The sequence below is a fragment of the Protopterus annectens genome, chromosome 6.part0, assembly GCF_019279795.1.
Source record: "Protopterus annectens isolate FY-2018-M chromosome 6.part0, PAN1.0, whole genome shotgun sequence".
Classification (NCBI taxonomy): Eukaryota; Metazoa; Chordata; order Ceratodontiformes; family Protopteridae; genus Protopterus; species Protopterus annectens.
In genome coordinates this window covers 663605952-663678040 of record NC_056737.1, presented here as the reverse complement: position 1 = coordinate 663678040, position 72089 = coordinate 663605952, and positions in this window count along the sequence as shown.

Genomic DNA, 72089 nt, shown 5'->3' with positions numbered 1-72089 from the left:
ATCATCAGACTTGACAAAGATTGGTTTAACACCGTTAAGGTGTTTTACTACTCTCCTAAAAGGTTGCTTCTCCCCAAGGAGACCACACACAAACAGTTGTCAAGGGCAGGATTCAAACCCCTATCTAACTACTTCATGATACTAGAGGAGTATGCATTAACATAACACACTATACACATTACTGGAGGTTCTTTTTTTTCCACAGGTATATATGTAGGATGGTGACATCATCAGACTTGTCAAAGATTGGTTTAATACTTTTAAGGTGTTTTGCTACTCTCCTAAAAGGTTGCTACTTCCCAAGGAGACCACACACAAAAGTCAAGTGCAGGATTCAAACCCCTATCTAACGACTTCATGATACTAGAGAAAAATGCATTAACACGATGTGCTATACACATTACTGTGAGTTTTTTTTTCCACAGGTATATATGTATGATGGTGACATCATCAGACTTGACAAAGATTGGTTTAACACTTTTAATGTGTTTTACTACTCTCCTAAAATGTTGCTCTTTCCCAAGGGGACCACACACAAACACACACACACACAGTTGTCAAGTGCAGGATTCAAATTCCTACCTGGCTACTTCATGATACTAGAGGAGCACACATTAACACTACGCACTATACACATTATTGGTGGTGGGGGGGCTCTCTTTTCCACAGGTATATTTGTAGGATAGTGACACCATCAGACTTAACAAAGATTGGTTTTACACTTTTAAGGTGTTTTACTACTCTCCAAAACATTTACTTCTTCCCAAGGGGACCACACACAAACACTTGTCAAGTGTACGATTCAAACCACTGCCTAACTACTTTATGATACTACAGAAGTACACATTTACACACCACGCTATACACATTACTGTGAGCTATCGTTTCCACAGGTTTATTTGTAGGATGGTGACATCATCAGACTATACAAAGTGAGTTACATTAGGTGACATTAGGTGGGCTACATTGAAGGAATGTCTAAACATTTTGGCCATGTCATCATCAAAGGGGAGTTTACAATCTACCTGTGTCCCCAGGGCCATGATGACATTCTCCGTACATACTGGATTACCACCTATGTGGTAATTTTTGTGCACTTTGTTGTACCCAAATGGGATGACTATGCATTCTTTGGCATTCAGCTTGAGGGCATTGTTTTGACACCAGGTATCTGTCTCTGTATGACACTTCTAGAGGATGTCTGTGTTAGCAGTACAGTTGATTATGGACCACAGTTACCATTCATCTGCAGACCTGTTCAGCCATACACCTCCCGTGCTTGCCTGTACCTCTGAGCATTATCCACTGAACAGGTGGCGTTCCAGGACCAAGACCTGTGGGATGCCATTTGTGACTGGCTTAGAGTTGGACATGGCACCAGCAACTCTGAACATGTGTGTTTGATCTGTGAGCCACCTAGCCACCCACCCTGTGACATAGCTGTTAATGTTCCAGCTGGCTCACTTGTCCATGATGACAGAGTGGGGAATGGTGTGGAAAGTCCTTTGTGAGGTCCGGGTGGGCTGTGTGGACTACTTTCACCTCCATCTATGTCCTTGGTAACTGTTTGAAATATGTCAACTAGGTTTAGGAGCCAGGATCCGACGTTAACAAGGCAATGTTGTGGAGAGTCCAGTGTCTGGAGGTCTCCAATGTCTCTGTTCATGGGTTCCATGACAATTTGCTCAGTAGCTCTGTAGACCAGGCTGAGTAGACATATTGGGCAATGTTGTCCATGTTCTGTTGTGGCACCCCCCTTGTGGAGCTGGATGACTGTTTGTGTATGCCATTCTTTGGGTACATAGCCTGTGGTATGCTTGTGCCTAGACAGTGAATGTAGGTGAGGGTCTAGTTCCTCATGGGCCTAGTGTACGATGCAGCCTGGGACACCATCCAGTCATATTGATGCTGTGTTTTTAGCTTTGGTGAGGGCTGTGTTTACCTGCATGTCCATGATGTCTGGGGCTCTGCATCCTTCTGTGATGGACACAGGCCTTCTTGGGGTTGATGGGGAGGAATTTACACTGAACTTGTCCCCCTGGATGTGGGCAATGAAAGTTGGTTTGGTGTATTACTTTCCTTTTTTCAATAGCTGACAGCATATTTGGAAGAGTACACCTTACATGTCTGGTATAGCTACTGAAGGCTTTGTGGTTGCTATTCTTACATTCCTTGGCTATTTGTCTTTAGAAACTGTCCTTGTATTATTTTATGAGCGATCATTGTTTCTTCCTGATAATGATCAGTGATGCCTTTCCTTTAGTGAAGTTGGATCTATCACGTGTTCATTTCCTCCTTCTCTTGTCTAGCTTATTTATGGGCAGCAACCACCTGATTGTTGTCCTATATTTGGAGGAGTGCATCTTGGTTTTATTTGTGATATCTCATTCCACACATCCCTGTAGATGCTCATAGGATGAACTTGTAAATGATTCTGCAGATTGTATAGCATTATCCTATAGCAAGAGGGCTTTTGAATGCTCCACTTTGGTCTTGGGAAGTGTGCAGTTTGCTTTTGCAAATGCCTTCACAGTGGTTTCATTGACTGGGTGGGGAGAGCAGATGTGGATGTCCAGTGTGATTACTTTATGATCTGATATTACCAGCGAGGGGTTTATCTCTGTAGTGGAACACTGGTACCCCATGTTGGTGATGATCATGTCCAGTATGTTGTCATCTGTAGTGGGCATGGTGACCAGCTGTTCCAGGGTGTTAGGGTTTTTAAATTCTAGAAAACATTGGGAGAGGGACGTTGTACATGAGTAATTCCACCACTCACTGTTTGGGTATTTGTAATCTCCTCATATAATGGTGTTTGATAGCACCTTTATACTTTCCACTGTTCTCTGGAATACTGAGTGAGGTTCCTGAGACAAGGTACATGACCTGTAGCAGGCTACAATCTGATGGGCAGCTTTGGCCAATGTTAGTTGCACTTGCATGGTCTCCAAGGCCTCATGCTGTGCCACTAACCTACAGGTGTGGGTATCCATGAGGTAAATGGGTACACCCCTTCCTTTTGTATTTCAGTCACGGTTTTGGGTCCAAAGGTCAGAGGGATTGTGAGTGTTTTACATAGGGCATATCCAACAGCTCTGTGTTTGACATAGCTTTGTATGTTAGGCATTGAACACCTCTGAGTAGGCGATATGCAAGGGAGTATGGATGGAGCATTTTGAGATGGTCTGTGTATGGCATGTATTTCAGGCCACTAATGCTCTTTGTGTGGTATTACTGCTGGCTTTCCAGTTGTTGTAGTTGTCTTGTGAGGTACATAGCAACAGTGGCTTGTACTTTATTATAGTTCTAGTGAGTGATGAGTAGAGGGGAACATTGTCCTCTTCTATTCTGCATGAGAAACATTTTGTGATGAGGTGTGCCACATAGGAGGGTTTCCTGAGTACTGTGGGAATGTGATTATCACAGCTGTATCCACTGTCCACCTGTGACCCATGGTCTCTTGTCACACTTTCAGTGTGAAGTATACTACCACCTCTGTTGTAGTTCTTAGCTACAGAGTTTTTAACAAAGGGGATGACAATGCACCTTTTGGCATTGAACTACAGCCCATGGCTTTGACAACAGCCATCTGTCTCAGTGAGGCCCTTTTGTAGGATGTCCACATCTTTTGTGTTTACAATTATGGCTCCTGGTTTGCAGTCCTCTGGAAACTTCTGCAGCCACAGACCTGATATGTTAATGTTTACTTCAGGGAAGTAGATACTACACAACCTGGGAAGTTATCTGGTCCCATGGCTGCTGTGATACTGGCTTTGGAGAATGTTTATTACCTGTGTGGTCATGATGACAGCAACTTTGCAGTCTTCCATTATAGAGATGTGCTCTTTCATGGGTGGGGGGGGGGGGGTAAAGTTAATACTGATCCTATCTGCCAGGATGTTGGCAATATCAGTTGGCTCTGTACATTTACTGCCATTGAGCTGTAACTCAGAACAGATATGAGTGTAACCATGACATGAACCTGTCTGTTGGGCAGTGATCTCCTGAGTAGACAGTATGCAACAGAGTACAGATTGGGTTACATTCAGTCTTGTTGCATGGGGTGACTATTTGAGGCCAGTAATCCTCTTGTTAAGGTACTTCATTGGTCTTTCTAGCTGCTGAATGTGCCTAGTCGGATTTATCCCATGTGTGTTGTGGTACTCTCTGACAGGTCTGATGACTGCACACATAGCATGAATTTCCAACCACTTTGTGAATGTGTTTCTGGAAGTAGAGATGACTATCCACATTTGTCCATAGATCCCTTATCATCACATCCGTATTTAGCCAAAGTGTGTGATCATGCCCAGTATGACCTTTCAGTATGTTGCTGCCTGACATTTGCTTTGTTTCTTTAAGTGTGTGAGCATGCCCAGTATGACCTTTCAGTGTGATGCTGAATGGAATCCACTACATTTGTCGGTGTGTATGAGCATGCCCAGTGTAGACATTTATACTATATGTGTATGGAAAATCAAGTTGTATTTTTATAGCAGGACTCACCTTTGTGTCATAGATCAACAGGGATCATGCTGTGCCTGCAGGGCTTCCATGCGACACTTTGCATAGACTTATCAACATTTCTACATACAGGGGGGACAGCTATTCTTTGTACATTTCTACACGGGGGCACAACTGATTGTTACTGTGGGTGTACATAGGATGTGGGTTTCACCTGACTGCACTGCTATGTACAGGACACCATTTCAGTCTGTACTGTTGCCTATCATAGTGGCTTGAGGCATACTACTGTACTACAGATGTTGGTGTCCAATGTCACGTATATTACAGTGTGACTTCATAGCCTACACAACCCACATCACACCACCAAGCCTGATGTTCTCTGTCTGCATAGGCATGTGTGGGTGGTTACCCATTTGCCTCTTTAGGGGCATGATACTGCATTTCTTTGTGTTTGCATTTGTGTACAATTGTCCTGCTGTGTCTGGCCACTGTAATGCTATTATGGCTTAGTGGTTCAGTACTGTCACTATAGTGCACAGTATTCTGGGTTCAAGCCCTGTCATTGCTTTTTATTTTCATGCTGGGCAGACCAGACTGCTTAAGGAACAGTAAAGCAGATATGAGCATGTTTAACTGACCTTGCCCAACATTGCTCAATGTTGCCCGACATTGCGCTAGTTGGCACGAGCAATTTTGTTTACATATACTAGATATTGGTAAAAGCTGCTTAGCACTGCTTTGTATTGCTTAAAACATGGCAATCATGCCTCAGGTGGTGCTGCAGGGCTGCCTATGTCGGATGCACATACTACACTCCCTATACATGTTTGGAAACAGGTAGTGTCAAGTTAGGCATCCATATTATTTTATGTGTGAGTCAGAGGGAGGTATCATTTCCAGGGTTCCTACTGAGCCAGTCTATGTGCTATGCATTGCCTCTTTGCCAAGGCCAAGGTATACTGGGCACGCCTCCTTCTGTCTACTGGGGCAGGATCAGGTTGTTCCTCCTCCGAGTCATGCTGTGCCTGTGCAGGCCTTGGCAATGGTGGGGGGCTGTTAGGCCCTGCCCCATGCTGTTCCTGCTGCAGCTGTTTTTACAAGATCATACTGTGTAGCATGGCACATACCATGACAATTTGGGTACATGTAGTTGGTGAGTACTGCAAGGCTCCACCAGATGTGTCCAGGCAATGAAACCATGACTTGAGCATCCCAGACACACACTCAATTATATTTCGTGTTTGTGCATGTGCCTCATTATGGAGTTCTTGTTCAGGTGTGTGTGCATTTCTGATGGGTGTCATCAGCCATGGCTCCAGTGCGTATCCAGCATCCCCCACTAGGTGACCGTCAGGGTTGTCCCCATTGGCAAATGTCTGGTACAGCTGTGACAGATGCCAGATATGGGAATCATGATAGCTTCCAGGGCAGCCAGCAAACACATTCAGTATTATGCCCTGGGCATCACACATGATCTGGCAGTTGATGGAGTGGAAGCCCTTGCGGTTGATGTAGGCCCTGCACCACTCACCGGCTGGTGCTTTGATTTGTATGTGCGTGCAGTCAATTGCACCTACTACCTCAGAGTATTCCGCTATTTGATGGAAGAGATGCATGTTGCTGGCCAATACCTCACAGGAATTGGGGAAATATACATGATCACTGACATGTGCTGACATGGCATTCAGGAATTGGTGCAGTACCCTGGATGCTTATGCCTGTGAAATCCTTATCATGTCACCAGTTGGTCTCTGGAAGGTACCTGTTGCTAGTATTCTTAGGCCAACACATACCTTCGTTTCCACTGGGATGGGTTCCCCACTGTTGGTTCTGTGTGTGAGGCGTGGCCTGCACAGCTCAACAATTTGCTGCAGGAGCTCTCTGTCCACTCTATAGCGCTCCACTATCTCCAGCTCATGTAGCCCCTGGTAGGTTACCCTGGGTTTGTACACTCTTCTTCGTCTCCTCACTGTGGGTTGCTCAGCAGCATTCACAATGGCACCACCCTCAGCATCTTGCACATGTCGCCTTATAATAGCAATGGCAGCCCCTAACTTTTTTTGTCTCAGTTAAGCTTTTTAAGTTTTCCCTTCTCTTTGCAGACTGCAGTGTTGCAGTGTTTTTGAGAAAAACATGGGGGAATGTTGTTTGCAGAGTTTTAAGTGCTGGGCTGGGCTAGTGTACTGCCTGTGTAATTCGCTGATTCTGACTGATTTCATCTGGCAGCTCTGCTAGTTCTCCTTGGTTAACTTCCTACCACTTCCTTTCCTCCCTTTTCCCATTTCTGTTTCCACAGAGGGTAGTGTCATGCAAACAAGTGCGAAGACTCGCACACGAGTGCACACTCACACACACAGGCTTACACAGGCTTAGACGGGTGCACATTTGTGCATACAGGATTAGAAAGCCTTACACAGGCTTACACGGGTGCACACATGCTTGCACAGGCTTAGACGGGTTTACTGGCGCTCACACCCACGCACACAGTGTAAGCAGCTTTGCAAGAAACTTCAGTGATAGCCACGGCGTACACCTTCGGTTTCTGGGTTTCAGTTTAGACAACTGTAGACATGCCGCTTCCAGTCCTGAGTAACTCACAGCAAACACATGCCACTCTGCTCCAATAAACTTAAAGTCTTTTTGATACATACCCCCTCATGATGTCACATATCTTCTACTCTGTTACTCCCCTAATCCTACTCTTACACTCTAGGGACATGGTTCACATGGCAGGGAAATTTGAGATTCACTATCCTTATACTCATTTGCATAGGATTAACTACTAATGCTTGGTTACATCTTTCAGACTGAGCTTCCCCCCTTAGCAGCCACTACTCAGAGCCATGTTTTCTTCACCCTGCCATTCACCTGCATGGCAGATGAATATTGTGAATAAAATACCTATTTGTGGCTTTTATTTTATGTTTTTAGTGTTTTTAGAGCACCGCACATTTGCGTGGTGCTGCGCTACTCTTAAACATCGGAGATTGAGGTAAAAAAAAAATATTTTTTTATTATTTTGCAATGGATACAAATGCCAATGGCCATATATTTGGCCATTGGCATGCTTCCTCAACTGGATGCATCCTTTATTTGGAGCTGTCATAACTCCGTTTTGCTATATGCAGAACGGTACTCAGTTGCCAACCGAGTACATTTCTGCAAATAACACTACTCTTACTCGGACAGGTTAGTGTTTCCCGGATCGCAAATTTACCTCATTTGCATAGCTTTCAGCAGCAAATGAGGTAATTTGCATAAACTAACACTTTCCATGCAAGAGTCGTTTTAAGAGCTCTTTTGCATGCTCCTGCTGGCTGTTCCTGGATCGCTCGGCAGACATGTTGGCTGGATGGAGTCTTACTGTACTCTTAGACTCCATGCAAGCCTTCGTGAATCTGGCCCAGTGTTTTAACCCTTTTCTTTTTAAGTACATAACAAATTCTTTTCTATTATTGAGACCAGGGAAAAAACATGCATTTAATTTAACTTGCCAACAGTACTCTAGCCATCCCAGTTCTTCCTCTATGTTAATAATATTCTTGGTGTTACTCAATGCTTCTAATACTAAACATTTAAAGTTACACCAAGATGTCGTTGGGTTATGTATCCCAAGAATGGGTATTTAATGTATGTAATGAACAATGAATTTTAGTCTGAAGAAGTCTCTGAGAGTGAAGAGAGACAAAAGCGCTAACTGAAGTCATTGTCTTGTTAATAAAGTGCCGGTAATCCTACAGATACGGCAATTTATTTTTTATTCTAATATGATACTGCATTACGCTTTGGATGTTAAGGACTTTGAAAAGATTTTGTGGAAGAAATGATTCATGCTACAATCTGTTGAAAACTGAAAGCATCAAACAGTTTTTTCTTCACCACCATCTTTTACATATAAAAATAAATCTAAGTAACATAAAATCCTTTCTTGAGAAACCTATTGATCATCATAAGGGATTTTCATCTACCAGCAAATGAGGGCATTGCCATCAGTGCTGTTATATAAACACTTGTTAGAAAGGAACCCTTTTAAGTAGCTTTGATTCTACTGTGCATAGTGTGGCTTACAATTGCTTTTCTCAAAGACTTTTTTACCTGGCTACATGTGCATCATGTCCCACTTTCTATGTGGGAAAAAGTAAGAACACTTTGATAAATCTATCTATCAACAAGTTTATAGTATTCCACATAAGGAAGTAAAAGTGCGCTGGCCAGGCATTCCATTGTTTGTGACAAATTCACCAAGTTTACATTTCTAGTTCTTGAGCAAATACAAAATTCTCCTTATGTAGGGGACTGTGAGAACAAACTGCATCACCAGGAAATGGCAGCTTAAGCTGGATGCTATAAACTTTCCCAGTTTAAATGACAGTATTTCTATCAATGGTGAACTAAAAAGGAGAGCCAGCAAAATATGATTTTGTGTTTCATCAAACATTTTTTGTTTAGTTAGTATTTTTGTCTAGTTAGTATTTATGTGTTTTGGTTCAGGTTTTAAAAGTTTTTACTTATTTTTTGGGTTGTTACTTTACTTTTTCGGTTTCATATTGATTTCAGCTATCATAAGTTATGATTGATTTACATGGGAGATGTGTCTTCTGCAGTTAAGTTTTAAAATGGCTTCCACAAGCAGTACATTCATAGTTATGATGATGTCTTAATGTTACAGATGAAAGTGCTAAACTGTGAATGTTTTAACCTATGTTTGGTATTAAATACATTATTTGACATGTTTTGTGTTTTATGGCTGATTTGCTGGTTGTTTTGCTGTTACTAGCTACTGTTTTTTTTTTCCAGTACTGGAGCTGCACTTTAATTTCTTCCTTTAATTAATTAAAGAAACTAATCTTAGTTTCACAAATGTCTGCACTTTTGGAAATGTTAATGTTTTTTGGTGATATTGCACTAATTCAAATGCTATTTCCTTATCTGGTGACCAGTTTGCTAGCTCCTACCTTTTTCCTTTGAACATGTAGCTGGGAAAATAATCTTCCAAAATCAAAAGAAAAGCCACAAAAATCCTTTTTAGGACTTATGTAAGCTAGATAAGATTTATTGCTTTCAAATACTGTCTCTACTTGCTGGAGAATACAACTGGAATAAACATCAATGTTTGATCAATTGCCTGTAAGGACTCTTAAGAATTCATGTTGACTGGAAAACTAGATAGCAAGAGCACTATTTATCTCTTTGGGTAGATAATGTAATGACTAGTAAGTGATAACTGATGTTTTCTGAACCTTATTTGGTGTGTAAATATTTATTGCCATGTTCTATACTATTTTCATATTTATTTGTAAAGATCATGCTTTGACCTGTTTAGTTTAATTAAATATTATGATGAAACATTAAATGCTTCTGGCTAATAGGTTCATAGGTTCATATGTAGTTTCTAGGCTATCTGCCCGAGGGCATTTATAAGCCTAGCCAGAGTGTGTCGGCGTTCGCCACCCCATTGATTAATTAACTGATCTTCTGTCAAGCAGAGCCAATGAAGTGATCCCAGGGGTGTATTTTCTGTTACCCATCCACTCATCAAGGTTTTTCTTGAAGTGTGTTAGTGAGGGGCTCTGCCTGATGCAATTTGGAATTTTATTCAAAAGCATGGGGAGTCTGTGACAGGAATCTATCCCTCCAGCATGTTCTATTTATTGTTGTGGCAAGGTTTAGCTCACTAGAGCACGTGGCTCGCAGTGACTTGGATTTCTTTAGGTGGAGCATGTCCATCAATTCTGAGTTGGACATGGCTTTGTAAGTCAGGCAGAGATCCACTCTGAGTAAGCGATATGCCACTGAGTACAGCTGGAGTGTTTTACAGTTGGGCTGCATAGGACATATGTCTGAGACCAGTAATCATCTTGGTGAGGTACTTTTGTGTTCTTTCTAGCTGTTGGAAGTGTCTTGTGAGATACATCCCAAATGGGGCATTGTACTCTGTGATGGGTCTAATCAGTGACGAGTGGAGGGGCACTATAACCTCTTTATTTCTAGACGCGAACCCTTTAGTAATTAGATGGGCCACATAGAAGGATTTCCTAACTACTTTGGCAATATGATTGTCAAAGGAGAGATTACCATCTACCTGGGTCCCCAGATCTCTTATTACCTCTACTGTATTAAGGGGGCTGCCACCTATGTGGTAATTCGTGGGTGTTTTGTTTTTCCCAAATGGGATGACTGTGCATTTTTTGGCCATGACTTTGACACCAGGTGTTCATCTTAGTAAGGCCCTTTTGGAGGATGTCTGTGTCAGCCGGAGAGTCTATTATGGCTCCCAGTTTGCAGTCATCTGCAAACTTGGTAAACCATAGTCCTCCTGTGTTGGCCTGTACTTCTGAGAAGTATATGCTGAACAGTAGGGGTCCCAGGACTGAGTCTTGTGGGACACCACTTGTGACTGGTTTAGAGTCGAACCTGGAGCCTGCTATTCTTACCGTATGAGTTCTGTTTGTAAGCCAGTCGGTAATCCATCTCATGACATAGGGGTTTATGTTCAGGCTTGTGAGTTTTTCTTTAATACCAGAGTGGGGAATGGTGTCTAAAGCCTTGGCGAGGTCAAGGTAGGCTGTCTGAACCATCTTTCCCTCGTCTATGGCCTTGGTGACTGTCTCAAAGAAGTCAACCAGGTTTAGTAGGCATGATCTGCCCTTAACAAAGCCGAACTGGGTCATTACCAAACTGGTAATGGTGAATTGCTCAGAGCCAATTGTTACCATATAAGCATTTAAAGATTGGTTTATTTTAAGTGTAAGGGGTGTTATGTTTTGTTAGTTTTAACTAACAATTTGCAGTCATATCATAAGCTTATGAGGAGAGTGTCGGTGTTAAGAGTTATCATTTACCCGATACTTCAAAACTGTGTGTGTGTGTGTGTGTGTGTGTGTGTGTGTGTGTGTGTGTGTGTGTGTGTGTGTGTGTGTGTGTGTGTGTTTAATACTTTTGTTTAAATTTGAACTACCCTTAAAAAGATTGTATTAAAAAGCAGTGAGCATAGTCTGAGGTAGGTGACGTCTTTGGTAAACAGTGGTTATAATTCTGAAATGAAGAAGTACAGTGTGTAATCTGGGTATGGCATGGCCTGTTTATTACTCAAAGCAACAGTGCACATTTACCACACACCCTTAAGACTGATTGCTCTCTACATATTAACTGATATCAGTGGTGTGATTCGAAATGTTTATTGCTGGCTCCACAACCTCCTTTTTTGATGATAGGAGAAGAGGGGTTTAAACCCACTGCCGTCTGTTACATCTATGTTCATAGGGTCATAGCGGTTTCCTAGGTTAGTGACCACCAGGGAATTTTTCAGCCTAGCCATGCATCTCAAATCTCTGACAAGTTCTGGTATGCTTGATAAATGCAAGCAAGGGCTTGGGAGGTGAAACATTTACAAGCAAGGGCCTGAGAGATGAAACATTTGCCAGCTGCCTGTGTCTATTATAGACATAGGTCCTATACCAGGGATGAATTTCCTTTTTCTCATCTGATTGTCAAAGTTACACTTGAATTGGGTTAAGGAGAAATTCTGCTTCACATGGATGGGGAGCCTGTTCCAGATAAGTTTAGTCTCCAGGATACATACCTGTCTTCAGCAGGTTCTTTTTATATCACAGGAAAGGTTTAAGTCTTTAGAATGGGTAATTCTTTTTCTGTTTGTTTTGCAGATATGGAGGAGGACATCAGAGTGGGGTCTGACAATGCCTTGTATGCCAGGAATAGAGCTCCCCTCAGCAGCCTGTAGCAGACAAAATAAAGGGGTAGGGCTTTGAGTTGGTCAGCATAGGCCACGTTACTTACATTCTGTATTCTTTTAGTGAAGAACTTCTGTGAATTTTGCCATTGTTGGATATGTCTGGTTAGGTACATGCAAAAAGGGCATTGTACTCAATGACTGATCTGATGAATGAGGAACACAGTGGAACAATGACTTCCTGGGACCTAGATGCCATACCTTTTGTTTATAAGGTGCACATCATAGAATGATTTCCTCACTACTGCAGACACATGATGGTCAAAGGCTAGATTACTCTCTATGTGTGTCCGCAAATCCCTGACTACTTGGTCAGCTCTTAAGGATGTGTTGTTAATATGATAGTTAACAGGGGCTCTGACACAAGTTGTCTGTGTTAATCCTTCCAGAAGAACATAGTGTCAGTGGGGGAGTCTATGACTGCTCTTAATTTGCAGTTATCTGCAAATTTGGTCAGCCAGAGACCCTTGACATTGGCTTTGACTTCAAAGATGTACATGCCAAAATGGATCAGTCTCAGGGCCTATCCCTGAGGAACTCTGCTTGTGACTGGCCTCTTTCTAGAGGTGGGCTCCCTGATTCTAACTTTCTGGGTCCTGTCTGTGAGTCAGCTGGCTATTCACTGGGTGACATAAGAGTTTATACCTAACCTCCTGAGTTTGTCATCAATGCCAGAGTGTGGTATTGTGCAAAATGCCTTGTCCAAGTAAAGATAGACAGTTTGAACCATTTTACCCTGAGCCATTGCTTTGTGACATTCTCAAAGAAGTCCACCAGGTTGAGTAGGCATGACCTGCACTTGATGAAACCAAACACTACTACAAAGATGTGAAATATTCTTGGATACGCTGATGCTTTATTGTATTATGAACATTCTCTGCCATCATAATGAAATGTTAGTATTGATGCAAACCACACAAAATTACTTCTGCAGAGTTATTTAATACTCAGAAGATGTGTGATGTGGGTTAGGATTCTAAAATAGTTACAAATATCATGTTGGTTAAAATCAGATCCACTAAATGGCATTTGAAATTAAATATGAACACATTTTGTGCTGCCAAATCACAACATCCCCATACAATGTATTATATTTACTGCTACTACCCTCTACATATTATAATAACTTCCAATGTTATAGCAAATTGGAGAAAGAAGCATTTCCTCCATGTGACAACAAGCTTCACAGACTACAATATCTAATTACCTGAACAAATTCTGGTTTTCAAACATTTGGTTGTTGGATAAGAAACATGTTAAAAGATGCATGGTCCAGTCATATACTGTAATGCAACAACCTTATGCTGATACACTGGAAAGCTGAAAAATAAAATTCACTTTGTTGCAAATAAAATGTATCTTTCTGTACTCATGTTTCACATACATTATTATTGGTTCCTGACAAACAAATACACCAATTCAGCTGCATTTTTCCATAAATGGTTATATTCTCTATAGCACCAGTATCCTACTTGCCAATATTCATTTAGGTCTATATCTTGCCAGCTCATTACATGTCCAGCCTGTGAGCTGTATCACTGTAAATAGCAGTTACATTATTATTGTTACTATATATTGCTGAGGAAAATAATCAGCAGCAGGTAAATACCAATCAGTTATATATATATCCATGTGCTGAGCAAAATATATACGGTATATCATATCCAACTTTGCTATTCTACTGAGTGCTAAAACATGTGCTTTCTGAGAAGTAACAAGACATAATGAGTACAGGAAGCTTCAGGAGTTTCTTAGAATACTTTACATCTGTAGGAAAGCTTTCCTTACAGACATATTCTTTAAATTTATTGTAAGTGGTGAAGCTTTTCTCTCCATAGCTACATTAAAATGCCTTTCTCCTGCTGAAGTAACATTTTCATTAAAATACAATAACTCAATAAATAAGCATGCCAATATGTAAATAATGTGGTGCAACCTCAAAAAATTAGATTAATTTTGGTGTACACATAGGGATTTTAAATGCCCCTTAGAACTTCATTTCTAAATTGAACCTAACACAATTGAATCCAAATGCAAATAGATATACTCCCAGCCTAAGATAACCTAGCCACTTGGCTCATTTACCTTTGTAATGACTTCATTTCCCACCTTCTCACTCATATATACAACCTCTGCTTAACTAATAAGATTATGCCTCAGATATGGAAAACAGCAATAGTCATTACTATTCCAAAAGTACCCAAGCCAACTACTGCTTCATAATTATTTTCTATCTCAATACATCCCACTTTAAGTAAAATATTAAAAAATATATCTACAACCAAATCTACCCCAGGAAGCAACATGGATTCTGGTCTGGATGAGCACCATAACAGCTCTCTACTTCCTCACAGATGACATCCTATTCTATATGGACAAAGGCAACCTGACAAGAGACATCTTTATTGCCCTATAAAAAGCCGTTGATCTAATTGACCATAACTTACTATTTGACAACGTAACTAAAATAGGCATTAGTGATGATTCAAAACATTGGTTTATAGACTTCCTCACCAATAGATCCTTTATGGTTAAAGTAGGCACCATCATCTCTGAAACAATTACTCTTATGAAAGGAGTACCCCAGAGTTCAACTTTAGCCTCTATGCTGTTTTGATATTTATCAAAAAAATGTCCCATGTGATCATCTTCACATACCTCTAATTCTTTATGTAGACAGTATGGTCATCTGCTGGTCAAACAGTCCCACTCTGTTATACAAACTTTACTCTAACATGACCTCCAAACCCTCAACTGGTGGGTAATAAACCAGAAATGTATACCTGATCCCTCAAAAACAAAAGCAATGCTAGTTGGAACCAACCAAAATATCCAAAACACACAACTTCCTTAATATTAAAGATGTTAATGCACCACCATAGAAACTACCACATCCTTCAAATACTGTGGCATTTATCTAGAGCAATCTCTTAACTTTCAACTACTCATTTAAAACACATGAAGAAAGATCAACAGACCACTGTACTGGATGAGCAAGCTATCACCTCTTCTGTCCAAACCAGACAAAGCTTCCATGGGCAAAGGAATAATCTTATCTCAGTTTGAATATGGACTAGTCTCAAAGAAAAATGCCACCACAGTACAAACCATCTCCAATAAAATCTACCAGTTACTACTCCTACATTAATGAACACCAGTGCCTAACTCTTGCCAAAGCTAAAGGGCTTTCAGCACATTTGAGAGACAACCTCCTACTAGGATCACTAATTCACTAAGCCTCATCTACTGAGAAATTGTCCATTCTAACTCATAAACATTTCAATAAACCCCCCACATATAATCTCAAGTATATCTCTCAATCTCAACCCACCCTACTAAATCCAAAAAGTAAATGTTATTGCACTGACCATGCATTCTCCATCCTAGCACCTACACTATGGGATTCTCCATCCTAGCACCTAAACTATGAGAATCCATTCCACTCTCCATCTGAGCTGTCCAAAATACTCAGATGTCAGACAACAGCTGAAGGAACAGCCAAGCAAAGTGCAATTTCACTCACTCAGGTCCTGTTACATGAACCCTGCAGCTCTCTCACATACCCCTCTATCCCTGTTTTATCCTTCCTTATCTCATCTTGTCACTCCCTTACTTACTGCCTCTCATTCATTCTACTTCCCTCTTGTCTTTGTATCTCTCTAATACTTCTTCTCCTTTCAACGCCTCTTCCCTTTGCATGGCTCTCTCACATTTTCTCTGTCTTCTCCTCATGGTATCCTTTTTTGAAACTATTCTCACTTACCTTTTCTAATATCTTTATACCTATCTATATAATGATGAGGTACTATCCCTCTAGCATAAGCCATCTCAGTCATTATGTCTATATTTTATCCATAAAACTCAGCAAAGCATAATTACATTTTTCAATTCATGTTTGGACATTAACTGCTTCTTGAACTAAATGTTGTACATAGCATATTACTGCATCTGTAAATAGGAATGTATATTTATTTTTTAGCATAGCCTTGTATCTATAAATATGTTTTATTCATTTCATATTCACCCTGGCTGTGCTTGCAAATGGTTCCCTGAAATCAGTGCTTTAGCCCAGTAAGTAAATTTAAATAAATACATATGCATGATTAAAAATCAATTATATAACAAGTAAAATATATTTTATGTGTTCTTATGAATAGGACTATGAAAACCATATAAATGAGATAAACAGGAAGATTTTTCACTTGGAGATGGAGACACAAATGCTTAGAGGAGCAAACCAAATACTGAAGAAAGAGAACATGGAACTGAAAGAATATTGCCAGCATTTTGAAACAGGAAGTATGTTTTCTAATTTTGTACCTTTCCTTTCTAAGGGTCTCCATGATTGCTTATCAACAGTGAAAAAATAAAACTCACTTTCATTTATTGGCATTATTTTATGATCTTTAAATCTCATTTTGAGATAACTTTGCATTATGTGATCGATGTCACTGCACTAAAGTAGTATAGATTAACTACACTAATAATTAAATGAAATTACTGAACCTGCAAAAAGTACAGTTAAACATCTTAAATTAATTCCCTCAAATTCAAAATGGCTCAACATAAAATGGATGCCTAAAAGTTTTTGTATCTCATTGAAGCTTTCATAGATAGCTTTACCATTGACTTTTTCCCCCTCATGGGGTCCTCACACAGAAAGCAGTCATACTGGCAAATATGCATGTGAATTTGTCAGTCCATGGGAATGGCTATTACTAATTAGCCATGTGATCTTTCCAGAAATATTTTCAGCTCTCAGTCTGCTTGACTGAGAAATTCTGAAAAGAACTTGTCAGAAAAAATGTTTACTTTAAGGAGGAAAATGTGACTACTGTCAGAACATGATGGTCGCCCACTTAGGCCTATGGGAGTGCTCATGGTGCAGGTAAATTCAGTGAAGATGTGACTGGCGTGTGACTAGTATGTGTATGTGTGTGTACATGTGTGTAAGTTTTAGTGCACATTTATAGGAGTATAACAGAGGCTGCATGAACGTGTGGTACTCTGCGTGTGTGTGTATGTGTGTGTGTGTGTGTGTGTGTGTGTGTGTGTGTGTGTGTGTGTGTGTGTGTGTGTGTGCATGCGTGCATGTGTGTGTGTGTGTGTGTGTGTGTGTGTGTGTGTGTGTGTGTGTGTGTGAGTGCATGCTTGTGTGTGTGTGTGTGTGTGTGTGTGTGTGTGTGTGTGTGTGTGTGTGTGTATACACATGAGCATATGGCTGAATGTTTCTATGTGGGTGACTGAGAATATGGAGACTTGTTTGTTAATGGGGGGAAGTAGGTCTGTGTGTGAATGTCTGGGAGTTTGTGTGTGCATATACATATATGTTTGTGAGTTTGAGTGCATGCATGTGGGCACCTTTTCAAAGACTATGCATAGTCCACTAGTAACAACTCTAGCAGTCAGATCTGACAGTGCTGGTATTTAACTCAGAGAAACTGTAATGAATTGATAGTGAGGCCTTTTTTTACTGACACCATACCTGTCTTTGAATCACATTTTATCACTTTCAAACTAACTGCCCAAGTTGATTGTGAGTACTGAGGATTTTGCTGAATCCGAGGGAAGCCACACCTACAAAAGGCTTCAGCAAACACAGAACACAATTAAATACTCACTTAAAAATAATATATATGTATATATTTATATATACAAACCAAAGAGCAAAAAGGTCACACAGACAAATCAATTAATAAAAACTACAAGAAAAAGTAGTCAAGCTAGAGTATTCACTTTGTGAAACTTTAAACCTCCTGTAATAGAGGCCCATGGGATATATGCATATGACCCCTTAAGGACAGCAAGTGTTTTAGCTATATGGCTTCTGAATATCCAAGACATTCTACTTTTTCATGTTAGTCTTTGTGGATACATTCAGCGTAATAAAGCCAAATCCCACTAGCTGTAGACATGCATGTTTTGGCCTTCTTACGATCTCACAAGCATAAAATAAGTGCATGTCCACAGCTAGTATTTGTTTAATATTTAGGAACACACTTATAGGCTTAGTTAAATTAAATATATTAAATTGTTCACTGCAAATATAGTAAAACAGTGAAACTAATCCTTTATATTCTTTACTATGAAAAAATACTTTAGCTTAAAATATAAGAAAATACTTACACATATTTTCAGCCTTAAAGTCCAGAAAAAAACTTTCACTTAAAATGCAAGTCTACTGCTTTGAATATAATAGTCCATCAATTAGTAAATAAGAGTAATTTTTTAGGCTTTTTAGTTTTAGAAGCAGTTTTCCAAAAATTCAGCTCACTCTATCTCTTCAGAGATATAGTATTCCACTCCATTTCTTCAGTATTAAGGATTATATTGATGTTAACAAAAGTGGATGCCTCCTCCAGTGTGCTCAGTATTTTGCTTCTTACAGGAAGGAATAATTTGATCCTTGCAGGAAACACCAAAGTGGCTTTAATATTGTTCTTTTTAAGTTCCTTGAACAGTAGTAAACAATATTTTATTTTACTCATTAGTTTACTGGAATAGTTATTATCAAATCTGACTACATGTTCACCTATTTTAATAGGTGGGCTGGGACATGCTGCTTTTAATATTTGACCTTTTTCTAAGATAGACATGAACTTAACTATAATTGAGCATGGTGGTGAGTTTTCCATCTCAGAAGGTGTTCTCAGGGATCTATGTGCTCTGTCAATTCCAAAAAAATAAAGTTTCAGGTAGATTTAATGTTTTATGTATCCAGGTAGTTAAGAAGTTTATTATATTCTCTCCCTCATACTTTTCAGGTATACCATAAATTTTAATGTTATTTCATCTCAGTCTATTTTCTAAATCATTAAGTTTTTCTGTTTTCAGTCTGAGACTCGCCTTGAGTTATTCAACTTTCATGATCACTTAAAGTTTCTTCCACACTGCTGATTTATGCGCCTTCTTTCATAATAGCTTAAAGATGTTCCATCCTCTTTCTGGTAGTCTCTTCTTTAAAGCATTCTAGTTTTCTATCCAGTTTTATCTATTTTAAGTAATGTATCCCATATACACTAGATAATATTGACTGAATGTTTTTTTTCTTTCTTTTTCTTTTTTAACAAAAGATTCCTAAGTACCATTTCTTGACTCATGTTGAAGTCTTCACTCTCTCTTAACCAAACAGTTGAAATTTTGACAGGAAAAAAATATTGCTTTTGAAGAACTTAAAGCTATAAATATTTTCTCTGACTATTAATGAATGAAATTATCTAGCAAGTATCTTAAAATTAATTATCTAGCAAGTATCTTCAAATTTTATTTTTTTGATTATATTTTCTGTCAGGGAAATATTTTCAGTCATAGAGCTTTCACCAGTTGCTGCTCTTAGTTAGCCATGTTGGCCATGCCCTCCAGTGAAAATGTAATTTAAATGATAGTTTAATTGTAGTGCTATCAAATGTATCTCCTAATAGAACAAGAAAAACAGGTGTGATAAAGCATATAGCTAAACTAATGTAAAAATAAATGTTACCCCACTCTATTAATATCATCACAGCATGTTTCAGCATTCTGTCGGTATCATTCATAATTTATTAGACACGCATTCTTTCTTATAGGTTCATAGCTAAGTACTAGGCTAGCTGCCCTTGTAGGCTATTTTAAGTCTAACCAGTTTCCATTTTTGTACTAAGATATTAGTGCACTCCATTTGTTTAGAGACTTGAATTACTGATCCTGTGGTCAATAATTATATCTTACCCCTAATAAGAATAACTGGGATCACACTATTAGATAATTTGAGGGGACCCATGTATGGGATAAAGCATTTAGAAGATCTGTGTGTTAGTAGAACAGGGGGCAGTCCTGTGGTAAACCTGTTTCCCATCCCTAAATCCAAGTTCCACTTGAAAATGGGCAAGGACGAACTTTGTTCTATGTGGATGGGATGTCTGTTCCAGGGTTATGTTTTCTTCTGCAACATATATATGTCCCTCCAAACTATTCTGTTGATGTTGCAGAAAAGGTTTAGATCTCTAGAACAAGTATTTCAGATGCCATTTAGCTTGCTGTTGAGTAGTAAATCTATTAGTATTGGGTCAGAGGATGCCTTGTATACCAGTCACAAGTCACCTCTTAGCAGTCTATTGGATACTGAGTATAGTGACAGAGCTTTGAGAGCTTTGATTTTCTTCAAAATTTATTTCTGTAAGCCCCATGTTATTAATTTCCACTCATCATTTCCCATGGGATTTCTCTTTATATATTATTTTTGACAAGATATCTGCTTGCTGTGCCTGTAGTTGTTAGTAACATTTTAGAATATAGACCTGATGCCTGATTTTTGCATTTAACTTTATACAAAAAAGTTACATTGTAAAAAAAGAGTTGCATTATGCCAAAAAAAAAAAAAAACCTTCAGACACTACTTTTTACTAATTACAAAAAAAATCTCTTTTTTGGTTAGGCTAAATCTGAATTTACTAATACCATTACAAAGAACACTAATATTGCCAGATCTTTCCAGAAATCCTAATAGAAGGCAACTATTCATTTATAAAGGAACTATCCTTCCCCTGAAAGATAGTTACACTGTAATCTATTACCTTTCCAACAATCTTTTCCATAAAAATGCTTCTGAGGAGACCAAAACTTTTCTACTCTTTATTTTCTAGTTAGAGATATGATTTAAGCTGACTCTGATAAAAGTTCTCTCACTTTCTCTACTATACGTGTATTAACATCTGGTCATCCCTACAAAAAGCAAACTGGCTACTTGTCTTTATTCAAATCACATTATTCCTTTATAATCTTATCTGTAGACTTTTAAATAGCTACACTTATTACATTTCAGACAAGATAAAATTAGTTCCTCTTTCTACTACATGAAGATAAAGTGCAACATGACTCTTGTATTAGTTGTAGATCCAGAGTAAATAACACTGTCTATATACTATACTACAACAGACACACAATTTAATTCTATCAATTTGTTTGCAACAGTTTCTTAAATCTTTATCCTGTATATTTCTTTTTGATATGATATACAGTCACTGCCTTTATTCTGTAAACTGTCTCTATCAGACATAAGCATCTCTTTTAACTATATGTTCTGCCTTACTGACAAGGATATGGCTAAAAATAAAATGTTTCCAGAATACGCCTTTCAGTGTTATATGTGGCATAAGGCTTGTTGTCTGACTTGTCACTCTATATGTTACAGTAAAAAAAGTTATAATTTTTTTTTAAGTTACATGAGGTCATTCAATGTGAATTCATGAAGAATTCAGTATGGAAGTGTCATTTAACATGCAATGGCAGAACAGACAGAATATACTTTTGACAATTCCAGTCTAGAGGAGGAAATGGTTACAGTAGTGGAGAGAAAGTGTGGCTTCAATTAGTGAGACATGATAGAGATACTAAAACATTGATTCAAATTAATATTACAAAAGTGATGAGATAGTTGTAGAATATTAGATATGACTTGTAATATTTGAATGCATGGCTTGCTAGCTATGTACAAAATCAGGACGGACTTGTGGACAATACAGAGTTTTTGTATGATCTACATGTTACCATAGTGTCAATTAAGTAGTAGATTGGAACCATTCAAAACAATGAAATGAAGAATGGTGTTCAAATGAAACATGTCAAACAGTAATTGGTTTTACTGGTAGATAAGGTTTCTAGGAAAAAAAATAGAGTCCATTGAGTACTGAAAAAGTGGGGAAAGAATTGACTTGTTGACTTTTTTAAACTTAAAATGGTATAAAGGGCATGTTTGGCAAAGATAATGTTGTGTGTTTAAAAAGTAGTTCACTTTCCATTGACCTCAGATGGCACTCATTATGTGAAGTCTAGTTATTTTTTGTTATTTTTGTTGAATTTGTGTCATGATATGAAAAAAGTACAAATCTTATGGCAGTTGTGACAACTAGGGAAGCACATTTCTGTGGCTTGATTACCTTTGTAAGTGGAAACCATGACTATTCAGTGGATACATTTTGGTAGGGCTTAAAGTTTATTGAGGCTTTTCAAGAAAGTAAGCAAAGTATAATTTAGAACATCTGACAAAGTGTAAAAGTAATAGATCAATAAATTAAAAGAAAATAAAGATTTATGTATTTAAAGGATGACTTAAGATTACATGTGTCAGTAATTTAATTTAGTTAAAATATCTGATACTTTGGGCTAAATTTTAACATTGGTAAATTATCCCTAACCACAGATGTAATTACATTAATTTCTTTATCATGAGTTAATCTTAATATTGTAAGAAAATCAGCTAAATTTGGTCAATCTGCTAATGATCATTCCTTAGTAATTGATTTTCTAGAGCATATTAAAATAATTCATAATAGATCATTTGAGTCAAATTTTTAGAAAGATGAAAATTATCAGACCAAACAATTTGAGTAAAACCTTCAATTTAACCCCAAAAATCAGAAAGTTTTGAGCAACAACATGTAATATGCTCCCAGTTTGGATTCTCTTCTGAATTGCATCTTCAGCATTTAAACTTAACCTTATTTGGGATAAAGAATGTTTTATGAATAACTTTCCGTGTATACATTTTCCAAAATGATGGTCTAGATGTTTTAGCTATAGATTCAGCAGTCAATTTTCTACTTAAATCATCAAATACGTTATATTCATCTTGAGATAAATAAATTCCAAAATGTATCTTAAATCAGTTTTATATATTAAGGCAAGATTATATCACTCTGATAAAATACAGTTATTAACTTTATTATCATAAACAACTTTACATAAATATTATAGAAATTTAGGTAGATGAACTAACTGTGAAAATCTTTCTACTCATATTTTTTGATTGAAAAAATGTATTAACTATTAGCTAATCATCATTTTTACTGGATTAAACTTTTCTAAAAGAGAATCTGTTAACATAAGTTGAGAATCTTTATTAAAGATATAGCTTCCAATAAGTCCTTCATTTTTGCATGTATTCATTAATTATATATTAATTCCTTCTATTAGACCTTTAAATGCACACACATGAAATAACATATATATGTGTCCCGGTTCTAGTTTTCTTTTTTTTTTATTTAATCAAAGCTCATTAATATTTTAATATGTTTATGGTAATTGGACCAAATGATTGGTGTGGCCTTTGCAAATCCAGAACTACTTATATAAATGAGTCCAGTGGTCAGTATCAGCAGTAAGATACCAGATACCAAATTGTAGCTCTCTACTTGTTTGCTCAATAAACATGGACATATCTTAAAATAATTAATGGGAAACAGCACAGACACAGTTTTGATTTTAATATTAGTCTTAAGTCATGTAAAGAAAATATTCATAGAACAACCGATTTTGCACCAACACATATTTTTCTGAACAATAAGAAACCATTGATATAATAACAGATTGTGAATCAACACACATTTTTCCAAACAATTAGTATAATTCCTTGCATTATTGACTGACTGCAATACTCAGTGATTTATCAGAAAAATAATTAAACAATTTCTAAGGGACTCAGCAAAAGAAATGATGAAAAACCATGGACATCTGAGAAGTATTTATAGAAGTACTACCCAGACTTCTCAACAATAATGGAAAATTATTGGAATTACTTTTTTATCTTTAGTGGAAATAGCAGCTTGAAGGGATAACATTGCATAATCATGTCACTCACTATTCTGGAAATGAACTTACATGCAGCCCAGTGTTCTTCATTATTGCTGTTAATATATAAAGATACCTTATACTGATACAAATACCAAATACACTGATTCATTTCTTTCTTTCTTGAACAAAATTAACTGTCTAGTGTTTATGTAAAGCCATGGTTATTTTTCTGGAAAAAATATTTAAATCAAATTTACTTGAGAAAGCACTATTTTTCTCATCTGCAACTTTTGACAATATAAAGTGCTTACAGTTTATAACATTTAAAAATCACTTTAAAATGTTTGTTTTTTTACTACAGAATGTATATTTTTTATATCTTTATACCTAAATATTTAATATTTCTATAAACATCTTCAGGTCTAAAAATGTAGCATTTCTACATTTCCTCAAAAAGACTGATGATTTTATATCTTATTTTTTTCACCAGACCGATACTAACATATCCATCTAATCAACTTTTCATGCAGGCAAAGATACATGAATTTGATTTATTCTTCATAGACCTGTATGAAATGACATATGTTGTTGCTTATTCTTTAAAATATTTTATAACTCCACTATTTAATATTTAAGTAAATAATTCCCAACAATGAAAAATAATGAATACTTGATATAATATGATTCTCAATAACCTCATAGTAATATGGAGAAAATGTGAATATTTCAAATCTGTCTATAAACGGGCTAGGTGGAAACATGTTACAGCCAGAATTATTAGAAAAAATAAGTCTACATTTTTGGCAAAAAATGTATTTAGATTGGCCTACTGGTCCCTTGATTTTGTATTAAGATTATTAGGGAAAAAGGAGTGATCTCCAAATAAAAAAGCATAGCTGGGATTCATAGAGGGCTAGTACAGTAAGCAGCAAAGAATAGGTTAGGAATAAGCCAAGTGCAGGCTGTGAGTGAATATAAGATACAGCTTGCTTGACTGTGTAATGGCTGAAATAGCACAATATGTGCATAAATATAATTGTATGAAGACATGAAAATAGGAAGCCGCATGTTAATCAGCTTCCTAGAATATACAAATAAGAGAAATTAAGGAGGTGCCCTACTTCAGAGATATATAGAAAGGAAGTGCTTATCAGCCTTTAGCACTGTGCAGTCATGCAGCACTTAATGAGAACTATATAAGGAATTGCTAAAGCAGTAGCACAGAAACACATTTGAGCTACTTTCAGAACCAGTGTTTCTCATTGTGACTGTCTGCACTAATGGATGAGGTACTTAATGCTCCTGACTTACCACCACTAACTAACAGATAGTTGACAACTTCTAACTGGACAGCAGAATTGAGGGGTATGTAGTCTATGTCTAGTCCTGTGAACACAATGGTATGCCCAGCATTAGCCGTCTTAGCTAGAGCAACCTTCTAGTGACATAGTGGGGACATATTAGAGATACCTCAAGAAAGAGTAGCATACCTACTTACCCATGGTACAGTAAGAGAAAACCAATACCATGTGGGCCTTCTGTGAGAGACCCCATCTTTCTGAGATCCTCAGTGTCACAAACTGCACCCATGTAACTATTAAAGATCTACCTTGTCCAGATAGGCAGTGATATATAAAGGAAGGGCATCCATTCCTTGAACTGCAATGTGGTCTGAAATATCTAAGGTATTACATACAATGTATGTTATCACTGCAGTGTACAGGGTCTACTATACATGATCGAAATTGCAGAAAGCCGAAACCCATATGGTCGAGACCATATGTTCGACTTCCGCAGTTTCGAACATGTAAAAAAAATACACAATATTAATACACTTTCTTAATGTTATGCCCCCCACACCCCCCGTAACTTTAACATACCAACTCCAAGATCGCACTACAGTGTGGAAATGGAAATATTTCCATTCCGCACTGCACAGAGATGTCTGTTACACATGGTTGGGATTCCAAAAGTTGAACATATGGTCTTGGCCATATGGGCTTTGACTTTGTGGCATTTCAACCATGTGTAGGGGACCCAGTGTACACAGTTCACATAACTGGGAGAAGTGAGACTTATATCAGCAGTTCTTGTGAGAGGACTTCACAAATGGTCACCTGGTTGGTGGGTGCACACACTCCAGATAAGCAGGTCTATACACACACATATCATGCATGCTTGGAGAAGGCCCCATATAAAATGTTGCTCACTGTGAAGCTAAATATGCCATAGAGCCTTCACTGATCACTCCAATATGAAATGCTCAGATCAACACATAAAATGTCCTACAATACAGCCTGTGCTGAAAATGAAAACACAGTGGAATGGGTATTCAGACTATTGAAAGGGCATTTCCAATGTTTAGATACCTCTGGTGGTGCACTGAAGTATAGTTGTTCAACCATATGCTGAAAGATATTTGTTGTGTCTACTATGATTTACAATACAGTACTACATAAGTGAACATAGCATCAGGTGAACTCCATAGCAGTACCTGCCATAAATGTCACAGCAACAGCAGAAGGACAGACTGGAGAGTCAAGGCAGGAAAATGAGGAGAGACATCACAGCTAAGGCAGGTATAATATAGTGCAGCCCTGGCAAATAGATGGCATGTGGTCCACAACTGTGGACCATGGAATAGACAGCACAGAATAAAATGACAAATGTAATATCACACTTAGGCTATGCAGGACAGTACATGGACTGGACTTGAACAGATGGGGAATACAGTGACAGATAACACAATCACTATAATGTGGGGATATAGTCACAGGAAGTGAGCACAGTAACCACATACTCTGGGAGTTTGCAGATAGGAAGGGATCACATCCTTCATTGGTGTGCTTGGGATACCATGAAATGACCATTGCTGGCATCCACTATATTGGTTTGTGGTGTCGGGACTGGATCTAGCTCATGGCAAGTAAGGGGTACAGCTATGGAGCCATGTACATAAACCCTAATCAAGACTCCATGTGTTGAGCCCAACCAGTGATGATGCTGAAGACCTGGATAATGCCCAACATGGGAGGTGTGTCCCGGGTAAAGCTGATGCTGTCTCATCTATGATTTTTGTAGTCTAACATGAGAATACTTGAGCCTGTTCATCTTACATCAGAAGCTTTCCATGGCCATAGACTGCATCACCTATCTCAATTGCAGTGCATGCCATGGGTGCACTATGGAGGCAATATTTGCCAGCAGTGACCTAAGTGACAATGCTGCCCTGTACTCAAAGCCACTTTGCAAATGATGTATATTTTCCCACAACATGAGGAACACATCCTCCATCTCCACAATGCTGCGAGTAGTAGTTTTCTGTGTCTGAATCACTGACCTGTATATCTGCTGGTTCATATCAGGGACTGTCATGGAGTCATGGCAGCACTATATCCCTCTGTATCTCCCCACAACTATGACTATGCCCACCCCAGAAATGGTATGCATGACAGATGTTGTGTGGGAAAAGGACATAGGAAGATCCCATTTTGGACTCTCAAGTATAGGTTGTCTGTCATGCTTTGGTGAGACTTAAGCAGGACCTGTATAATGGCTTATGTAATGGCAGATGTGGATGACTCCTCCCTTGTACTTTTGCTGAGAGTGATACTATGTCATAAGATCATGCAATTTATATGATGATATTACTGTTAGCCACACACACCTGTTGACAACAGCCTGATATTGTCCTGTTGTGTTGGATCCTAAACTAGTAAAACCTGGGGAAGCATGAAAACACATGACACCACTTCCAGTGCACACAAATATGCTGCCATATCCCCCTGTGGCATGCATAGTGGTACACTGAAGGATGCATCTTGTTATACAGAATGGTGTGTTTGCAGACCAGAGGAGTCCAGAAGGATAGATGTGAAAGTGACCATTAGTACAGCCCTCTCTTCAATCATGCATTGAAGTGTGCTGTAGTTTATGACACTTTGCATTACTAACATGGTGCTTCCCCTTCTCATTCTAGGGTTTCACTGTCAGGCTTGCTCCAATGTCCAATAGTTCCCAACATCTGTCAGCAACTTCTGTGTTGGTTGCTCATACCTATGCTGGATGTGTCTGCCTTAGTGTCCCATTCCTTTTCCTTTAAATAAAGCACCACACTGGTAACCTTCTATCATGCTTGTTATAAGGATCAATTATGGCAGCTTAGAGCATTTACATCCTATACCAGTCTCTACCGGGTCTACCTGACAACACCGACAACAAAATCACTGAACCACATAACAAACACAAACACGAAACCTCACATGCCCGACACACCACAATCCCAACAATCAACAAACAAAACAAATCCCCTCTCCAAAAAGCACACACACAACACAAGCCCACCAAAATCCTTACAAACCCACACTAAACCTTACATACACAACTATCTATAACCTTAGCCCAAACCCTAACCCTAAGGTCTGTCACCATCGCACACTCACCTAACCCGCGCCCTAACCCTAACTCACTTAACCCACCCCTAACCCTAAACACTGTCACTATCGCACACTCACCTAACCCACGCCCTAACCCTAACTCACTTAACCCACCCCTAACCCTAAAGACTGTCACTATCGCACACTCACCTAACCCATGCCCTAACCCTAACTCACTTAACCCGCCCCAACCCTAAAGACTGTCACTAACGCACACTCACCTAACCCATGCCCTAACCCTAACTCACTTAACCCGCCCCTAACCCTAAAGTCTGTCACTATCGCACACTTACCTAACCCACGCCCTAACCCTAACTCACTTAACTGACCCCTATCCCTAGAGTCCATCAATATCGCACACTTACCTTACTCGCACCCTCACCCTAAAGTCCGTCACTACCGCATACTCACACAGCCTTTTCACATGTCAGTGTTCTCAGCGTCGGGGTTTTCATCCGTCGGTCATCTCAGTTTTCGATCTTCTGGTGTCGGTGTTCTCATTGTCGGTGTTGTCAGCTTTCGGCGTTGTCAGGTAGACCCGTCTCTACTATATCTGGGTCTAGTAATAATAGTCTGTGAGATTGTTTTTTCTAGAAGACACATGCCACACATGCAAAGAGCCTGTTGTAACAGTATTTTCCTGGCCAGTAAAGTTTTCTGCATGTTGCTGTCCTTTGGTGGCCATATCAGTTCTTGTGCACCTGAGGATAAACATGTCATTTAAAAGGAGTATATGCTACACTGTAGCATCCACTTGATTATGACCATGCTCTTTCTCCTTAATGGACCTAGTCAACAGATGTAGTAACTGTTCTGCATAGTCTGACTGGTTCAGTACCCATGCTTCTACATATGAACTATCCCCCTTTGTACAGCACCCATACCTTTATGTATGTACCATCCCCTTTTGGTACAGTACGCATGCCTATATGTATATACCATGCCCCTTGGTACAGTACCCATGCCTCTACATATGTACCATCCCCCTTGGTACAGTACTCATGCCTCTACATATGTACCATCTCCTTGGTACAGTACTCATGCCTTTACATATGTAACATCTCCTTTTGGTACAGTTCCCATGCCTCTACATATGTAATATCCCCCTTGGTAAGCTACCAATGCCTCTACATATGTACTATCCCCTTTTGGTACAGTACCCCTGCCTCTATATATATGCACTGTCCCATTTGGTACATTACCAATGCCTCTATATATGTACCTGGAACTCCCACTTCTCATTAATCATGCAATTCTCACTGTATCCTATTTTTATAGCCCCCCCCACCCACCCACCCACACACAGCCATTATGCTATGTCTGTGTAGTGGGGTCCCTGTTGCACATACAATATCAGGTGTGCCTCAATGTTCTTGACTGCTATCACAGGCTTGTAGTTGTAGATGAGCTACTTTACCAGGCAGGAATTCTGCAATAAATATGCTATGTTCCATGTTTACAGAGTTTTCACACAAATACCCCATGTATATTGGTTTTACCTTTGAAAATGGTGTGTAACATGACAGGCGTGGCTTTATATTGCACTAACAGCAGGCATTAGCACAGCAGTTATGCCAATGAATCCAAATAGCTGCAATGTCTATGAATTGCTGCATCTACAGAATGTCTTTTCCATGCATATAGATGTGAGCTGTGCATGTCAAATTTAGCACAAAGCATGTGACTTCCATGCTTGTACATATGGCATGTGCACATGTACAGCACTGCATTGCATACAGATAATTCATTATTGTGTATATGTGTGACAGTGGCTAGCATATAGATCTTCAAGTAGACCTGTTGTGTGGGCCATGGCTGCTTTTGTAGTAGTAAAAGCAGTGCTTATGCATAGTGTGTTTACATATCTTTCAATCTCTTAGCACAGAAATTCTGGACAAGGACAAAATAATGTGGGGACCAAAGCCCAAAACTGGGGACAGATTCTAAATGTTGCTGTTATAAACTTGGAAAGATAGTAGATTAACAGGTTTTGCATTTGCATGTATTTTTGAAGGGTATAAAGGCTGAAACGTAAATGTCCATCTTTTGAGTGACTTTAATCCTCAATGATTTTTGAGAACACCACAAATCGTATGAGAAACAAACCAATGATATGAGGCAAAAGTCTGAACATTTTGTAAACTCTGGACAACTGACAGGTATAACTGACAGGTATAAGTGCCACAGAGTTCAGTATTTTTATCTCTCCCCTGCACATTTATTTATATATTTATACAATTTATTAACTGTGTCGGGCACTGGTCCCACTAGACCAATTTCAGGCTCAGCCCAGAATTTTAAGTCATTTTAGCTCTGCCATTATGATGGTCCTTTGTAGTGGTAAACATCGGGTACAAGGTGGCACAGATGTTACGCACTGGTTCACCTGTTTTGGGGAGGAGTGCCATCATCACTACCCAGCCTTAAGTATGAGGAGAGAAATACTGGACTTCTACTGGAAGGGACCTCGAAGAGTCATTGATGGTCTTGGTGTCTACCTCTTAGGAGAGAGGGTGAAGTCTCCTCTCCTTTCCTGAAGATGAACTAGAGGGGTCTTCACTGGTATACTGACATGTACTGCTAGGGCTGCTCAGTACTGTGGTGCACAAGCATCTGGAATCCTGCCCAGGCAATATGGAGCATATTCTGCTGTGCATAAGAAAGTAAGAGTGTCACATGATAGGCAGGTCTCACCCACTGAGACACCAAAGGAGCAAGCAACCCATAATATCAGCTAGCTAGAAGAGTAATGCCTGGATTTGTTGCCCCTCTATGCCAGTCTAGAAGCCAGCTATGTCAGGAATCTACTCTATCACATCCATATTACATTGTCTCCCTTATGTGTCATTTCTCATTCTCATTGTTTAATTTTCCTCATCATTAACTGACCACTAAATGGCCTGACCATCTTTTGGAAGTTTGTGACCATTCACTGTTCTCCCCAACTTTATGTGTATTCCAGACATCTATCTGGACCCCTATTCCCATGTTTGTCTGTCTCCCCTGCTACCTGTCTTCCTACCTATTTTCCATCAATAGCCATCCCTCAGTACTTTTACCACCTAGCCTTCTTTTGTAAAAATTACAAAAGGGACACTATCCCCACAAAAGATACCCTTCTTTTCCCCACCACTCTTATCTTATGATTACTCTTATGCATTTACATCTATTTGTTGCCATCCCATTTCCTAGTTTCCCATCTGTTGCTCTCCTATCTTGGACACAATAGAAGACTCTTTGTGGGTTCTGTTCAAGCAGCTTTATTTTATGCAAACACATCTTGATACAAGATTCCTGACTTTAACTTAAGTAACTTATGTACAAACTAACTTCAAGATTCATAAATGCTTAGTCTCTGGCTGCACTCTCAAAATGGCACGTGCTCAGTTTTTATACATGCATGTTACGTCTTTGACATGCTTCTTAAAGATATAGTACACATAGCCCGTGCACTCTGATCTACACTATCTTTCCCATTTCTCCCCCATGTATATGATGAACTTGTTTGTTAGACTAATGTGACTGTTCACAGTAAACTATCTGTTGGCTGATGTGCTAATTGCTGCTCTGCTTTTTTACTGGCTTGTCACTAGCTGCAGCTGTATATGCTACTGCATTCCATGTTGGGGCATGCATTGGCATGGGTGTGTTCACAAGCTTAAGATTTGATCACTGCTCTTTCTGCTACCACTGCACCTTGCTTTTCCTAAGCAGTCCTTTGCTCACCATGCTAGTACTGTTGGTATTTGCTAATTATCTGTTTCACACTTCACGCAGCAGGCTTATCAGCCTTTAGCACTGTGCAATCATGCAACACATGTTTATGGATATTAACTTTAGATTTGTAAAGGGGACAGCTACCCCAGGCATAATCATGGGAGTTTCAAAACTGAATACTGAGAGTGCGTTTGCAGATGTGCTCGGTATGTCTTAGTGGCTGCAGCTAAGTGCTTGTTACAGTTGTAGTAAATGGATTGCCTGGTGGATCAGACCTCTCAACCAATTGGGGACAAATTTCAACAAAATCAGGGACAAGTCAAGAAAAATTCAGGGACAATCAGGGACACTTTTAAAATATTAGTGCTATTAACTTGAAACATTGACAGAATCAAAGCATATGAATTAATACACATTTTCTGAAGTAAAAGAAGTCTATAACTCTTAATTATTGTCATTATTCATTAAGTGTAATTCACCACCTTTCCTCCAAAAGTCACTAGTTTTAGGAGGGATTAAGAGGGACAGAGCTAAAATTTGAGTCAAAATCAGGGGCGTCCCTGAAAATCAGGGACATTTGAGAGGTGGTGGTTAACTGTGGATTGAGAGAATAGCCAGTCTGAGATTTAGAATGCCAGATGTGTTCTCTATGATTCTGCCTGGCTTTTATCTTTTAAATGGTAATTACCTGCTAAAGTCTAAAAAGGACAAATAACAATAATAATAAAATAACAACAATAATTATTAATAATAATAATAATAATAATAATAATAATAATAATAATAATAATAATAATAATAATAAATATTGCCTAAAGGATTTCTTTATCCTTTTGATATCAAAGTGAAATGTCCTTTGTTATGAATTACTATGATGCTTCTGAAGCACAGCAGTGTAGCATATAACAATACGATGGGCATACAAAATGATATGACAGATCTAATGTTTACACACTTTTACTGAAATAAATAAATAAATGTATCTTTTTTACTGGAAAAAAATCATAATGGGCCCTTGAAACCATCAAGTGCTTCCTCTGTTTTAAACAAAACAACTTGATTTATGGCATCATTAGGATTGCAGTTCACTTATTAGAGTTTCCTAATAAAAGAACAGTAAGGTATTAGCTAATCATGTTAATGGTACTGTTTCTAAATTCAGTAGGTGTTCTGTCTTTCAGCTTTTCCCAGTTAGGGGTCGCCACAGCGGAACTCCGGTTCGATAATGATTGGCAGTAGATTTTTACGTGCTGGCTTACCGGGCCTAACGCACAACCTTCAACGAAATAACGCCCATTCACGCATGTCGACACACAGAAGACGCTCTAACTGAGAATTGAAAGTGCAACGTCTAACTGTGAGTTGACAACACTACCGCAGCACCACCACCACAGTGTTTCTAAATTCAATAGGTATGTTATAAGAAAACTTAAGCAAGTATCTACAAAATCATTTATCCATCTGCCTGACAAGGACTATATAAAGGGCTACACTATTTTCTCTATATAATGCATGTTTTGTTTCCATTTCAAATTTCATCTGTCTATGATTCTATACATATATGTCCATCTGTCTGACTGTGTATCAATCTATATGAATATTTAGACAGAGAAAGATACAAAGGGAGACTCCTGTTTATTAATGCTCATCACTGCATTTGGTAGAGTGTATCATATTAAGTAGACATCAAAAGTCATATATCACTTCACAATTTTAAGATAGTACTATCAGGTCTTTCCACTGGTTAAATAATGTGATATGGTTAATATACTGAATGGCCTATTAGTTCATAAGTGCAACATGGTTGTGCAAAAATCATTACTATTATATTTATTCAATAGTGGCATTTGCAGTGTTCATTCGTCATATCTGGAATGAAACATACAGATGCGCGCGCGCACACACACACACACACACAAATGCACTGTGGCAACATCAACAAAGTCAATGTTTCCAGGACTTTTTAATATTCCAGCACATATGAATTTATTAATTGCAAGGTTTAAAACTCAACATTCTGTGTTTAGGAATGCAGATTTCATTCTGTTGGCATGAACCCTTATACACACATACATTTTATATAAGTGTCTGTGTGTGTGTGTGTGTGTGTGTGTGTGTGTGTGTGTGTGTGTGTGTGTGTGTGTGTGTCTATATATATATATATATATATATATATATATATATATATATATATATACATACATATATATGTGATTATATTTCACTATATTGCCAACCCAGTACATCGGCAATGACTACATTAAGAACATAAGAGCAAATGGTCAAAGCTCAATAAACTAAAAAAAAAACAATGTTTCATGCAGGAGGGTATGTTGCCTTTGCATTCCCCCACATCCTCTGGTAGTTATATATACCAATTCTGACATCACAAAACAATGGAGAAAAAGCAAAATCTCACTTTCCACTGTGTAGAAATCCCCCCAAGTAAATGCCAGCATCTAGCAAAGAAATGGCATTTTAATTAAACAAGCTTCCTTCCAAAACTTTCTATAAAGTGAATGATCAAATGTATGACGAAATACACTGAACCCGTATGTATGCATGCATGCGTGTGTGTGTGTGTGTGTGTGTGTGTGTGTGTGTGTCTTTCCCTCTCTCTCTCTTTGTATATATGTATATATGTATATATATATATATATATATATATATATATATACATATATATATATATATATATATATATATATATATATACACACATATATATATATATATATATATATATATATATATATATATAGATATATATATATATATATGGATCTACTTTAAAACACCGACATGCAAAACACAGAGGGACGAGAACACCGAGACCAGAAGATCGACAACTGAGATGACCGACAGTTTAAAAACCCGACGCTGAGAATACCGACATGTTAAGGTAAGTGTGCAATAGTAACAGACTTTAGGGTTAGGGGCGGGTTAAGTGAGTTAGGGTTTGGGCGTGGGTAAGGTAAGTGTGCGATAGTGACAGACTTTGGGGTTAGGGGCGGGTTAAGTGAGTTAGGGTTAGGTCGTGGGGTAGTTGAGTGTGCGATAGTGACGGACCTTAAGGTTAGGGTTTGGGTTAAGGTTAGTGCATAGGTAGGTGTGTACGTAAGGTGTAGTGTAGGTTTGTAAGTTTTTGTTGTGCTTGTGTTGTGTGTGTGTTTTTCGAAAAAAGTATTTGTTTTGTTTTGTTGATTGTCGGGATTGTGGTTTGTTGGGCATGTGATGTTTCGTGCTTTTAAACTGTCGGTCATCTCAGTTGTCGATCTTCCGGTCTCGGTGTTCTCGTCGTCAGTGTTTTGCGTGTCGGTGTTTTAAAGTAGACCCATATATAAATATATAAATATATATATATATATATATATATATATATATATATATATATATATATATGCATACACACACACACACACACTCACACACATATATATATATATATATAGATATATATATCTAATCTACCTATCTCTATCTATATATATATATATATATATATATATATGGGAATACATTAAAGAAGCAAAACTCCCAAATGTTGACGTTGTTAACATCTACATGTAAAAATGTGAACATTGTACCTCTCATGCTATCAGCATAACTTCAGAGAATGCAAATCTGCTTTTTGCAGGGAGGCAAGACCTACTGCACCTTCCTTTACTCCCTGCTAATTATATATACTAACTCCAAGATTCCACAGTCCCTAAGGAAGCAGCATATTTCCAGATCCCAGGGACTGATGATATCACACATGTTGACCATCTGTTTTGTTCATCAAACTTTGCTGATAAAATAGATGTCAACATTTGCTTATTTTAAGTGCTCCCTTATTTATATTTCTACAAGTGCGTTAACATACATACACTATATATATATATATATATATATATATATATATATATATATAGATATATATAGATATATAATATATATATATATATATATATATATATATATATATATATATAAAATATATATATATATATATATATATATATATATATATATATATATATATATATGTATGTATTTTATATATATATATATATATATATATATATATATATATACACATATTGTTATGGCTGTGTATTATTTTGTTGAAGGTAGCTTTGAATGAAGCACAGATGGGGGAAAAATGACTGAAATTACGTGTGTGTGTGTGTGTGTGTGTGTGTGTGTGTGTGTGTGTGTGTGTGTGTGTGTGTGTGTGTGTGTGTGTGTGTGTGTGTCTGTGTGTGTCTTGTACTTGTACTGACATGCTAACCAGGTAGCCACATACATGCTTCCACTATCCTGCCCTAGCTCTTAAATGAAGCAGAAAAAAAATGGTCCATGATCTGGTGGGTGGTGTTCCTCAAATGGATGAGCCGATCAGCCATCCAGCCCTGTTCTTGCATCTCATTCCTGATGCTCCTCAGCTGCGGGATGATTTAAAAAAAATGCAAGTTGAAATTCCTGGTGTTCCAGAAATACAGGAGTCAATCAGGCTCCATTTCTGTGCCTTGCACACAAATGTTGCAAGTAGTTGCTACAGTTTAGACCACACATAGTGCTACAGCACTTACAGTTGAATAGCAAAACCCAATATGCACTAAAAAGAAACTGGGATCAGATGGCCAATTACTCCCTGTAACACTTTGCACCCAGACAGTTGCCTCCTTCTTCTAGCCTTGCTAGGCTACTGATTCCAATACATCAAGAGGACGCGTGTGAAGTCACATACAATGAAAGTAAATGGGTGAAAGTAAAATACACAGAGGTGCAAAAATGTCCACTTACCTTTGATTTCAGAAAGAAGATATAGCAGAAGATGTGAAACTTGCCAAAAACAAATTACAAACACAAGTGCAACCTATGCAAAGAAATGTAACCTATTACTGCACTTAAATACTGCAAAACAGAGTAACTAGAATGATTTGATAGATCATCTGTTTGATTCTGCTTATTAGTAAGGACATATGAAATGGCAGAGTGACTGCACATCTTCCCAACAATGATCTATTTCACTTGTGATAAGCCTAAGTACAAGTTTGTATCCAAAGCAAATTTTACTGCAACACCTCAACTACCATCCAAAACAATAGCTGAAACATACCAGGAGCATTTTTCATCTATGCATGCCAAGTACTGAGTGTCCTCAACCTCATTACAAATACATCTCCTCAAAGTCCTTCAGACACATCTTAACACCACTTTGAAACTCCACTTTCAGATCCATACATGAACAGTACACCTACGACATCTATAATATAATCTCTTAATGTTATATTGGAATAAACTATCAAACCAATAATACTGCAATTTCCATTTTATCTGAAAGAAATGAGAAAAAAAAAACATTCCTTTGGTAAAACTTAAGAAATATTCATATTGATACTGACTAGCAACAGGGTCAAAGTGCAGTAAAACAAAACAAGAAGTAGCCTGCAAGTTACCATCCAGTGACTCAAATAACTGGCACCAAAATGTATTATATGCCCTTAGAGACTTTCTCCACGTAAATCCAAAAACCAAAGAGATACTTTTGCATGCATTTGAATTACTGAGGAAAGTGTGAAAAGAATATATTTGACACATATATAAGTAAGTACCAGCCATCTTCCACACAGATGCCGCACACAAGTCAACAAGATTTTGAAAGGCGGTAACACAATAATTGTAACAGTTCTAGATGTAGCAGTACATTTTATGCCCCTAATTCACTCAACTGAGTGTTCTACATTTCCATATCTGAATCATCCATAGTCTGCACATGACCAGCAAAGCTATACCATGGCTGCAACCTGCCACAGTGTTATGGTAAAGCTAGCACCTTAACAGGTGGCATCCACCGAACAGTTTCAGTAGAAGTAGCAGTCATCACACCTTTGGTTAGAAATGCTGCTGAACCCCTAGACAATGAAACTCTCTACCATAGTTGAGCCCATGAAAAATATCTCTACTTGTCTAATCTCAGGCCATGATGATGTGCAACAGGTTTCTGAAGTTCTTCCCCTGCTGAAGGGAACACTGTAATTTCTTGTGCCTTACATTTATCATTTAATATCATTTAGCATTTGATTCCTTTTCACATCTATACAGTAGTTGTCAATAACTGATATCAGATTACCTCATTGAATAACAGTCTGGGAGAAGTAACACCCAACAAACTCATTCATTATTTTTCATTGCAAACCAGTGACCAGTAAACATTAAACAATCCTCAAATGCAAACACCAGTCATTTATCACCAGTAGCAGAAAAATAACACTATGTGAGCAAACCACCACAGGGAACAAGTACATGGAACATGTATATTCTGTTAGTGTTATACCAATATTTGTGCAACAAAGTTAAATATCCAGAAAGTAAAGCCACATTATACTCCTGCCCATATCTGATACTGGACTGTAGCATGACATATCTCAGAATGAAGGAACAATTTCTGAAACACATTCTGCACTGAAAAATTCTGAGACAATCCACCACAAACAGCTTTTCTGCATAGGAAGAAAAGTGCAAATCTAAGCTGATACCATATGAGGTATTACACAAATGTACTGCCGCATCTCTAAATAAGTCATCTTGACATACCATACTCGTAACTTCTACGCCGTTCTTTTTTTTCTCAAATAAACTTTATTATTTTTTTTTAATATATTAGTAGTATAAACATAAAAATAAAATAATAACATTGCAAATAAAATAAACTATGTACATTATATACAGTACAATGGCCTGAGAACAACAAATGATAAGGTTAAAGCCTCAAAAGAACACAAGAAAAAAGAAAGCATTTTGTTTAATTTGGAATCATTTTATTCTCCTCTACCTTTAGTTATCTAAACATCAGAGGCTGAATTCTGTTGGTAAAATTCAAAAAGTGAAATGACTTTTGTCCAACGATTATTAAAAAATGTAATAGGATACGTCCTTTGTTCTTTTACTTTAGTCTCTAATTGCTTTCTTTTAAGAAGAAAAAAAGTCTTCAAAATATGGTGATGTGGTTGTTCTACACTTTTTAGTAATACATTTCCTTGCAACCACAATTGTCCATAAGAGAAAACAATTAACATTTTTCAGATATTCTCCATCATTTACATTAAATAAAATTAAAAACTTAGATAATGAAAACGTATCATAAAATAAGGCTTTTAAAAAATCATCTATATTGTGTCAAAATAAACTCAATGAGGAATAATCAAAGAAGATATGTGACTAATCAGCCTTACATTTTTGCAAACATCTCCAGCATAAAATATTATTTCCATTGAATTTGGTATAAATTATAGAAATTAAATTATCAATTTTTTGAGTTGTTATATATAATTTCATAAAGGAAATGCATTCATTTGGGATTTTCTTTAAAGTATGAGTGAGTGAGAGATAAACATAGATGCTGAGTATATGTTTTCACACTTTGTAATAAAAGTCAGTCCTGAGGGATTACGTTTTTGATTGTAACTTACTCTTTTTGATAGCTTATACACATTTGGGTGATAAAGACTGAGGTCATTTTTAATCTTTCACAGTCCAGATTTGATTTAGGAGTTAAAATGTCAAGATGTTGTTTATTTAATCTTTTGATTTCTTGTATAGTTGAATTATTATTTTTATTATTCTTAGATTTAGCTATTAGGAGTTGTGTTTGAATGTTTTGTAGTTCTGAATCCCATTCCTTAATTTTATTTTTATACCAAGTTAAAATTTTATAAAAAATGCAAGCTTTTAATAAGTCCCATATCATAGCTATACTAAGATCAGATGAATTATTGAATTCAAAGAAATAATTTTGTTCAGAGACTAACTGAGGTTTTAATTAAGTAAGTTTAGTTATAGTCAGGAAGGATAATCTTTTGAAATTAATTTGAAATTTTAGAATAAGAGCATCATGATCAGAGATGGGACAATGAATGATATTAAAATTTGAAATTTAAGAAATTATATCTTGAAAGACCAGACTTCTATCTATTCTAGTCTGTGTGACATACCTATAATCATGATGGGAAAAGAGCAAAGAACATGGATGTTTCATGTTGGATGTATCATTTATTTATTTTTTATTTATTTATTTTACATTTGTTAACCGGGAAGGTCCAACTGGATATATGTCCATTTTCACCGGAGGCCCAGGGAGAAAAGCTCCATATAGTAGACATAAGACAGACAACATAATACACTGTAAAATACAATAGTGAAATAGAATCCAGAGAAATTTTTACATAAGTACATAATGAAACCATTCCATTATAAGTGTAATTCAAGAATAAAGGTTATACAATGTATTTGAAGGTCATTTTCGAAGTTTCCAGGCCAATATTCAAGAGGTGCATATATAATTGTGTTACATAAAATACAGTCTAGATTTCACTTAACCATTTGGCAGTATAGAGTAATATAGGTAGGAGTCAAAGACACTGCTAACAGACCATAGTTGGGTGAACAGTAGTAAAGTGTGAAGAATTAGCGGTAGAGCAAGGACAGAGCCATTTCATTTAAGAGAAGCTTTCTATTTTATGACTGTTTTTGCAGCAGAGGGCAGTGTTTGTTTCCTTTTATTGCTAGTATCGGGATCTTCCAATATATCATTGAAATCACCACCTACAATTAAGTTGCCTTTATAATTATTAAGAATAGTCTCTAAATGTTTATTGACAGGATTCTGTCCTATACCAGGAAGCCAGTAAAGATTTACTAGTATCTATATCCTATTATTAAACTTAAATATTACAAATACAAGGAGGCCTTCTTGATCTTCATATTTATGTATAATATGGGAGAAATCTATGCTTCGCTTCCAAAGAATCATGACTCTTTTCCTTTTAGTTTTAAAAGAAAATTTAGCTAGAATGATATATTTGCCAGGATACCAAATGCTTTTTTCCATTTGTTTAATATGAGTTTCTTGAAGTAAGACCACTTGACCCTTATTTGTATTTAGATAAAGTATCAAGTTTGATCTTTTTCTTGGATTATTTAAGCCATTGACATTTAAAGATAATGATAAATCCATCTATGTGATAAATTTGACAATTTAGTTTCTTTACTAATTTTAACAAAGGAAAACAATGTAGCATAGTAAATAACAGAATTCCTCTTATAATGGTGGAGCGTAAAAGTTAACATCTCAGGCCAAAAGAAATAAGGAATAAAGTTTAAACAGGAAAAATAATAAAGTTTAAATGTATATATATATATATATATATATATATATATATATATATATATATATATATACATATATATATATATATATATATATATATATATGTATCTATATATATATATATATATATATGTATATATATATATATTTATGGGTTCCCTATGGTAGACCGACAGCTCGGAAGATCGACAAGCACATCACCAATGCCAGAAGACCGACGGAGCAGATAACCGACAACTTGTAATCCTGGCAGCGAAAACACTGACATGGGAAACGTGTGAGCATGACTCGGTAAGTGTGCGATAGTGAGGGATTTAGGGTTAGGTTGCGGGTAAGGTGAGTGTGCAATAGTAAGGGACTTAGGATTAGGGTGCGGGTAAGGTGTGTGTGCGATAGTGAGGGATTTAGGGTTAGGGTGCGTGTAAGGTAAGTGTGCGATAGTGAGGGACTTAGGGTTAGGGTGCGGGTAAGGTAAGTCTGCGATAGTGAGAGAACTGAGGGTTGGGGTGGATTAAGTGAGTTAGGGTTAGGGTGCGGGTAAGGTAAGTGTGCGATAGTGATGGACCTTTGGGTTAGGGTTTGGGTTAAGGTTAGTGCATAGATAGTTGTGTGTAAGGTGCAGTGTAAGATTTTAGGTTGTTGGTGTGCTTGCGTTGTGTGTCTGTTGTGTGGAACAGCAAACGTTTTGCTTTGTTAACTGTCAGGATTGTGGCTTGTCCGGCATGTGAACTTTCGTGTTTTTGCGGTTTCATTCTTGTGGTGTTGGTGATGTGGTTGGCGGTGTTGTGTCATGTCGGTTTAGTGTAGTAGACCCATATATATATATATATATATATATATATATATATATATATATATATATATATATATATATTCACTTTGAATCATCAAATGTTCAGAACATCGAAATTCCGATCATTGAGAACAGAACATTGATATTCAGAACATCGAAGGTTTAAAGTGGAAGTGCCAGGTAAGTAAAATTGTAGAATTTTGGGTGTGTATGCAGGTCAGCAAGGTGCCCTGCATGTTGTGTGTGTGCCATCTGAGTGTTGGCATTGCAGATAGGGTACGGGAAATCTCCCGTTTAGTGCTACCACATATAGTGGTAAACAGGAGATTTCCCTTACCCCACTGTAGTGTGATCTCGGAGTTGGAATATTAAATTGGGGGAGGTGTGGGGTTTTTGTAAGTTTCTTTGTTTTTGTGTGGTTCATTTTGAACCTTCAATGTTCTGAACATCGATGTTCTGGTGTTGATGATTAGAACATCGATGTTCTGGACATTCGATGATTCAAAGTGAATATATATATATATATATATTTATATATATATATATATATATATATATATATATAAACTACAAACATGGAAACATGGAATTATTACAATTACAAGGCCCAATAGGTCCTGTATGATTTCTATCAAACTAACCAACTCTTCCCTACCAGTCTGTAAGCAAAATAATTTATAAGAGTGACACCTATTTGTTTGAGCTTTGCAGTGAATACTTATTTAGTAGAGACATTATAGTTTTGATGAGAGTATAAATAAGATATGGTAATTTTCAAAGAAAAATATTAAATGTGTAGAATGCACAATAGACTATTGAATATTATACAAAATCCCCCCCATTAATATTCCAAAATATGCACGCTGATTGGTCAGCATGCAAGTTGTAAATCAGACTTATACTAATGGAAAAAGGTCCGGTTGCCCAGACTTTTTCCATTAGTATAAGTCTGTTTTTACAGCAACGGAGAATGCAAGATCTCCATTGCTTTTTAGACACTGTCTCACTATGTTAAAGGAGTTTAACATAGTGAGACAGCTTTAAAAAAGTATTGGAGATTCTCTGTTGCTTTTTGTATAGCTGTCTCACTATGTTAAACTCCTTTAACATAGCGAGACTCTTTGTAAAAAGCAACGGAGATCTTGCTTTCTTCATTGCTTCCACCCACAGCTCTGATGTACTGCATAAGCATACGCATGCGCAGTACATCAGAACTGCCGCAGAATACCAGACAGTTGCGGAAGGGCAGCAAGGAGGCATTATACAATGCGATTATTTAAGAAAAGTAAGTATTTTTTTCTTAAATAATGTCATTGTATAATAGCAATAACCCACTTCTGGGTGTGGGAAATGCTGGATTTACCCATGGTTGTCTTTGTTTGGCCACTCGGGCTTCGCCCTTGTGACCAAACCACACCAACAGTGGGTAAATCCAGCATTACCCACACCCAGGCGTGGGTTATTGCTATAATAGTAAACAGTTACTCTATTTCTTTGCCTTTCCTCCTTCCTTTCTTTCAACTTCCCTTCTTCAGCTTCATCAAGCTCACCTTCATCTTCTCCCTTCTTTCCATTTTCCACCTCTTATAATAAAAGAGAAGAGTGAGACAGAGAAAAAACATTATAATATAAAAGTAAATGTGTTCAGCATCATGAAAAAGTAATGAACTCATCCATTTTCAATGAAAATGAATTGCTTTCCAGTGCACAAATGCAGCATCCCCAGGTTTAAAAATATAAGAATGATCAGACTCTCATAAATCCATAAAATGATAATTCCTTGAAATCACCCACTTGGAAAACATCCACTTAATTACATGTCTGAGCTGAATCTAGATGTCCTATACCTCCTGGGGTTTAAGTTTTATAATAGGCAAAATGGACTCATTGTCATTAAGACCTGGCGAGACTTTGGCATTCAATTTAAATTGCCAAAAAAGTCCTCTTTTTTTCCATTTATAACTCCCTCTTAGTAAGGAAAGAGCATTGAGGTACAATCAAAGTCATCCACATTACATCCACATTGCAACAGCATAAACAAATGGTTGTGACACTCATCTACAAGCTGTGGTTAGAGAAAGCTCTAAGATGAATAGAGTTGATGGAAGTGAAAATACCAGAGATCAAGGAGAGTGCTAGACAGGGTGACTGATTAATGAATACTCAGAGTACTAGGAAGTAATATTCACAACTCCAGCATCTCAGGAAGAGGACGAAATAGGTGTAATTGAAGAAGAATAAAAGCATCTCAAACAGCACATGTAAAGACTATAAAAAAGACATACATCTGAGCTAGGGATGGAAATAAAGAACTTAAGGAAAGCTGGTGGTAGAATGAAGAAATCCAGAAAGTTATTCAAAGAAAGGATGAGTTCAGAAAGAGATGGATCATGGTCAAATGAGGCTCTAGGCAGGGAAATGGACTAGCCACCCTGCAGCATTTATGATGTCCCATTACTTGTCTGTCTCCTCTCAGTTAACATGAACACTGCCCAAAATTGTCAGTGTGCATGCTATTTTCTTTACTTTTAGAATGAAAGCAGAGATATGGATTTAATTTAAAACATTTAATTTAAATAATCTTTCTTAACCAGGTTGATCCTATTAAGCTAGTAGTGGTTTTTCAGGGGAGACACTTGGTTGTATTTATATTACTAGGGGAAATTTGGCCAGGGCAGATGTTGGCACACTGGCACAGTGGATAGTGTTGTCACCTCACAGCAAGAGGTCCCCCAGTTTGATCCTCAGCTGGGGTGCCTTCTGTGCTGAGTCTGCATGTCCTGTCTGTGTTTATTGAGTTTCTTCCAGATACTTTGGTTTCCTCCCACATTCCAAAGATATGCAGTAGGTGAATTGCACACTAGAGATTGGCCATAGGTATGAGTGTGCATGCAAGTGTGTGGTGTGGAAGAATTACCATGGCAGGGCTAGCCACTTAGCAGTGTAAATCTTGGCTCTAGATGATTGTCACTATTGAAGTAACACTCTGACCCCATGTGCAAAAGGACAGCACACTCAAGCTTGCAACACCACCCTATCCCCCATAAAGTGCATTGCACTATTAGCAACCCCCCACCTTCTGCACAAAAGCAATTATTCTATCTGTTGTGCTATTACTACTGCTTTCAAATTTGATAGCACAAACACTAATAGCCATTTGCTAAACAAAACAAAACAGTTGCATGCTGAAAACAGACTTAGCCTGAGCAAGAGAAAACTTCTCTTTTCATGAAGCTCACATTCTTTGAACATGCATTGAAACTCTCATTCATTGAAAAATGTAGATCTTTTTCCATTAAGCAGTGAAACAAAATGTAAGAATCAATAAAGGACAACATTACCCATTTCAAGCATCCAGTCTGATAGCTGGTGTAGAGTATTATGGCTGTTGTCTCCTGTAGCCAAGGGACAGGATTTGAACGTGAGCTGATTACCTAGCCTATCATCCCTAAGTAAGGCATTATGCATAAATACATACACACCTGCTGAAAGAATGTTCATCTCCCAGTCCATTCAATGTGTTTTAAAATGGTGGCAAAACAGCATTTCTTCTCCAGAATGGTAGCCCATACCCTAGCCCTATGTGGAACATTTTTGCCTATTCTAAAACTTAAAGCCCAGGAGTTACAGAACACATGGATTCAGCTTCGACACATAATTAAGTGGAAGTTTTCCAAGGGGGTGATTTTACTGAATTATAATTTTATGGGTTTATGACACCCTGATCATTGTTATATTTTTAAACCTTGTTATGATGCTTTTTTATACTGGAAAAAAAGGGGGGGGGGGCAAATACCATAACATTCTGAGATTGCTATTTTATCTACTTTTATTCAAATTTGGTTGTTTTAAGACTAATGTTGTTTTTAAATGTTACTGTATATTTAAATATATTGTATTTTTACAAGCTTCAACACCACTGCTTTAGAAACACTTTGTAACTAATGCCACAGGAAATTGCTAATAAAACTAGTTGCTTTTCTGTGACATGACATAGACCTTTAAAAGTTACTAGAAAAGGTTTTAAGCAATATTGCTGTATAATACTATACATTCAAATATATTGTATTTTTTTCAAGTTTTAAACACTACTATTTTTGATATTTTTGTATTTAGTATCTCAGGAAATGTTAATAATGTTAGTTGCCTTTCTTAACATGACTTAGCCCTTTAAAAGTTACATGAAAGGGTTTCAAGCAATAGTATTGCATAATGCATTAGTAGCTGTTTTAATTGTTGCGAGTCATATGACCTTTAAATTGAAGGGTTGCATGTATATGTAAAGTTTGTTAGTGTTATAAGGTTTTATGGTTCTGAAGAAGTCCCTCAAAAATTTCAGGGATGAAAGCACTTAACCATTTGTACTTGGATTTCTGTTTGGATTTTACTGCATGTGTGTTTTATTACATTTATTTTATATACTTTGCACTTTGGTATACATCTTGTGAGGAGAACCCTTGTTGGACTACATAGGTATTTGTACTGCCATTTTCTGCTCAGTACACACAGTGTGAAGTGTTTTTCCCCTGTTTATTAAAAATAAATAACACAATCAAGCCAGTAGTGCAGCAAACCTTAGTGATTTTAGTTAAGTGGTAAACACTTTCATCTCCAGTCAAGACTTCATAAGCCTTTATCAAAAACTGATGATAGACCTTAAATTTAAACCTGCCCATATTATCCTATGAAAGTAAACCACTTTACATTTAATTTGAATGGATCAATGCAAAGTACATGAACAAAATAAATTAAAAAAAAAAACAAACAAGAGGCCAGAAAGTGAAATAATCAGAAAGGAAGTCATAAAACAGAAGCATGGAAGACCTCTGTGAAAGATGTCAACGCAGGAAAACCATCGGACAAACTAAGACACCCAGGCTACTACAAATCAAGGAAGCAACTCTTGAGACATAGAGCAAGGTAGGTAAAGAGAGAATCTGTAAAAAATGGTAATGTGAAGAAGCTTCCATTTAAATAAATGGTGTCAACCCTCCCCCCCAAAAAAAACAAAAGACAGTCTTCCAAGGAATTCAAACATGCGAGACCAACAAATAAACATCCCCCCTTCCATAAATGCAGTCACATATCATTTAACACAAAATAGCATAAAATTCTTCAAAACCTTACCCCAGTAAATCAAAACAAAGCAATGAGAAGAAAGCAAACAGAAAGAAAAGGGGAGCTTACAGACTTCTATTATAGGGAAATCAGAAGCATTGCAGAAAGACCCCCAGGTCTAAATGGTGTTTTTACTTTAAACCTTTCCTGAAGGCACGTCCACTGAAACATTAGTTTATTTACTGTTTTAATGAGAGGCTGGTCTTTTAATTGTTTGATTATTTAATTGTATTTCTATATAAATGTTTGTTTTATTGAGAATGTCTGAGGAAGCGGTGTGTTCACCATGAAAGCGCTTACTCTGTTTATCGTGTTTTACTGTGTTTTGTTAAATAAATTTTGTATTTTAGCCTGTCAAGCCTTGTAGGCTCAGTACTTTTTATTTTTATTCACAAGTATTCACAAGTGCCAGCAACTCTTTTTTAGATCCATTGTTTTAGAAGAATAGTCATTAACAAATCTGGTTGTATTCTGTTTATATTTCAAAGGAGCTTTCCTCCGTGCTGTTTTAAGTACTAGTTCTTTGTCTATGTAAGACAGGAATTTTATAACAATAGATAAGTAGTGGGGTACAGTGGGGATAAGGAAGTATATCATTTTCTCCACTGCAGTGCGATCTTGGATTTAGTATATATAAGCAGAGGGGACATGGGGGGCACAGCCCCCCACATAGGAGGTGCAAGGGGGGGCTTGCCCCCCCCTGCAAAAATGTGTTTTAATTTGCCAGACACACCTCTGCTACTTATTTATACTAACTCTGAGATTGCACTACAGTGGGGGAAGGGATATCCTTATCCCCACTGTACTGTGCTTCAGTTAACTGATTTACGAGAAAGTGCACTTTTGGTTAAGTGCACTTTCATAAGAGTGGGTCTCGGTTATCTGTTCTTCAAAGAAGTGTGTTTTTGAAGAACAGAAGTAGACTCATATATATGCATATAGGATCATAAGACCATAGGAGATTACTAGCCTATCGACCTGGAGGTAATTTTAAGTCTAGCCATTTCATCCCAATGTACTACCATAGAAATGCTAGTAAATACCAAAGATTGCATTTAGTGATGACTGCCCATGTCCAGGATGGTTGTGAGCTGGTAAGAATTTATGAAGCCCCATCCAATCATCCAAGTTCCTCTTGAACAGTGTCACAGAGGTGCTCTGTGTCACATGAATTGGTAGCCTATTCCAAAGACATGGCAGTTGTTGTGAGATAAATCTGTCCCTCCAGCATGTCCTATTTAAGTTGCAGGCCATGTATAGGTCCCTGTAATGGGTAGCCCTAGTCCCATCTGATTTACAGATATGCAGCAAGTTCATTGGGTTTGGGTCTTGGATTGCTCTGTAGGCCAGGCATAAGTCTCCCCTAAGAAGTCTGTATGTTATGGAGTATAGAGACAGGGACGTTAGTTGCTCTGTGTAAGCCACATGATGGAGCCCCTTGATCTTCTTTGTTAGAAATCTCTGAGGTCTCTGTAATTGCTGCAGGTGCTTAGTATGGTACATGCCAAATGGGCCATTATACTCAGTTATGGGCTGTATAAGTACCGAGTATAAGGGGGTTACAACTTCTTTTGCTCTTGAGGCAATGCCTTTACTAATTAAGTGTACCATGTAGAAAGCTTCCTTAGTACAGTCCAGACATGGTGGCTGTAGTTAAGGTCACAGTCAACTTATGATCCAAGGTCCCTTACCACTTCATGGGTACTTAGGGTATTGTTGTTGATTTGATACTATGAAGGGACATTGTTTGTGCTGAAGGGAATGATGATGCATTCCTTTGCACTCAGTTTGAAACTGTGACAATTGCACCAGTTGTTGGTCTGCATGAGACCCTTCTGTAGTATACTGACATCATTTTGGGCTCCAATGATTGTACCAAGTTTCTAGTCATCTGCAGACTTGGTCAGCCACAATCCCTTAGTTTTGACCTGAACTTCTGAAAAGTATATACCAAATGGTAGAGGGCCCAGTACTGACCACGGTGGCACCCTGCAGGTAACTGGTCTGCTGGTTGATGTGGAGTCACCCACTTTGATTGTGTGTGTCCGGTTTGTGAGTCAGTTAGTGACCCATCTTACAATGAAGGGGTTTACATTTAGTTTGCTAAGTTTATCAATAATGCCTGAATGTGGGATTGGGTTGAAAGCCTTTGCCAGGTCTAGGTATGCTGTGTGCACAGATTTGCCCTCGTCAATATCCTTGGTCACATTTTCAAAGAAATCCACCAGATTTAACAGGAAGGATCTGCCCTTCACGAAGCAAAATTGGTTGGGATCCATGGTTTGGAGGTCACCTGTGTCTTTATTTATGAGATCCATAATGATACATTCCATGGCCTTACAGATGGGGCTCGTCAGGCTTATGAGTCTGTAATTCCCTGGTCTGGTCCTAGGCCACCTTTGTGGAGGGGAATAACTGTTGCTGTTCCCCATTCCACAGGAACAAAGCCTGTGTTTAGGCTATGATTGAAAAGGTTACTTAGCGGTGATGCTAGCTCATGTTTTAGGCTGTTTAGAAGACATCCTGGGATGTCTTCTGGTCCCATAGCGGCTGTGATTTTTGTCTTGAGCACAGCTTTGAGGACCTGCTCTTCAGATATGTAGGGTGGGGGTGGGAGTTTAGGGGAAGCCTTCTTGTAAGTTATGATGGGATAAAGGAGTGAAATTTTCACCAAACCTATCCACTAGCTGGTTTGCTATCTCTGTGAGGTCAGTGTGTGTGTGTGATACCATTGGTCACTAGTTCTGTACACGCGTGGGTCCTACCCTTTAATTTACATATGTAGTTGTAAAAGGCCGTATGGCTATCCTTGGCTGTACTTGCTAAGTTTCTCTCAAATGAGCCCTTGGAGGATTTGACAAGTTGTCTTATTAGCCTGTTGAGGCTGAGGAGGGTGCTTTTCCATTGTTGAACGCCTTGCCTTTGTTTTCTTGGACAGCAACTTTTTGCATTTATTGTAAAGTTTGTTGATGCTGGATGTCCACCATGGCAGCTTGTTTTTACTTGGGCTCCGGCTTTGATTCTTTCTGGTACAGCTGAGTCTATACACTTATGCAAGTGATTATACAGAGATTTACTGTAAGCTTTGGTGTAGTTACCACTTCCAGCTTGGGGTGGGGCTTGGAGTGCATTTATACCTTCACCTAGGAGGATATAGTTTGCCTTGGTGACTTTTTTTAGTCTGATTTCATCCTTTGTAAGTTCTGGTGTTAGTGCCAGCTCGGCAGTGACTGATTTGTGATCAGTTTTAACTACAGTTGCAGCACTGCATCTGTTTGACATATTGGTGAAGACCAGATCCAGAATGTTTGTTCCCTTGTTGGGGTATGGACAATTTGTTCCAGGGCATTTAAATTAACAATGTCAAGGAACTTTTGCACTAGCGAGTTAGGGCTAGAATAGGTTTCCCATTTGATGGTGAGATAATTGAAATCCCCCATAACCAATGTGTTTGGTAAAATTTGGATTGTCTCCAGTTTGGTCAAGTAGGCTTCATGGGTGTTGTGACCCACAGAGGAAGATCTATAACTGGCTATGACTTGAATGGGGGTCTTACCAACTGTAAGTTGTACCTGGAGTAACTCCATGGAGTTGCTCATTCTAACTAGAGGGAAGGTGACTTTATCTCTAATATAGACTGAAAAACTGCCTCCTTTGGTTTTCATACGTTCATTTTGCAGTCTAAAGGTGTGGAAGGAATTGTAGCCTTGCAAGGCTGGAGTACTCACTGAGGCCTTGAACCAGGTTTCTGTGACTGCACGGACATCTACATCTTCTAGTGATAGATGTGCTTCCAGGGAATGCAGTTTTTGGTTTAAGCTCCTAGCATTTAGCAGCATAACTCTTATTTTGTTCTGATTGGTTAATTTTATGTCAGTAAATTTTTTGAGAGAACCTCCACGTATGTGGATTTACATGTTTGATGCATACTGTGTGTATGAGTAGTGGTATGTGCATGAGTAGTAGTGCTATGCGCATATGTAGTGGTGGGTAAATTGACAACCTTCTCCATGTTACTGTTTTGAGTGCAAGAGAGCGTAGATTCTAGATTCTTGGTGTAAATACATCTCTTGAACTCTTTACCAGAGTGTGTTATTAGTAGAGGGTCTGCATGTGTACATGAGGCAATTGCTACACTGCCTCAGGATACCCAAGTCAATAATGCTGGCAGGAGAAGCAAGGGTAGTCCAAATGTCCATAATGCTAGGTTGAAGACTGTTGTCACTAGAGGTGGCTTTCTAGAATTGATCACAGAGGATCTCTGTGGATGGATATTTCTGCCTGGGTTTTAGTGAAAATGTGTTGAATTTAACTGTCCGGCTTTGGTGCACAACTATGCAGTAGTGCACAATGCTGTGTGACGTGCAAACAAAAATAAACCTGCTCAAAGGCAGGGCCTAAATACCAGAAGCAAAAAACTTGAAGAAAACATTAAATGAGAATGCTTATTCCAAGCCCTAACTGGTCTCCCAGACAGGTCCCAATCAGCACAATTCTATCACAAACGTGCAGCTACACCCCTTCCAATCCAAGATAGCCTGGAAAACCTGCTCAGAACAAACAAACTACTACAAACAGTTCCAGAAACAGACAGTCTGTATCTGGAATATGCTACAGCTACTAGCTATCCTAGTTTCAGTAGGAAACACTAGATAATGTTTAAAACAGCAGAGAAAAAGCTGTGAGACACTAAAAAGATAATTAAAACACCAGAAAATCAACAAGGAGGCTCTAAAGGATGTTTTAAACAGTTAACAGATCAATTATTTAAATACTGCTTGGTGGGAAAACAAGAGCAAGCAGAACAGATAGATTAAAAACAGTGAGAAATACCAGAAAATACTTAAAGAGTAAAACTAACAAAAAAAGCTTTGTAACAGTGAAAACAGCAATACAATTTGATTTTACAGGCACAATAAAGAGACAATTGCAGTACAACAGTGTTGTTTAGTACACAGTAAATAAATACTAATACCCAGTAAATATATATATATATATATATATATATATATATATATATATATATATATATATATATATATATATATATATATATATATATATGTGTGTATATATATATATATATATATATATATATATATATATATATATATATATATATATATATATATATATATATAGATATAGATATATATGGATTCTCCCTTTTTAATTACTCCAAATCTTTTGAGTTTCTAATACCATGACAGGAATGGACCCCATTCCTAAGTCAAAGTATGATTAAAGTTCAGGAAATTAGTATTCTTTCACTCTTTGATGTCAGCCAAAAGTGGTCTTCGTAGCACCCACAATGTGCCCAGTAATGACTCCTTCTGCAATTTTTACAGAGTTACATGGATCAGTCATCTAAATATTTAAATATGATTGCAGACTCCTTTTTATAAGGCCCGTTGCTCCTACTACTATTGGAACTATCTGGGTATCGTTCTTTCACATTTCTCTCGTTTCTGCTTGCAGATCCAGATATTTTATGACTTTATGTCGCTCTGTATGTGGGACACTGTGTGTGGTGATGTGAATGATCAATGCTACTTTTGTCTTCTTTTCTTGGACCACTGTATCTGGTTTTATAGTATCTGTCTTTTGAACTGTTGGCAATGGATGATCCCATGTGATGCAGATTTCATCATTTTCTAGGATGCTTTGTGACTCATGTTTCCAGTGCTTTTCAGCCACTTCAGTACCATAATGTTTGCACAATTCCTAGTGCAATAGTCTCGCCACATTATTATGCCCTTCAGTATACAGTCCTTCTGCCATTAGTATGTCGCAACCAGCAACAAGGTGTGCAACTGTTTCCAACTATGTTTTACAAATCCTACATTTGCTGTTTCTCCCACATGTTCAATGGCCTTTGTAAACCAATGTGTACATAGCGCACGATCTTGTGATACCAATATTAACCTTTCATCTCTTGGTTTGAATTCAATCTCCTTAACCATTTGTGCATTCATTTCTGATCAACATAAGGTTCTTCCAGAAGTCCTTCTCATCTGGTCCTTCACCATATATTCTTTCCTTCGTTTTTAGGCACATTCAGTAGCTGCCTGGTTTTTATCCACTTGTGGTTTGATTTCCATTCCTGCTTAATGTTGATATGCTTCTGCTAGCCTAAGCGGGGAAGTCATCTTAGATTTATTCTCCTCATGTTTCAAAACTTTCACTGCATTTGGGTCTTGTGAAGTCAGCAGATATGTGCAGAGTCCCATGATTGCAGATCTGTACATATAATCAATTTCAAGGAAGCTCATTCCTCCTTCGGAATGGAGAATATATAATCTTAGTATGCACTGATTTTTATAAATCATGTGGTGAGCATGAAGCATCCTTATTGTTTTCTATCTAATCTATCCAACACATTTTGGGGCCAGTCAATCACTCCAAAACTGTAAGTTAGGACAGGAAGAGCAAATTGGTCTATAGCTTGGATTTTGTTCCTAGATGTCAATGCTGTTTTCAGGATTAATTTAAGTCTTCTAAAGTATTCCTTACTAAGTTTTATTCGCATTTGTTCATGTTTTATAGTTGATGTTTCAGCAATTCCCAAATATTTATATACTCCCTCTTGCTCAAGTTCTTTTATATCAAATTCTTGCCCCAAACTGATGTTTTCTTGGTGCTGCAATTTTCCTGCTTTAAAGGCTGCTTTTGCACATTTATCACAACCAAATGACATTCTTATATCATCTGAAAAAGGGGTCTATATTATAATCTCGAAAGTTTAAAACTTTGAAGCACTAAAGATCGAACTTTAGTGATCGAAGTCTTAAGCCATCGAAACAAACAAAAAAAAAACTAAATAAAAAAAAACAACTAAATAGTGTGTAGGCAGGGGGGAGGGCAAACCCTCCTGCACCCCCCACACCCCCCTAAGTTAAATATACCAACTCTGAGAATGCACTACATTGAAGTAAATGGAAATCTCCCCCTACGGAGATTTTCCGTTTAAACATTCAATGTAGTACGTTTTCGCTAATCTCATGTCGACAATATCGTATTCGATATTGTCAGACTTCAAGATTATAATATAGACCCCTGAAAAAGTTATGACAACTTGCAGTTGACAACTGCCAGTTGTACTTTCAGTTCCTCATCTGATGAGCTGTACAGTTTCAAATCATTGACAAAGAGAAGATGAGAGGTCTTTGCTCTTTGTTGTTTTCTAGTAGCCAAATTATACCCATGGCCTAAGCTGTTAAGTAGGCAGCTTAATGGATTAAGGGCAAAGCAGAATAGCAGTGGTGACAGAGTCACCCTGGAATATCCCCTTTGAATTTTTATGCCAGGAATAATAATTAGCCCTTTATCATGGCTTATTCTAAAGTGGTTTACCACTGTTTCATGGTCACTGTAATGTAGTTGATCAGTATATGGTGTATCTTATACATTTTTAAGCACTCTTTTATCCATGAATGTGGGTACTATCAAATACTTTTTTCTAGTCAGTCCATGCCATACTTAAATTCTTCCCCTTTTTACAGTTCTCCACTATGACTTTATTTAACATCAAATGATCCTTTGTCCCTTATGACTTTCTTTTATTGCCCTTTTGTTCTATTGGCATCATTGAGTTTTCTTCTAAATGACTATAGAATCTGTCGGCATCAATTCCAGTGTATAGCTTATACATCGTCGGAAGGCAAGTTATTGGTCTATAATTTTTAGGGTAGCTTGCAGGTTCACTCTAAAATAGGAGCATTGTTTTTTCCTGTTGTTAGCCAGGTTGGTGTCTGTTCGGGATGCGCATATAAATAGTTCTTACTCATGGCTAAATCTTCATATAAAGATGTTAATACTTTTATATATATATATATATATATATATATATATATATATATGTGTGTGTGTGTGTGTGTGTGTGTGTAAATATATATATATATATATATATATATATATATATATATCACACAGTATAGGAGAAAGGGCAAACTCGTAATCCCTAGAAATACTATTACCCAGCTAAAAAAAACTGATTGAATGTTCTAAAAGTTTGAGCAATGAACATCTGATACGTTTTTCTTCAACCAAATGAATTACTCCCATATTGTATTCTTCTTATTATTATTATTACTGTGTGTTTTCTGTAGGGTTGCAGCCTGTTGCTGCCCCCTCATTTTTACAAGAGGATATATTCTCGTCTCAGAATATCTAGCTGTGTTCCCTTTCTGTCTAATTTCCACAGTATCCTTGTCTGTTATTCCAAAGCTGACTTAGTGGATTAAGGAGCTCTTAATGAGCTATTTCTTTTGATCCAGTGGTACACGGTTTGATTCCTTCAGCCTCCATTGCCCATCTCTGTGACTCTGAGCAAGTCACTTAAACAGATACTGCTCCCAGGGTGCATAGAGATCAGTGCTCTACCCAAGAAAACAAATACAAATAAAATTCAATAAAATAAATCCTGAATGAAGGAAAATCTTGACCTGTTATACATCATGTGGTAATGTAGTTACCAAAGATATAAGATACATGATTTGTCATACAGGATGTTATTTATTCATTCATTCATTTGTTTATTTATGATGCATGTATGTATGTTTGTTAACTGGGTGAGCTGACTGGTACAAGACCATTTTCAGACATTTCTTGGCCACCGTGCCTTCAGACAAACAGCCACAGACATACAGTATTCAATGGTACACTGTTTATTATATACCTGAAAAACAGATTAACTAAACAGAGATTACAACCAATAAAAATAAATGCGTTTTCTAAGAATATACATAAAGTCAATAATGTATGTAAGTATTCAGAGTATGCAATTAATCCAAAACATAAGATAATTATTTGGAATGAAAAAAACAGCTATTACCAATGAAGTGTCAGTTCACAGGGTTAATCAAATAGGCAATGAAAAACAGTGAGAAGAAAGGCTGAAATAAATTAACCCGCATTTCTGAAATGGTTGTATGTGTATTCTGCAGGAGATAATAGTCTCTTTCTGAAAGGCAAAGCAAAGCATTTTCCAGGTCAATCACATCTGTAGAAAGAGCAATCCATGTTGCAAGAGCAAAAAATTGTGAATGGACCTTTCACAAATGGTTACGATAAAGTGTAGTGCGTCAAGTCTGATGTGGTTGTTGCTATGAAAATAATAAGCTGTACTATGAAGACAAAATGTGTTTGCAGGGGTGGGGGTAATACCATTCCTTGTGAGCCTGAATGTAAGTCTGCTTAACAGATATTGGTCTCTTGCAATCACTAGAAGTCACTTAGCATTTTGAGTAGCGTAGCAATTGTGTTTAGACAGTTTGTCAAAGAGTTACAGACCTAAGAATCTTGCTTTCATGATCTGGAGAAATTAAATGTTTTGTCCTGTGAGATGGAATATAATGGGGAGTGCATATTCAATAATGGGGACGAGCACATTAATGGCAATAGATTTTCTGGCTTGAGGGGTAAGTTAGACATACTGCAACAGCTTTAAGTTGTTCTGTGACTTTTGTCATGCTTTTTTAATTTGGTTATGAAAGATAATGTTTCTTTGATCAATATGCCTAGGTGTCTCTGTGCTTTAGAATTTTAAAATAGATAGGCCTGTAAGGTCATAAATCATAGGGGAAGAGATACCAGCTAGTCATTTGGCAGTGGCGATGACCATGCTAGAGTAGACTTGGTGATATTGACTAGCAGTTTATTTGAAAGTGTCATGTTCCATATCATAGAGAAACCATGTTGCAAGGGGATATTAAGAATATTAGGATTTTATGGCTGGAAGTTAGAAAAATATCTTTCTCAACATGATCATATATAGATAAGGCAAATACCTTAGCAAGCAATTCATATATAAGGAAAAGAGTATAGGATCAAGAACGGAGCCCAGTGGAACACCATAAGTAAATGTCACTGTTTCAAGCAAGGAATGCTGTTCATCAACTGCAAATGTTTTATTTTTCAAGCAATGAAAGAACCAGGATATTTCTTCTGTGGAGAGGCCACAGTCAGATAGATTATTGATTAATAAGTTGTGGTTCACTGTATCAACATTTTTCTTTAGATTAAGAAAAAAATGCTCCTGTAAGCAAACTTTTCTATTTATTTAAAGTTTGTGTGTGTGTGTGTGTGTGTGTGTGTGTGTGTGTGTGTGTGTGTGTGTGTGTGTGTGTGTGTGTGTGTGTGTGTGTGTGTGTGTGTGTGCATGTTTGTTGTAAGCAGAATAATGCTGATGCTGGTTAATGATAGGGCTGTCATTATTGACAGTTTTTGTGGTGGGTGCTTTAGGAACTTGTGTTATTAATGCACTTTTGAAACTTGAGGGAACAGTTGTGATAGCATGATATAAGTTAAAAATACATGCAGCTGGTTTATTGGGTACAGAGGGTGCTTGATTTATAATAATTGTATAAAGGGTGTGAAATTAAGGAGTGAAGCTATAATCAACACACTGTAAAAGTTCTTAAATTTTGATGAAGGATAACTTCTGGAAATAAAGTAGTGTAGAACTTTGTACAGAGGGGAAATTAGATCAGTTTGTCAATGCATATGAAGTAGCAGACAGTTCAATAGGAGGTGTATTTGGATTGGCTATAATACCTACAGTAACTTGTTCTGAAAGAAGATGATGGACTGTAATTTGCTGAAGAGTTTATTGGAACTTGGAGTTGTTAAGGGCTGACCATAATTTTTGGGGTTGTTTAGGTGGTCAGTTTGAAGTGCCCTCTAATACTCAGCCTTTAGCAGTATTAGTTGCTATACCTAGAGAACATTTAAGTTGATGAAGGTATTGGAGCTTTATAGTATTTTTCCCAGTCCCCTTCAGTAAACACAACACACCGAATGAATGACATTTGATGACCTTTATTAGACTCCATAAACATAACTTTGTTAACTGATATTTATTAATTACAACTAGCTGATTTTAACCACAGCATAAAGCATCCATGTAATGCTAAGCAGGACAGTGTACCCTTGCTCATCCTGACCCAGTAAGCAGCGTCCATACCTCCACTCACTTACTTATGAAGCAGCGTGCCATCACTCATTTCATTTACCATAAATTTCATTACACATCCAAGCACATAAGCAGTGTCCTTACCTCCGCTCGCTTATTTTCTTTATCAAGCAGTCTCCAACTGCTCACTTTCCTTTCCCAACTCAATGAAATGAACATGCAGCATCAGGGGGGGGGACACAAGAGGGCAAGCCTGTCCCTCTACTCTGTCCACCAACCTAACAAGGCTGTTTATTTATTTATTTATTGACAATTGTTAACCGGGTTTGTCCAACTGGGCTTGCGGCCCATTTTCAGTGGAGACCCGTGGAGAAAAGCTCCAGTAATACATTTTAAAACAAGTACAATTTTAAACAATATTGATATAATAGCAGTTATAGCAAAACGATTCACATATGTTGGGATACATGCATAAAGTTAAAGCTGCATTAAAAAGAAGTTAAGTAACAATTTTACATTGATATAGTTCAATAGGTCAGCAATGAACATTTTTTGTTTGTATAAAATTGTGCAAATGCATAGTAGACACACTGGAGAGAGAGGTGTAATGAGGTACTAAGTATGGTCCTTTTGAGGGTACATAAAGGGAAGGAAGACTTGGTAGGGTCATGGCAAGGGCAGGTTCTGGAATTGAGAAAATAAGCTTTTAGTTCATTTTTAAAGTGTGAGGTGTGGGATATTGAACGTAAGTCAAGGGGAAGTTTGTTCCAAGCATGGGCAAGGGAGTGTTTGTACAGTAGTTTGCCTACTGACCTTTTTGGGTGGTAGATATCGAGTAATTGTTGGTTAGAAGTACGGAGGGTCCGGGATGGGATGTAGATGGAGACTAAGGAAGATAGGGATGGACAGAAGGAGAGTTTATAAAGAACAGAGTGTAGCATATGAAATTGATAAGATAGTAGAAACTGGGGAAGTTCAAGCCATTGAAGAGAGTTTAAAGAAATGCAGTGGTGTGAGTTGTATGGGAAGTTAGTAATGAATCTGGCTATTTTATGGTAAGTCTGTTGCAGTTTGTTTAGAGTGGATGCCTGGATATTGGTAAGAACTGGCGTGGCATATAAGAGGGAGGGGAGGAGGAGTGCCTGACCCAGGGTAAGTCTAGATTCAGGGGTTAGGAATTTTTTGTTCCGATATAGCAGACCTAGTTTCTGGTTTGTTTTTTTTATAAATTGGAGTATGTGTAGGTTGAACTGTTCCTCTTCCTTCATAGCCAGACTTCCAGCAAAAAACTTCCAATTTACCTAACCTTATAGAAACAAACTGAAGCCAAAATATCATTCAGTGTACCTCATCATCTATGAACCAAACTGGATCCCTATCGTCACTGTCCCAAAGCTTTGTCATAGTAACCAACTGCCTAATTCGATGAACTTAAACCAAATGATTCCTCACCAATGTCAAAGTAAAACCCATATGCTTGTAATACCTCTGTAAATCAAACATGTCCTCACTTATCCTAACCACCCACAAAAGCTCCGAAATATATTCCCAGGACATTACCTGACAAATTTACCACCAAAACACCAAACCCAAAGCCATCCAAAACAATTCAAGCCCAGCTGCATGCCATCTTACTTAACTGCAACCTCCTTTTTCTGCTCCAAGAATATGAATGAGTCACAATGGGTATTAACCACAAAACACCATTTTTTTTTATACAGATCAGTTTAATAATTCAAACACTGCGCCCTCTATTACAGGGTAAACATCCTATGGCCAACATGGCATCTCCTGACCAACGTACCACCCTGTTAATGGAATTCAATGCATGCATAAAGCCAACACATCCATAAATGCACCACCCTCAAGCTTGTAACCCAGTGGACCTCCATTTACCAACTCCAGTCTGTACAATAAAACTTGTCAGTAACTATAACACAATGGTCTTCACATTATCAAACCTACCCCAAACCTTCAAATTATATGAATCACTAGCTGCACTACCTTACCTTGTCCCCAACCATAAACACAATTTAAGAAAATCCTGCAATAACCCTATCATATACCTACCTATCCAAGCCTCACCTGACAAAGTCAAGGGGCTCATACCACTGCCCTGTTGTCCCAATGAAAATTAACCAGTTCCCACAATCTCAACTAACCTTCAACCCCAGACAACTGGAACTCCACATATTAACACCCATCCACCCAACATCCTTCCATCATGTACGGGCCACCAAGCAATGATAATGCCAACATATCTGCATAACCTTGCCATGGAACCACAGAAACTCAACTACCATGCCCACAACATGCATCCCAACCTCATGTTGTTATGGTGGGCAACCCCAAAGTTATCATAAACAATCCCAAACCTGCTTCACTTTGCCTCACACATACCTCATCCTCACTCATCCCCATGCTACTCACCAACCACACTGATGTGCCTAAGAGCCCCTAATAATGAAGTATTACCTGAAATTTCCTCATGCACCCCTCCAGCTGCAGGAGCATCCACCTCAGCAGAATACAACCCATAGCCAATTCACTTCTGTTCAGCCATCAACAGATGCCCACTCCACTCTTCTCCATATGCGACCTCATCACTGATGGCCCCTCTGCACTTCATCTGCAAAAGAAAAGGAAGCTATGATTATCTGCACACACACACACAAACAAAACTTCTTAATCAACAGTACACAAAAGCCTATTCTATAAATAAAATACCACTTCATAACCATTCTATGAGCTTCCTACTTTTTTTTTTGTTTTTGAGCCAAGTGTTCATATGTCTAGCCTTTCCACCCAGTTGTCAGTGTTCCTCATCATGACAATGAACATAAAACAATAAAGGTAAAGAAAATTTAAACCATCCCATATGTCTGCCAATACAGCAGTTTACGGAACCTGCAGTGGAATCCGTTTAAAGAAGGAAAGCTTTCACAGACATTACCCCTATAACATTAACCAACTTGCAAGAGGTTTCAGATGAGGGGTCACATAGTAGACGAGTAAAGCTGTGACCCTCCTCACCATCCCCTTGTTCTCAGAAGAAACACAAAACAAATCCCCTTCTATGTCATCCATTTCAGTACTCAATTCACTCACTAAAGGAGCCATACTCTGCACTGTGTGCCTAAGACACACATTCTGAAAACCTCCCGAGAAACAAACTACTGCAAGATGGCACAACCAACCTGGACTATGCCCATGTGGGTGTATGAATCCAGCACACTAACAAATTCAGCGAAATGTATAAACTAAAACTCTGCCCCCACCCCCTGAAAATGCCTATACCCCATTTTGCACAAGCTGTCCACCATCTTTAAGTGCACTGTTAACACTTGCCTGCTTAGACAGTGATGGAAAATAATAACACACTCCATTCCTTTTGCAGTCTCACCAGTTCAACCCCTACTTCCGATATGGGGTCTGTGACCCCTCCGGCCCAAAAATTGCAAGGCAATGGGTTTTGATCCCCTCCTTCATCCACAAAGGAGACACAAGTTCAATACAATCACCTCTGTTATGAAATCATAATTCTTTTCCCCCACTGAAATTTGTTTCCACTCCTGGACTATTTGTTTATTCTACCACTGACCTAACTATAATCCGTATCCTATGCAGACCTCAGTATCCTCCAAACCATTTGCATTGTACTTCTGGCTATTTTTTTCTTTTTCTTTTTTAATTTAACAAGCCCTTTACTAGTAGCTCCTTGGCCCCAAAACAGCATAATCTGGCTACCTGCAAGATTGCCATAATTGTAAAGCATGTGTAAGAGCCATGCCTCTCTCACATGCTCCTCCTGCTCTTAAGACAAAATCCGAAAACAATGTGGACAAAAGCCTAAATGAGTGCAAACTTCACAAGTCCTAGGCTAGCTGCCTTCCCCAGTCAGATTAAACCTAGTCAGTAAGGCAAGCACCTTAACCGTTACACCAACCCGGTGTCCCCTCCTCTCCCATATGCCCCTTGGAAACCTCATATCCTTATACTAATAAGAAACTTAACTTTCTGTGATCACCAAACAGGCACAGCTCCACCCTGCAATGGAAACAGCAAATGGCAGTAAGAATGCCACCAAAAAACTCCCACGTAAACCCACCAAAGAGCCCATGTTCTTGATATTAACCACCAAGTGAAAGAACATTTACTTAACTATGCATGACAGCTAGCAACATAACTCTCACCGACCCAGCAAAGACCTGTGTGCGGCCCACCCTCAGAAACTGCTCATCAGGTGACCACAGCACAGGACCTGCAAAAGGCCCCAAAATCTACAAAAAAAAAGGCCCAAAAATGGGACAATTTTATATATTGCTCTTACAACTAGAAGTCGATAGCATAACTGAACTTCAGTCTGTAATGAACCACCACTGATTTGCAGGAAGACCACAACTCTATGAACAGAAATGTAACCAAGGCATGCAAAGTGACTTCAAGCATTACAGGCGGGTACCTGAACAACTTAGCTACTCTCTACAGCACCTGTGTTAGCATGCTGCTTCTGACTTTAATTGTAGTACTGCTGAGATGACAGAGGCCACCCTAAATGTCAATCACACTATGAAAGAAAATTGTATCAACACTGGGACTCAAAAAATTAATACAGTCAATGCGAGATTAACTGCCTTTATGAAATGGCTATGTCTTAAACAGTGAACATTAACAGCCCCTATTGCCCTTTTACACCAAAACCCCCTCATTCCCACCAGAGGTTTAACCTTTACAGACAGTAACTCACATTTGGTGTCAAGCAAGAAATCTGGACAAAGCCATTACTAAAATTGGTCAGAGGCCAAAATAGGGACAGTCTCTCAGCCCTTCCCTAACAGAACCACAGCCATGACTACCAGTTCCGTATACAGACTTTTTTTTTTTTCCCCCCTATCTGCTCAAAACATTAGGCAAAACCCCAACTCCCCCCAAACTTAACCTACCCACAGCAAAGCAACTGAGCTGCTGAAATGCCACAACCAAACTCGGCCAGCCTGACATCATTAGGTGACAACCCTACCCTTCAATGGCAACATCAATCCCCAATTGCCAACAAGCAATTAATCAGAACTCCAGCAATTGAGGCTTCCACTCATGATCTCTCTCCTGAAAAGAAAAAATAAACACAAACACATATCCACAGCTTCAATTGAGGAACCATAGCTTCAATTAAGGAAAATACCTCTGAAAATGGGCACTACATATCACCACCTACAAATCCTGAATCCAAGCGACAGCAGCAGAAAAACTAAGCTCTTTACCAAAGTAACAATCAATGCACCCACCAACAACAACAACACCCCCTCTGAATTAATCAGCGAAAGAGGGCAGTTGGACACAAACACCCATCCACAACCTTTGCTTTTTTTTTTCTTTGTGCGTATATTTGTTATTATTATTATTATTATTATTATTATTATTATTTTCTCACATATCCATGATGAGACAGCACAGGGCACTCCCATGCACCGATGCATCAGCACGAGAAGTTTTCTCTGTGAACCACTTGCCGTGATAGAGTAACAGGAAGGCACCCCCAGCATTGAGTACCCCACCCCAGTTAAAGTCTGAACTGCCAATGTCTGACCTTTATCAACATCAGTCCTTGGAAAACCACAAATTTTTTGAGGAATGACCCAAAGTATGAGTCAAAGCCTGGATGATCTGTGGAATTCTGTACAGTTAAGAGATATAATGGCCACATTCTTCCAACCATCACTGCCACCACTCATGCGAGGCAACAACTGTCAAAACTGGCTCAGACCACGAAAACCACTCATGATAACCACAGCCAATGCTTCTCCCCATAATTTGTGCTTTCATCTGAAGCTCCACCACACATGTGAGGCCCACAAATACACCTTAACAGACAGTCTGCCTCATTTGAATGTACTCAAGCTGCAGCAGCTGCTAATAATTACACCACCACCAGCACCACCAGTACCACCAGCCCAATTATATTGAAACTACAACTGTCTGGTGAAACTCTGCCTGATCAGCCTTGCTACAAATAAACCAACGTCCATGAAATCCACTAAGGCAAAAGGTAACTGCCCCAGCCCTCCACACATATGTATGAAAGAACATCAAAAATATATACTTAGGTCTAGTGTGATGCTTTATCATTTGGGATAGTATACAGGTATTAACAGTGGAGATTAGCTTTATTATGTCTACCTTTCTTTTGTCGTTTGTCTATGTTTGCAGATCTATAGCTCCATAATAAGTGCAATTTTGCTCCAAAAATCTAGTTGCTCTTCGTATTCCTTATTCCATTGCTATATTTTCATTTTTTTTCCAAGTTGGCAAGAAATCACGTTTTCATAGGCAGAGTAATTGCCTTATAACTTCCAGAAGGTTCATATGTAAGTACTAGGCTAGCTGCCTTTGTGGACCATTTTAAGCCTAGCTAATTTTCCTTAGTGAGAATTAACCCTGTACCTCCTTGTCTGAGAGTAAACGCTTTAGCCATTTCACCATCCCTCAAACATTTAATTATATTTTTGCTTAGTTCAACATTTCTGTTTTTAGTTAACATTGTTTAGAAGGGTTCTCCTTCTGACCACATCTAAAACACTACTTGCATTGCTGACATTTTTTGCATGTTCACAGACATTTTTGTATTCTTATTTACAGGCTCAATTTGATTGGTTTGAAACAGTATTTATCAGAGCTCATATGGTCACTCGGGAAAACCCTTCTTATTTTTAGTGTCCATTAATCATCTTTTACTGTTCTGACATAGCAAACAAGTAAGAACTGTATAATGTGGTAATTATAACAGAAGTGCACAATTTACATTTAATGCATTTATGGGTAAGAAATAAATAACACAGAGATAAACTATATTCTGCTAGAAGAAATTAAGATAAATATTTTATTCTAAGTATTTCAGATCTTGTATTCCCTCAGCATCCCTACTGTTTTAATTTCAAAATCTTTTCAGGTATAGATTTCATATGATCCCCAGCTATGAAAGCAAACACCTCCAACATGCAGCAATGAATTTACAACTCATTATTTAGGCTTTACCAAAGACATTCATAGTACAGTCCTGCTCATTTATGGTTGTTCGAATACAGTAAGTGCTTTCCTCAGCTTCACCACTTTCCATACATATTCCAGTACTCTAGTTCTACAGTACTGAACATACCCATCCCTAGTACTGCAATACTGACCATGCCCATCTCAGTCCTGCTGTACTACAGTACTGACCATACCCATCCAAGTATTGTAGTACTACAGTACTGATGATAACCATCCTGGTATTGTAGTGCTACAGTACTAACCACAGCCTTTCTATTACACTAGTAATACAGTACTGATGATGTTCATTCCTGTACTGCAGTACTGACCCTTTCCATCCCAGTACTATAGTACTACAGTACTGACTATACCCATCCTGATACTGTAGTCCTGATCATACCCATCATAGTACTGTAGTATTACAGTATTAACCAAATCCATCTCATTACTATAGTATTACAGTACTAACCATAGCCTTTCTACTACACTAGCAATGCAGTACTGACCATGCCCATTCCAGTAGAATAGTGCTATAGTACTGATCATACCCATCCCAGTACTGCTACAATATTGACCATACTTTTTCAAGTATTCTAGTGCTACAGACCTGGCCATACACATCTCAGTACTGTAGTGCTAAAGTGCTAATCATTGACTTTATACTATGTTTTTGCTACAGCACTGACCAGACCCATCCCAGTATTGTTTTACATTACTGACCATAGTGTAGTGCAGCACTAATAACCATACCACCACTGTAGTGCAGCTGTAATGACCAAACCTGTCCCGCCACTGCAGTGCAACAGTAATAATAAAACACACCCCAGTACTGCAGCATTACAATACTGACCATAGCCATCCCACCACTGTAGTCATACCTCTCAACTGTCCAGATTTTTTTTAAGAATGTCCAGATTTTTGCCTCATATTTTTGGTCTGTTCCTCATAAAATTTGTCATTATCTGTATTTTTGTGGCAAATCAGCGAGGACTGAATTCACTAAATAATAACATGCATTTGAGTTTCAGACTTCACATCCCCCAGATAATGCATGGTAATACAAAGACATTTTATTCTATAAACTGTTTATGTTTTTAAGAGTAATATTTAAAATGTGTCCTTATTTTTGGTGCTTTGCCCCCCCCCCCCAATAGTTTTGGATTTGTCCATATTTTTTGTGCTAAGAGATTGAGAGCTATAACTGTAGTACATATCATAGCCATTCTAGTAGTGTGGTGTTACAGTACTGACCATGCCCATCCTAATACTTTAATGCAGCAGTAACATTACAGTACTAACCATACCCATCCCACAACTGTTGTGCATTAGTACTAATCATACCCTTCCCAGTACTTTAGTGCTAAAGTACAGGCCATATATATCCCAGTACTACAGCACTGACCATAGCCTTTCTACTATTTTAGTGCTACAGTACTGACTCTACCTATCCCGTTACTGTAGTGCTGCATTACTGATCATACCCATAACAATACTGTAGTGGTACAGTAGTGACCATACCCCTCCCACTACTGTAGTGCAGCAGTGCTGACCATACCCATTCCAGTACTGTAGTGATATAGCACTGACAATACTCATCCCAGTAATGTAGCATTACAGTACTGACTGTACCTATTCCAGAACTGTAGTGCATCAGTACTGACCAAACCAATCTCAGTATTGTAGAATTGCAGTACTGACCATACCAATTCTATAACTATAGTGCAGCTGTACTGACCATACCCATCCCACTACTCTAGTGCTACAGAACTGTAGTGCTACAGCACTGACTATGGCCAATTTTAGTGATACAGTACTAAACATAATCATCCCAGTACTCTAGTGTTGCATTACTGACTATACCCATACCAGTACTTTAGTTCTAAAGTACTGACCATAGCCTTTCTACCATTCTAATGCTGCAGTATTGATCATACCCACTCAAGTACTCTAGTGCTGCAGAATTGACCATAACCATCCTAGTACTGTTATGCTGCAGTACTAGCCATACCCAGGCCAGTAATTCAGTACTACAGTACTGACCATACTCACCCCAATACTGCATTTCTACAGTACTGACCATATTCATCCCAGTATTGTAGTGCTACTATACTAACCATACCAATCCCAGTAATGCAGTACTATACTACTAACTATACTCATTCTAGTACTCTACTATTGTAGTACTAATGGTGCACATTCCATTACTGTGGTGCTATAATACTAACCATACCCATTCCAGTACTCTAGTGTTGCAATTCTGACACTCTAGTGTTGCAATATTGTCCATACTCATCCCAGTATTGTAGCATTACAGTACTGGCCATACCAATCCTACAACTGGAGTTCAGCTGCACTGACCATAGCCATTGTAGTAATCTAGTATTACAGTATTGACCATACACATCCCAGTACTGTAATGCTAAAGTACTGACCATACCCTTTCTACTTTTCTAGTACTACAGTATTGACCATACCCACTCCAGTACTCTAGTGCTGCAGAAATATCCATACCAATCCAAGCACTGAGTGCTCCAGTACCAACCATACCCATCCCAGTAATGCAGTACTACAGCACTAACCATTCCCATTAAAGTACTCTACTGTTGCAGGACTGGCCATACTCATTCCATTATTGTAATGCTACAGTACTAACCATGCCTATTCTGGTACTCTAGTGTTGCAGTACTGACCATACCCATCCCATTAATGTAGTGCTATAGTACTAGCCATACCCATTCTAGTACTCTAGTTTTTCAGTATTGACCATACCCATTTTATTACTCTCCTGCTACAATTCTTCTCTGTCAGCTGGAGGTGGAATACAGTGCATAACCTTTAACAGTCCAACTTAAGAATCTGTTGGAATGACTTGGAAACCAAATTCTCCTCAGATTTGACATTAGACAAAACATCACTGCCTACAGTGAAAAAAATTAAAAGATTTTTCAGGAAACTGTGTATTCATATAGCTAATTTTCTTGAGGGAATCAGTGATTTATCAAATGCATCTGAGCATTCCATACATTTAAAGCAAGGTTGGGGAATATTGTTAAGCCATTTAAGTACCAATGCATGCCGTTAACCACTAACCGGATTAATAATATGTTGTAGTACTGTGCAATGGTAATAATTACAATGTCTAATGATCTCTTTCTCTCTCTGTTTCTCAATAGTGAAATTTGCTGAGTCACAGAAAGAAGCACAAGACAGAACACTTTCCCCATTTACTAACTTATACGTTGACTTTGCTAAATCGCTGAAGGCATTTTATTTCAGCATGAATGGAATAAAAACTAAGATTAGTCATCTCAAAGAAATAAGACCTCTGGTAAGAAAAGCATAACGTTTTTGAAATCTGTTCTGAATATGAGTGTTACTTGAAAATATTTACATGCAGTTGTTTTTCTAGGATGAAGAAAATACACATTCCTTGAAGTATTTTGCTAATGAAAGAATTGAATTAATCAAGAAGCTCGAAGAAGATTTAGGAAGATGCTTGGGAAAACTAAGAAGTAATATTGCAAAAAGTATTCAAAGAAGAAAAGAACTGCACTGTGCTTGAGGAGTAGAACTGCAATAATGATTAAGTGTACATTTGATGCTATGTATAGTCTGTGTAATTTAGAAGCATTGTATTTGTTTCACTTCTGTCAGATCAGTGACAGATATACACTGGCTTATTTTACAACAGTTTGTAGAGAAAGATAAACCGGGCATTATTATTTTCACTAATACAAAGGGAAAATAATCTTCATACTTTAAATGCATTTTCCAAAGATGTTTCAACTATTTCTTTGAACTGTGCATGCCGCAAAGTATACAGAAAGAACATTGAATGTTTTGCCTTTTGACACTAAGCCCATAAAGTAGGAGAATACAGTATTTATCACATAATAACAGTTTGGAAATTTCCTCTTTGTTTATTAATATATGCTGATCCACACAATATAATATGCCAGATTTAAACAGATGATCTAAGAAGAATGGAGAGCATTTGTTTCCTGGTCAGCATCAGTAGTGTTTTGGCCTACTCAAAATCACTTACAGATGCACAGCAAACAGTACATTGTAGGACAGGAGTGAGAATTTATTGAATTAAGAAGATTAATGCTTATGTTCTGGAAACTGCATAACAAAACTTGTTATGCACCATTTACAGTTTTTATGATGAGATTTTATGCTTCACTATACACAGCAGCTTTCAATGAACAGCATTGGAAGCATTTTGAAAGATAAGCATCATCTTCTGAAGTATCTAACAGCTTTTAAAGCCATTTATTTATCAAGCAGACTCTTCACTTCTGCTCAGTCTCTGTGTGGCAGCTCTACCTGTTCTGTAGATTTCAAAGTTCAAAAACACTTCCTGCACCTATTTTTTTGTTTCTTTGTTTAAATGGCAGTACATTGAGGTAGCTAAAGCTCTATGAGCAACAACGAATTTTAAGTGGATCTCTGATCACAACTATTTGGTAATGGGTTTTTCAAAATAGAATCAATAAATTCACCTCTCAATATTCTCTCTCTTACAGTGAATTTCTTGGGATCTATTTCTTGAAAACATTAATAGAATGGTTAGGATCAGTGACCTAATTTTAATCTTCTTTATAGTACTCATCCATATCACATGATCACTCCATGTGTAGGTACACCTTTTTTTGGGACGGGGTAGAAATCAAAGTATGACATAAGCAATTGTAAATACATTCTCCTACAGTGAAAACATTAAAATAAATCTGCTCTGTTTGGTTTGTTTATTCTGGATTAATGTATATATTCTACATTTGTGAAGCTTCCATTTTACTGTGTTCATCAACATTTTTGCAAAACATATGTCATGGATCTTACTAAAAGTAATTATTTATTTTCAGTAGGATGTGATCTTCATTACTTTATAACACTGTATGGTAGGAAAGAATATAAAACAGTTATGTTACAATTATTGCTTATAAAGTAACTAAAACAATAAAATGCTTATTTTAAGTAAATTTATATGTCATGGGTTATATTACAAGGGAAAATGATATTGCAGAAAAATTACAGTCATATTTAGATATGTTACAGATTGGGAGGGTAGCCTAATGGTTAAGGTGTTTGCCTTACAAACACAAGGTACAGGGTTTGAATCTAACAGGGGATAATTGGCTAGGCTTAAAATGGCTCGCAAGGGCAGTTAGCCTAGTACTAATCTATGAATCTATGTAACTCCTTATGAACTGTAGGAAGAGTCACTTCTGGGCACATTGCGGGTGCTGCAAATACCACTTTTGGTTAACATCAAAAATTGAAACAATACTAATTTCATGAACTTTAATCATACTTTTAGCTAGGAATGGGGTGCATCCTCATCATGGTATTAGAAACCCAAAGGTTTTGGAGAAATTAAAAAAGATAAATGAACTAAGGAAAGTATTTGTTAATTAGTATACTTACCTTAGTATTTAGAGAATTTCTCTTTCCCAGGTTGATTGGACAATTAGTGTGACAGAAAGAAATTCTGACTAAGAGACATTATAAAACCAAACTGAGAAACACCTCATTAGCATTTCATTGCTTTCTCTTTAAATCAAGCACACCGCTTTTTAGCCCTGGCCATGCTATTGTATTCCCCGACAGTCTATACCTGAGATAGCAAAAGTAAACCCCTACATACAAACACACACACACACACACACACACACACACACACACACACACACACACACACACACACACACACATGCTATCAGACACCCATGCAAAAATACATGCACATGCACATGCATGCATTTAGGCACCCGTGTGCAAGCACCCATACATACACACACACAAATGCAGATACACACATGCTATCAGACACCCATGCACATATGCACACATAAACATATTGCATTTAGACACTCATGTATGAGGTCTCTGTCTCTCTCACACACACACACACACACACACACACACACACACACACACACACACACACACACACACACACACACACACACACACACACACACACATGCATGCAACCCCCACACATACATACATGCATTCAGACACCCATGCACAAACAAACACATATGCATTCAGGCACCCACATACACACGCACACACACACACACAGATGCTACATCCTCTACCTAATCCCTGCAGTGGGGTCACTCTTTCTCTGTCTCACACACACCACATGCACACACACACACACACACACACACACACACACACACACACACACACACACACACACACACACAAACACACACACACACATTGCATTTATGCACTCAAGTGACACCAATTGCCTCCCTCCAATCAGGCTTCATAATTCTCAACTCATTATTTTCAGCAAACAAATGTCAAGATCTTACTTTTTTAACAGGAAGATTATTAGAGGAATGCCTTTTACTGTACTCACATAAATCGTACTCAATTCCTGTTCAACAAATTTTTCAAAAATACTCAAAATCAGATTTATAGATTTATAGGAGGACTGATCTTGTTACTGTGACATAACGTGTTACTCTGATGACTTTCATGATTCATTTGTTGTATTATAAAACCAAATACTTAAATTCAGTTTACAAACAAATAGCCAGAGTTCTATTAATCTTTCCACATATCGTATTTCCTAGTTGAAACAAAACTTAATCCTTTGGCAAAGAGGAAAAAATATCATCCTGATCGATGTCCACATGACTAATAAATAACTAAATAAATAAAGTCATTTCATGCTATAAATTAAAATCAGTAGTTAGGCCATTCAGGAATTTCCATGCCAGAAGACCCTTATGTGCCACCCCTATTTTGATGCATTCTTTGAAATGCACATTGTCCATTTGAAACAAATTATATTTCAGAAGCTTCTTTTCATATCCCTTTATCTGGGTATTAAATTTTAAGTGTATAGCCTGTGCATTGTCACTAAAACTGATTGGGGCTGATAACTAGTTGTTCAATCTGGACTTCCCAAGCTTAGATGAAAAAATTTCAATGGCCTCATGACCATCTATAACCATTCCATTTGTGGCAAGGTGTGTTTTGCTGCTACTGGTTCCATTGGTGTGTATATGATCCATCTGTTTGAGCTGTCCAACAATCTGTGTCATTCATTGCAGCCGCACTGTTAAATTCCTCATCTCAGCTGTTGTCTTCTAGCTCCCCAAGGCCAATAATCGTTATTTAGGCATGATGCATTCTAT